At 40.9% G+C, this 55,908-nt stretch overlaps 3 protein-coding genes across 15 annotated transcripts; all 3 read left to right on the top strand.

Moving 5' to 3' along the window:
• The first annotated feature begins 21,727 nt into the window (after positions 1-21,727).
• On the top strand, positions 21,728-33,544 carry LOC130409023 (cadherin-like protein 26). Of its 8 annotated transcripts, none has more exons than XM_056732604.1 (13): positions 21,728-21,989; positions 22,732-22,854; positions 24,768-24,917; positions 25,047-25,176; positions 25,272-25,450; positions 26,190-26,321; positions 29,911-30,096; positions 30,253-30,548; positions 30,636-30,778; positions 31,232-31,450; positions 31,674-31,895; positions 32,266-32,356; positions 32,554-33,544. In XM_056732604.1, the coding sequence occupies exons 1-12, from the start codon at positions 21,957-21,959 to the stop codon at positions 32,319-32,321; spliced, it is 1,869 nt and encodes a 622-aa protein (XP_056588582.1). In that variant the 5' UTR covers positions 21,728-21,956; the 3' UTR covers positions 32,322-32,356; positions 32,554-33,544. The 8 variants fall into 8 exon arrangements, with proteins under 8 accessions (XP_056588582.1, XP_056588583.1, XP_056588581.1 ...); XM_056732605.1 differs by having other exon boundaries at positions 32,458-33,544; XM_056732603.1 differs by having other exon boundaries at positions 21,729-21,989; positions 32,821-33,544.
• Positions 33,545-35,043: 1,499 nt separating this feature from the next.
• On the top strand, positions 35,044-38,600 carry rhoac (ras homolog gene family, member Ac). 2 transcript variants are annotated; one of them, XM_056732609.1, is made up of 6 exons: positions 35,060-35,179; positions 36,155-36,267; positions 36,523-36,678; positions 36,953-37,073; positions 37,453-37,583; positions 37,695-38,600. In XM_056732609.1, exons 3-6 carry the CDS (start codon positions 36,523-36,525, stop codon positions 37,866-37,868), a joined length of 582 nt encoding a protein of 193 aa, XP_056588587.1. In that variant the 5' UTR covers positions 35,060-35,179; positions 36,155-36,267; the 3' UTR covers positions 37,869-38,600. The 2 variants fall into 2 exon arrangements, with proteins under 2 accessions (XP_056588588.1, XP_056588587.1); XM_056732610.1 differs by lacking the exon at positions 36,155-36,267 and having other exon boundaries at positions 35,044-35,179.
• A 1,770-nt stretch (positions 38,601-40,370) lies between these two features.
• rbm10 (RNA binding motif protein 10) lies at positions 40,371-55,440 on the top strand. Of its 5 annotated transcripts, XM_056732882.1 has the most exons (24): positions 40,413-40,477; positions 40,771-40,969; positions 41,040-41,113; positions 41,669-42,128; positions 42,205-42,393; positions 42,479-42,548; positions 45,264-45,337; positions 48,021-48,107; positions 48,178-48,238; positions 48,339-48,500; positions 49,662-49,822; positions 49,969-50,066; positions 50,145-50,232; positions 50,312-50,495; positions 51,059-51,168; positions 51,298-51,385; positions 51,730-51,821; positions 52,012-52,185; positions 52,452-52,610; positions 52,689-52,751; positions 53,020-53,199; positions 53,596-53,652; positions 53,838-53,954; positions 54,159-55,440. In XM_056732882.1, exons 3-23 carry the CDS (start codon positions 41,097-41,099, stop codon positions 53,928-53,930), a joined length of 2,667 nt encoding a protein of 888 aa, XP_056588860.1. In that variant the 5' UTR covers positions 40,413-40,477; positions 40,771-40,969; positions 41,040-41,096; the 3' UTR covers positions 53,931-53,954; positions 54,159-55,440. The 5 variants fall into 5 exon arrangements, 3 of the variants coding, with proteins under 3 accessions (XP_056588861.1, XP_056588859.1, XP_056588860.1); XR_008904825.1 differs by lacking the exon at positions 40,771-40,969 and having other exon boundaries at positions 40,371-40,477; positions 53,822-53,954; positions 54,162-55,440; XR_008904824.1 differs by lacking the exon at positions 40,771-40,969 and having other exon boundaries at positions 40,371-40,477; positions 53,822-53,954.
• The last annotated feature ends 468 nt before the right edge of the window (positions 55,441-55,908 follow it).

Raw genomic sequence — 55,908 nt, 5'->3', positions numbered from 1 at the left:
ACTGCGGGAGTCACTTAAGAGACTATGTAACAAATCCAGAAAGAAATACAAAGAACTTAAGACGGGAGAAAAATCTAAAACTGTTTTAATAAATAACTTTGCTTCCAGTAGAAATAGTAAACATGCTGGTTTAAGAAGCTAGGCATATTTTGACAACAGTTAATTCTGTTTTAAACTTAAATTTAACTCAGATATGAAGACAAATTTGAATGCTGTTTTTGATATGATGATTTCTTTTCATTGTGACTCTCTATATTTGGCTAATATAAATTTTTATGGGTGTAATATGAAGGATAAGAAATTTATGATAATTCTTCTGGCAACCATTATAAAAAAATTACAAACAAATGTTATAAACTGAGCCGGGATGCAGACATGGTTATTTGTGATGCTATAGGTGTACTGACATGTACTTTTTTTCTTGTAAAAAAAGCATTTCTGCCCAATATATGTGTATTTCCTCTGAAATGGAAAATACATAAAACATAAAATAACTGTGGATTATTGCTGATCTGACATTGAAATAACTGGCTCTAACCCTTCAGTACGGTGGCCCACTGGTACACAACACAACTTTTAAAAGCAAATATAAGTTCACAATGTAATCAAGCTACAACGCAAAAATTAATCAAGTCACAACACAACGGAAATGCTCCCGACCGCTAGGGGAGGTGAAAAAAAACAGCATATGCTGGTTTGGTATGTTTTGATGCTGGTTTGCGGTGGTTTAAGCTGGTCGTGTGCTGGTGGTCCATAGCTGGTTTGAGTGTTTTGAATGCTTTGATTGGCTAGTCATGACATTCTATTGAACAGTATGTTATGACCCTTTCACCAGACTTGGCAGCTGTGAAGTTGAAGTGCCGCTCCTGTCTCTCGAGTCGTAGTGAAAATGTTTTGTCTCATGGCAGATGTTCAAGGTCACTAACCTGGCTGAAGTTTATTTATATTTTAAATATGCAGTGCATTTTTTGTAGTAATGATTTACACCAATGAAGCTCATATTAGGTACAGTTTACTGTGACATTTTGCAAGTCTCATGTATTTTAACTTGCAAATCAACCCACTCTAAATTATTTATTTAAATCTCTATATTTGTCCTCTTCTGTTAGGTCATATAACTCCGTTATTCCATTATTGAAACTTTGTTCTCCGTGATTTGAGTTCAGTTAATTATTGATACAATGTAAAACATTATAGCATCATTAAGTTACGTCTACTAACAATTTTTATTTAATTCCAATAATCATGACAAGTTTTATATATTAAACTTATGTTTATAGGTTTTTTTTAAAACTCAGACTTAAATTTACAATTTGTCTGAACTACTTTTGTGTAGTCAACATTTCCAACCGTAAAATACTGTTATTACAATAGACAGTTTAATCATGTAGGTTGACAGACCAAGGCCCATATATTAATCCCTTTCTGTAAATTTGTAGGATTTAACTGTACAGCCGTTGGCCCCCGAAAAAAAAACAGTCTTACGCTGTGAAAAGCAGCATGTGTGGTTGGGGATTTTACCACATACCACTTTTTAAAAACAGCACGGTAATAAAGATCACGTCATAGCTCGTCTCTTCCCAGATAGAAACAAATTCTGTCTAAATTCTGCCATTTTTTAATGTTTTTAATGTTGTCTTTGTGTGAAACAGAATAAGGGTTGTTTTTGTCTGGTCAGCCAGAAGCTATATCCTGGTTCGAGTTAGGCTTGCCATAAAAAGCACGTAGTTCAGTTAAGATTTTTGTCGGTTTTGGTTAGCCGCAAAGTTAAAAGCAAAAAAATGGGCAATAATAATTTTTAATAATATGATACTATTATGAAAACGTCTTGGTTACGTATGGAACCTCAGTTCCCTGATGGAGGGAATGAGACGTTGTGTCGAGAACGACAGATGGGGTTCGCCCTTGAGAACCAATCAACTCTGACTACCATAGAAAAGGCCAATGAAATTTGGCGAATGCAATTTGCATGCCGGGCTCCGCCCCCGGAAATCCGGTATAAAAGGAGGCCGGCGTGCAGCATTCACTTACCTTTGTTCTGAAGAGCCTGAGACCTCTCAAACTGCAGCAGAATACGATACGTGTTCGTGGCATAAGGGACACAACGTCTCGTTCCCTCCATCAGGGAACTGAGGTTACATACGTAACCAAGACGTTCCCTTTCTGTCGGTCTCTCGACGTTGTGTCGAGAACGACAGATGGGGTTGCCTATGGAAAACGCCACAACGCTGTATCGCGTCACAATCTCTAGCGAAGCGACGGTAACAAGCCTGGGCGTGTCATCTCGAAGCTTTCGTGAGACTGTAACCTTCCAGTGTGGTGGTCGGGGGGTTCCAGAGCTTTCTTGGAGAAAGATGGGTACAGCCCTGACCGGTAACTTTCACGGACGGGGCCTTAGCTCTCTATAGGCGAGAGGCCGTCCAGATCAGTTTACACCGGGTAAGCGCGACTCTTAATCAGAGAAGCGCTACAGAGGCCACCTCCTACCCGTGGGGAGGAATATGGTGGATATAGGTATGGTCTCGTCCTTGGAGGAGAACGCATGGAACGTGCGGACTGAGTAGTTAACCGCGAGGTGGAGGCCCACCTGGGGAAGCTCATGGGTTACCAGGAGTGGGAACCATTCTCATGAGGATACATCAGACGGAACAGCCCACGGAGGGGGTGTTACAGACGTCCGGTAGCACTAGGTCCGGTTAGAGCTATCTGTGATAGCTCACATGGTATCCCTGCCTAAGGGGGAAGGCTGCTCTGCCCAGCCAGCCCCCAGGGGGTGCTTGTTTGGTGATGGATGGAATGCCTATTCTTAACCAGTGTCTGGGTAAGAAGGGTGGCTGGTGAGGTACCAGTTTCTTAGCGATGTGTTCGGGTAAGAAGAAAAGGTAAATAGCACACTGACCCAACCTGTTAGAGGGTGGAAAGGTGCTTACGCAGGCATACGCCCCCCCGGATGCCAGTCCTACATGTCGCCACGCAGGACGTGGGCTGACACCGGGTTTACGCGAAGGTTGTTAACCCTTTCGAAGGTGTTGGGCATAGCCCAACCCGCAGCTCTACAGATGTCTGCTAGAGAGGCGCTTCTGCCAGTGTCCAGGAGGTGGCTAAACTCCGTGTGGAGTGAGCCCTCACTGCCAATGGGCATGGGAGATTCTGAGATCGGAATGCCGTCGTAACGGCGTCCACGACCCAGTGCGCCAGCCTCTGTTTGGAGACAGCCTTCCCCTTCTGCTGTCCTCCAACAGACACGGAGCTGGTCAGAGCTTCAGAGCTCTGCGTGCGGTCCAGTACGTACTGGACACAACACTAATCGGGTTGGGTCTTCCTCCCCTATGGGGAGCGCCTGCAAGTTCACCACTTGGCCCCGGAGGGAGTAGTGGGAACTTCTTGGGCACGCATCCGGGCCTGGGTCTCAAGATAATGTGAGAGTTTCCAGGGCCGAGTTTAAGGCAATCCAGGGACACGGAGGATGCTCGGTGGTCCCCTACCCTCTTGAAGGAAGTGAGCGCCGTCAGGAGGGCCGTCTTACTCTATGAGGAAGATCGGAACCTCCGAGGGGCTCTTTGGGGGGCCCTGAGGCTACCCAGGACCACTTAGGGTCCCAAGAGGGTATGGAGCGGAGATGAGGCGGATTCCGCCCTCTCGCTGCTTAGGAACCTGGTGACCAGGTCGTGTTGCCCTAGAAACTTTCCACCGACTGAGTCGTGATGAGTGGCAATAGAGACTACATACACTTTCAGTGTGGAAGGGAGATGTTAGTCTCCAGTCTCGTGAGAAGGGGAACACAATCCTGATCAAGCACCTCAGTGGGTCTTTCTCGTTGAGAAAGACACCAGGACGAGAAGAGGCACCGTCTAGAGGCGTGTAACCGCCTAGTAGATGGGGCCCTAGCCTGGGTGATGGTCTCAGCCGTATAGGGGGAGTAGCCATCTTAGGATCTTCTCGTCCCGTCTAGAGACCAGACATGGGTGTTCCAGAGGTCTGATCTGGGATGCCAGAACGTGTCCTTCCCCTGAGAGAACAGGTCCTCTGTCAGGGGAATGGTTCAGGGGGAGTCGCTGTCCAGAGCATCGGCTCTGAGGCCAAGTGCGGTTAGACCGGTGTGGTGTAACCAATAACACTTGGTGCTCCTGCTCCCTGACCTTGCACAGAGTCTGTACAAGAAGGCTCCTGGGGAGGGGAAGGTGTGCTTCCGCCCATCCCGCGGCCAGCTGTGCGCAAGGATATCCGTGCCGAGGGCAGGGACTATCAAGCGGGCAAATGGTGGTGTTACGGGAGGTGAACAGGTTTTACCTGGGCCTACCCGAACAGCCTCCAAATGAGCTGGACTGCACGGGGGTGGAGTCGCCACTCTCCACGAGGCATAAACTGGCGAGAAAGCACGTCGGCTGTCTAGTTCAGTTTGCCCGGGGTGTGTGGCCTGCAGGGAACGAGTCACCTGTTGACTCCACCGGAGGAGGCGTCGAGCAAGTTGTGTTTAGCTGCTGTGTGCGAACGCCACCCTGACGATCTGTATTCGCTACAGCTATAGTGCTGTCCTCGGAACAGCACGTGCATGTCTCGCACGAGAGGCCGTAGCCTGCTCAGTGCAAGTAGCATAGCCCACAACTCTTGGCAATTGATATGCCAGCGCAGGCGGGGGTTCGTCCAACACCCCACCTGCGTGCCCGTTGCACACTACACCGCACCCCTGCAGGGAGACTTCAGTCGTCACCACGACCTGCCTCATAACCTGCTCAGAGGGACCTGAGTCCGTCGAAAAAGTCATAAAGACTAGGGGTTATGGTGCGTCGGCAGCAGGGAGGCATCACCATGCGCCTGCTGCCGGTGTGCCACGCTCTCCTCGGAACTCGACTCTGAAACCAGCGTTGGAGCGGTGTCATGTGCATCAACTCGAGGGGTATTAACCCGCGAGGACGCCATGTGTCCCAGGAGCCTCTGAATTGTTTCAGGGGGACCGCTGTCTGCCTAAAATGTTCATTTCAGACAGTTCAACACTGGTTGGGCACAACTGCGGACAGGTGTGCCGACATGGTGACAGAGTAAAGAGGATGCTCTGCACTGGGGAGAGCTTGCCCCTCTCTTGGTTGACCTGGAGTCCCAATCGACCTAGGTGCCGGAGCACCAGGTCCCTTTGTGTACATAACAGATCTCGCGAGTGTGCCAAGATAGGCCAGTCGCTGAGATAGTTTAGTACCCGCTCGCCTTCCTCCTCTCAGGGAGAAAGGGCGGTCAGGGACAGACCGAAAGGGAGGACTCTGTACTGATATGCCCGCCTCTCGCACGCGAACCGTGGGAACGGCCGGTGTCGAGGAGGATCGAGACATGAAAGTAAGCGTCCTTCAGGTCGATTGCCACGAACCAATCCTGACACCTCATAGATGTCAGGACGCGCCTCTGTGTGAGCACCCTGAATGGCAGCTTGTGAAGGTGCTCTGTTCAGGGTACGCAGCCTTTGGGGGCAACCCGCCGTCTTTCTTGGGAACGATGAAGTGCGGGTGGTGACCCACTGAACATCTTGGTTTTGAGGGACGAACTCGATGCCTGTTTTGCCAGAAGGGTGGTGACCTCTACCCGAAGTACGGAGGCGTCCCTGCCTCTGACAGAGGGAGAGATGATGCCCCGAAACTTGGGTGAGTCTCTGGCGAACTGGATCGAGTAACCAAGACGGACCGCCCTCAATAGCCAGCGAGACAGTGTGGGCAGCTCTCGAGCTCCCAGGGACTGTGACAGGGTGACCAAGGGGACGGTCTGCTTCATCATTCCCAAGGTGGGTGGTTCGTCGGCTGGCGGAGCTAACCATGTCGCGGGGAGTCCCCGGAGGGAAGGTTTGCTCCGCCTACTTACCTGCCTGGCGGGACAACGGCACGCACTGTCGGTTTGAGAGTGGTGACGGCTGTCGTATGTGTACGACCTCACGCCTCGCCAGGGTGTGAGGTCGGTTCGCCGAGCACAGTCCAGTGGAGTGTGCGATCGGCCTGCAAGTAAACCCGGGGAGAACAGAAAACTCAGTGAGTAAGTGGACGCCAAGCCCTAACAAGGGCCCGGCTTTGGTGACGAGGCAGGAGTCTTCCCGTACCGACCGATCAGAGCCGTGGCTGTGAAGGTTCGGGCCCGATGTTGTTCTCCCTGGGGTCTTCCCGTCAGTGTCCCTTCTCGCGAGGAGGTTGCTGACGGGGTGGAGGTTTCCCCCTCGACCTCTGCTTCCGGGGTGCCGCCTGTGGGGGCACAGGAACCGGAGCCGATATCGAAAGGGTCCTGGGTTGCAGGGAAGCAGACGTCACGTGAGATCTCGGAGGCCTGTAGGCGGCCGAGTCGCGGCGTGAAAAAAATGTGGTTAATTGCCACTGTCTGCTTCGCCGTCAAAAAACTGCTGAGCGCAGTCCTCGACGGTGTTACCAACAACCCACCCTGCGAGATGAGTGCATCAAGAAAGCGGACTTCCTTGCTGTCACTCTTCTGCACAAGGTATAGCCGGGGGTGTTTCTCCTGGACCACTACCGTGGACATCGTCCGACCCAGGGCCCGTGCCGCCGCCTTAGTCGCCCGTAGAGTGCTGTCAGCGGTGGCACGGAGATCCTGCATTATACTCAACTCAACTCAACTTTATTTATATAGCGCTTTTTACAATTTTCATTGTTACAAAGCAGCTGTACATGAGACACATTTAATACAAGTATGAATTCTAAAGCAGCCCCCCCGGCCAGGCAGATAGTGCAAAACAATATGCAAACGGTGGTGAGGAACCCAAAACTCCCATCGAGAAAAAAAACCTCAGGGGAACCCAGGCCCAACCAGGGGATTCCAGTTCCCCTCTGGCAAAAGCTGCTGCCTCTGCACAAGCTCAACAGTGCTTGCACAACAAGGCTTAGTAAAAATATAAAAATTAAGGATTAAAGATTATCATTAACAATCTAATAGCATTTGAAATGTTGTAGGAAAAACAAAGTTGTCGCGTCCTTTATCCAGCTCTATCCTCTTAGCACTTGTCAGGTCACCGCTTCCCATTCTCAGCTCTGCCATCAGGTCTGGGCATGAACTGCATCCTGCGGTAACCTTGGAACAAAGAGACAAGACTGGCTGAGAGTAGAGTACTGTTCTGCACTCTTTGATGCAACAAGTGCATCATTTGTTGTTGGATGTGTTCCTGGTTCCGGTTGATCTAGATAATGCAGCCTAAATCATCTGAGGATTAATATTATGGAGGTGTAGTGTATGCAAGATTAAAAAGATGAGTCTTTAGTCTAGATTTAAACTGACAGAGTGTGTCTGCCTCCCGGACCGTGCAGGGAAGAATATTCCAAAGTTTAGGCGCTAGATAAGAAAACGATCTACCACCTGCACTTGATTTTGAAATTCTAGGTATTACCAACTGACAGGACCCCTTAGAGCGTAATGTACGTGGAGGTCTGTAATACAATAGAAGTTCATTCAAATACTGCGGCGCTAGACCATGTAGGGCTTTATAGATAATAAGCAAGATCTTAAAGTTAATGCGATGCTTTATAGGTAACCAGTGCAAGGTTGACAGAACCGGGGTTATATGCTCATACTTTTTTGTACGTGTAAGAACTCGAGCTGCCGCGTTTTGAACCAGTTGCAGTTTTTGTAATAGGCCCGCAGGGCAACCACCTAGAAGTGCATTACAGTAATCTAGTCTTGATGTCATGAATGCATGAATTAATTTCTCTGCATCTGAAAGTGACAGTATATGACGTAATTTAGATATATTCTTAAGATGGAAAAATGCAATTTTACAGGTGTTTGCGACATGGCTTTCAAATGAGAGAGTACTGTCGAATACAACGCCAAGATTCTTAGCTGATGACGAGGATTTTATGGAGCATCCGTCAATCGTTAAGCAGTATTCTTGGTTGTTACGCATAGCAGTTTTCGGTCCAGTAAGTAACACTTCTGTTTTGTCCGAGTTTAGTAGTAAAAAATTGTTACTCATCCACATTTTTAAGTCAACTATGCAATCCTTTATTCGATGAAACTGCTGGGTTTCATGAGGCATCGAGGAAATATAAAGTTGAGTATCATCAGCATAACAGTGAAAGCTAATTCCGTGTCGCTTTATTATATCTCCTAGAGGTAGCATGTATAATGCGAAGAGCAGGGGTCCCAAGACTGAGCCCTGTGGTACACCGTACTGGACTTGTGATTTGCGGGACACCTCATTGTTTATTGCTACAAATTGAAAACGGTCGGATAAATAAGACTTAAACCATTTCAATGCTATTCCGTTAATGCCAACGTAATTTTCGAGTCTATGTAGAAGTATGCTGTGGTCAATGGTGTCAAATGCAGCACTGAGGTCTAGCAGCACCAATAACGAAATACAGCCACGGTCAGACGCTAAAAGCAGATCATTTGTAACTCTGATCAAAGCAGTCTCTGTACTGTGACATGCTCGAAATCCAGACTGGAATTCATCATTAATGTCATTCCTTTGGAGGAAGGAGCATAATTGAGTAGAAACTACTTTTTCCAGAACTTTAGATATAAAAGGTAAATTCGATATAGGCCTGTAATTCCCTAGTTCTTTAGGGTCGAGTTTGGGTTTTTTTAAAAGAGGCCTTATAACAGCCACCTTAAATGCTTTAGGCACATGTCCTAATGTCAGAGATGAGTTAATAATACTAAGAAGAGGATCTATAATTTCTGGGAGCATTTCTTTCAGTAGTTTTGTAGGTATAGGGTCTAGCATGCATGTTGATGATTTAGATGATCTAATGATTTTAGACAGTTCATCGTGATCTACTGTAGAAAATAATTGCAATTTCTCCTTAGGGGTGCTGTAGTTAGTTTGTTCAGCGGATTTCACTACAGGTTGCATTGTTATAATTTTTTCTCTTATATCTTGGATTTTACTCGTGAAGTAGTTCATAAATTCATCACTGTTATGCTGATAATCAGAATCTGACGTCGATGACAACTTATTTTTTGTTAATTTAGCCACGGTGTTAAATAAGAACCTAGGGTTGTGATGGTTTTCCTCTATTAGTGTTGAAAAGTAGGCGGATCTAGACGTTTTTATTGCATTCCTGTAATTTCGAGTACTATCCTTCCATGCTATACGAAATACCTCTAAATTCGTTTTCTTAAAGTTGCGCTCCATTTTACGGGATGCCTTTTTTAGAGTCTGAGTGTGTTCATTATACCACGGTGTTGGGCTGCTATTTTTAATTTTCTTTAAACGCAGAGGAGCAACTGTGTCTAATATTTCCGAGAAAGTAGAGTTAAAATTTTCAATAGTAGTGTCAAAATCGTCAACGTTATTACTCATGCTAGATATTTTAGACAATTCAGGCAGATTATCGAGAAACGCATCTTTGGTAGTTGAAGTGATCGTTCTACCATATTTGTAACAAGGAGTTTGATTTGCAGCCGTAGGCCAGTGAAGCAAACATAATATCAGATGATGATCCGAAATATCTTCACTCTGCTGAATGATTTTAACATCGTCCACATTTATACCATAAGAAAGTATTAAATCTAAAGTATGATTACGAAGGTGAGTGGGTCCTGACACATGTTGACTAACGCCCATGGAGTTAAGAGTGTCTTTGAAAGCCAGTCCCAAGGCATCTGTATCATTGTCTACATGGATATTAAAGTCACCGACGACAAGGACTCTATCTGCGGCCAGTACTAGTTCTGATAAGAACCCACCAAAATCTTTAATAAAATCTGTGTGGTGCCCTGGAGGCCTATATACAATAGCTAGAATAAATTTTAAAAATGTTTTGTCCTTAGTATTAGGTGTCGATACGTGAAGTACCATGACTTCAAAAGAATTGTATTTAAAATTAGACTTCTGAGAGGTAATAAAAGAATTCTTGTAAAGTGCAGCGACACCTCCCCCTCTACCTTTTAGACGAGGCTCGTGTTTATAGTAATAATCATGGGGAACAGATTCATTTAGAGTAATAAAATCATCTGGCTTTAGCCATGTTTCTGTCAAACAAAGCATGTCTATTTTATGATCGGTTATCAAATCGTTAACAAAAAGTGCTTTATTTGAGAGAGATCTAATATTAAGCAATCCGAGTCGTAACAGCTGATTATCTGTATTTTGTTCATGTTTGATTTGTTTAACGTTTATTAAATTACTTTCAAGAGGTTTACGCAATATCTTATGTTTGCTAATCCGGGGGACAGACACAGTCTCTATTTTATGTTGTTTGTAAGAAGGGATTATTACATGTTGTATATTTTGTGTATTCTGTAACGCGAGACGGCAAGCAGACAGTTGGTTAAGCCATTCTGTCTCCTTCCTGACCTGGGCCCTAGGCAGTCAGACTTTAGCATTATTAAGACTGTGTGCCAAATTTCTAGAGAGGAGGGAAACCCCATCCCAGGAGGGATGGAGACCATCTCGTTTCAACAGGTCAGGTCTGCCCTCAAAACTCTTCCAGTTATTTATAAAATCTATATTATTCTGCAGGCACCACTCAGACAGCCAGCCATTTAATGATGATAATCTGCTATAAATCTCATCACCACGGTAAGCAGTAAGGGGGCCAGAGAATATTACAGTGTCTGACATCGTTTTTGCGAGCTCACACACCTCTTTAATATTATCTTTAGTGATCTCCGATTGACGGAGTCTAACGTCATTTGTGCCGACATGAATAACAATCTTACTGTATTTACGATTAGCCTTAGCCAGCACATTTAAATTTGACTTGATGTCAGGCGCTCTGGCTCCCGGTAAACATTTGACTATGGTGGCTGGTGTCTCTATGTTAACGTTCCGGACAATAGAATCACCGATCACTAGGGCACTTTCAGCAGGTTTCTCAGTCGGTGCGTCACTGAGCGGGGCAAACCTGTTCGAGACTTTAATCGGAACGGTTGAGTGATGTTTTGTCCTGCTACTATGCCGTCTCACCGTCACAAAGTTTCCCAGCTGCAGGGGATTTTCAACCGGAACCGAGCTGTGTGCGCTAACATTGCTCGCATCCGAAGTGTTTTCTACGGTTCTTACACTCTTACTATCCTCAAATAAAGATTGGATGCGAGACTCTAATTGTAAGATCTTCTCCGTCAGCCTAACTACTTCCCTGCATTTATCACATGTAAAACCCTCGCCGCTGACAGAGAAGGCTAAACTAAACATATGACATGAGGTGCAAGTAACAACAATAGGAATAGAAGCCATAACTCACCGGGTATGAAGTGCAATCCTAACTTACCAAGGTTGCTTGATGAGTCTTAGTATATACGCTTAAAAAGAGAAACAGTTAGCACACAAGACAAATAGGGGGAGATGATATTCCACACTGTAAACAGAAGGCAAGCTAACACGCTAATATGCTAGCGGCGTTACGCTTCAATTAATATAGATTTAGAAAATAAAGTTATAAATAATTCGGCAACGACAATGATAGGTAACTATAGTAAAATACACTAATATTTAGACCAGGAACAAATGTGAAGTGAACCAAGTGTCAGAGGATACAAACTAGCCGCCGGCAGCGATGCAATCAGGTGTGCAACAGGTGTCTCACGATCTGGCATCCAATCGGATCCCCGATTTAAGAAATTTTCCCGAAATACCCGGGTCGGCCTTACCCTCGTGGAGCCCTCTCAACGCCCTGGCCTGGCGGACCTGCAGGATGGCCAAGGCATAGAGAGGGGAGGCAGCCTGGCCCGCAACATCGCAAGCTTTCGACACCAGTGATGCTGAAGTCTTACGTGCTTTGGACGGCAGGAGTGGTCGATCCCCCCCCAGGTGGTAGCCGTCCGCGGCACAGGTGCACCGCAGGCGGACGTTCCACCCGGGGGATCTCGACGCAGTCCTTGGCTATCTCACCATCGAGGGAAGTAAGGGAGCCAGAGCTGGTTTCACTGGAACGGTCCGTGGGTGGAGCGTTCCAAGTTTTACACAGCTCCTCATGCACCTCCGGGAAAAACATGGCACCCGGGGTGGGCGCGGTTTGCACCGCGCACCGACCTCGGGAACCACGCATCCCCGGGTTAGCACGGATGACATCACTTCTGCTTCCTCCTGAACTCGACCGCTGGGGGTGGAGTTTGGATTCGGCAGAGTCGGATGCCAGTCTCCCTCCGATGCTGCGAGCGACATCTCATCTACGTCACGCATCGTTTCCGAGTGTGTGCGTGAGGATCCGGACGGTGTGCCACCGCCGGTTGGGGAACGTTCAGAAGAGCGAATCGGGGTGCGATCGGCCCGTGAGCACTTGGCTGGGGGGTTTACGTTCGCAGAGTTCCCCATATCACTAACGCTGCTAACGTGGGTGGTCATCGGGGCCGTAGCCACAGATGTCACAGCCCGGGTAGCAGACGAAATGGTGGCTGGTTCCCGTAGGAAGACAGCCACCCGTGACCGCAACTTCTGAATGACAATCTGCCCGCAGTGCAGGCAGATGTGTCAACGAACGCTGCTTCAGTGTGCTGGACGCCCAGACACCTAATGCAGCGATCGTGTCCATCCCCCTCCTCGATGAGGGTGCCGCACCCAAGAGAACAGCGGGACATGCCGCGCTGGAGAATGCTCAGTCAGTCCTGAAAAGGACTTTTAGAAAAAATCTCTAACACCTCCGGAACCGCCGAGACGCCCAGGGGAAGGTCGCTGCAGGAAGGGACGATCCGCTGTAACACGTCGTAGCACCAGCGTGTAGTTGTAGAGGATTGAATCCTGAGTTGTACTCATGAGCGATGGCTCTGAAGAACAAAAGGTAAGTGAATGCTGTACGCCGGCCTCCTTTTATACCGGATTTCCGGGGGCGGAGCCCGGCATGCAAATTGCATTCGCCAAATTTCATTGGCCTTTTCTAAAGTAGTCAGAGTTGATTGGTTCTCAAGGGCGAACCCCATCTGTCGTTCTCGACACAACGTCGAGAGACCGACAGAAAGGGAACCCTTAGTAGGCACATCAAAACCAATTTATATCAAATGAGGAATACAACAGCTAATTTTAAGAAGGGAAATATTTATATGATGTTATGTTATATAAACTTTTTTATCATTAAAATGATATATTATTTTTTATATTATTTGTATTGGTGATTTTTGTGACTAAATGGTATAGTTTGATCATTGAGAGCCGACTGCTTCCACTGCTTTTTAATCACTGATCCAGCATTGCAGTATTCGCAGTGCTACATGAAATAGAGCAAGCCTGATGTCTTTGGAGATACGATGATGTAGTTTGCCATGCATCTTGGAAGTTGTTGTCGATTTGCTAATACAGTGTTAAATACGGCCTATGATAAGGACTTCATTTACCAGAATGCATCCTCTCACTAAAAGAACTAGAAGTCCGTAGTTCAAATTCTACCGCGGAAGCACACTTTGTGTTGATCTTCAATACAGTTCGGTAATTTAAAACTTTTAAATCTAAACTAACAGGTTTTGTTTCCTACTCGATTTTTGTTCATATCCATGAAGTTTATCCATGATTGAGCTTTGTTTGTAGAAAACATTGTCAGCTTTGTTGGCACTAAATAAATGATGTAATATTAACAAAGTTCGGGAGGAGCACGTGCAAATAATTAAGCAGCTGCACGGCATCAGAAATCACGCAGCTGCCCGGCATTAGCAATCACATCACTTATCCTTCCAAACCAGAACGAGCTCTATAAATCATGAAACCGCCTTACCTCCTCCATTCATAGATTTTGCAGCATACAGCAGCATGTCTGAGATCGACAATTTTGAAATGGAAAACAACGACTTCTTTGCCGACCAGGGTCCCTCAGAAAACTCGACCGCTCACCAAAGCACCAGAACAGGACAAGAAGCTGTTACGGGTAAGAGGACAGAGACACCAAGAGGCCGCCAGCCCTCCCGCACCGTCCGTCGCACCCCAAAACGATTAAGCAACACGGCGTCATCTACTCCAACATCCAGGGCATCAGCAGCTTCTTCCGCCTCTTCCTACACCTCGGCTCAACGCTCGATTCCTGAGATGAGGAAATGGATTGTCGTAACCCTGCGACAGGCTCTAGAAAATGCAGACATCCCTTTCTCCAAGAAGGCAACAAAGGCGGAGTTGTACCACCTATACACCTCCAGCCTGCCCGGAGTTCTAACAACCCCTCCGACATCAAAACTAAAAGCCGCTGACAAGACCTGCAGCACCACAATCCTCCAACACCAGGAATCGTCTACTCCAACCGCGGCTAGGAAGAGGCGCCGTGCACCAAGCAAGCAAGGACGGCACTCGGCCAGCCTAAGCCACGCCCCGGACCACGCGGACACCAGCAACCAGCTGGCTGCAGGATCACGCGAGTCCAGCACCTCCGACGACTCCACGGTGGCGCGAGCACACGCCCGCCAGCGGCAACCCTCCCTACCCTATCCCACTATCCTCCATCCCACTTTCCCTCCGGTCTCTGGCCTGCAGCCCCAATGCCTTCAGATACCGCGAGGTTGCCTCCGGCACAGGCGCAGGCCCAAACCTTTTTCAATTTTCCTATAGCCACAGGCTCTGGAGCCGCACAAAGCGTGATGCTGCATCCGTACGCGGCTCCAGCAGCCGCCCCTTTGTTCCCACACACCACATCCCGTGCCGCCTTCACCATTCACTCCGCAACACCAATAGCCATCCCCCCGAATGCACCAGCCTGGGAACCTCCTCCCGTAGCCAGCAACATTACGGACCAGATATTAGCCGAAGTTCAGGCAGCTAGTTTCAGAAGCAGTCCAACACCCCACCCTAGTACCTCCCTATTCGTAACCAATATTCCCCTAGGCCACCCACTGAAGCCCCTCCTTGACGTCTCTCTCAGCCACATCATCCTCTCAGTCTCCCCCAGGATCCTACAATCTTATCTCACAGCTTGGAAATTTCAAATCGTTCCACGCTAGATTCATCCTAACATTCCCAGACTTCTCAATGCTAGCCATCACCTCATTCATCTCCCACCTAAACACCTCAAAAAACCTCCAAGCCAGTTCCATTAAAGGATAGCCAGCTCACAGACCTCCATGCTGATCAAAGGCATCCAAAGAGCCCACCCCTCCCGCCCTGACCCCAGAAAACCCATAACACTAGAAATACTAACTAAGTGCATAATCACTCTCCGCCAAGGCTACCACTCCGCGCACACTGCCCGCACACTGGACGCCATGTTCATATTAGCTTTTTTCGGTTTCCTCAGATGTTCAGAACTCACTATCACATCCAAATTCAATCCAGACATCCACCCCACCATTTCAGATCTCTCCGTAACGGATGACGACACAATATCTTACTTTATTAAACAGAGTAAGACAGACCAAACAAAGAGAGGCCATCTAATATACATATTTAATCTACCATCAGCTCTCCAACCATACCAAGCCCTCCAAGCCTACCTCCAGCTCAGAAGCACACAAACCCTAATCCCCTCCGACCCTCTCTTCGTAGACGATTTCAACCGCCCCACCACGCGTTTCTGGTTCCAGAAACACCTCAAGCTAGTCTTGATCCAATCAGGCATCCCAGCCGATAACTTTTCCAGCCACTCCTTCAGAATCGGAGCAGCCACAACAGCGGCCCAAAAAGGACTCTCCCAGCACCAAATCCAAACACTCGGCCGCTGGTCTTCAGAAGCTTCCAAAAGCTACATTCGTTCCGATCGTTCCCACATTAAAGAAGCACACCGAACCCTCATCAACCAAAACCGTTAACCCCAGCCCGCCGGCAATCCCCCACACACACCAGCAGCTCACAACCACAGCCTTTTCCTATTTTTCCACACTGCCGCAGCAGTGCTACCCCAGCAGGGGTCCCTATCCATATCTCACACTGCAGCAGCAGTGCTACCCCAGCAGGGGTCCTTTCCTATATTTCACACTGCAGCAGCAGTGCCACCCCAGCAGGGGCCTTTACCTGTATTTCGCACCGCAACAGCAGTGACGCCCCAGCAGGGGTCTTTATCTATATTTCACACTGCAGCACCAGTGCTTCCCCAGCAGGGGCCTTCACCTGTATTTCCCACTGCAGCAGCAGTGACGCCCCAGCAGGGGCTTTTACCTATATTTCACACTGCAGCAGCAGTGCCACCCCAGGAGGGGTCTTTACCTGTATTTCCCACTGCAGCAGCAGCGCCACCCCAGCAGGGGTCTTTTTTCTATATTTCACACTGCAGCAGCAGTGCTCCCCAGCAGGGGTTTCCATCTATATTTCCAACTGCAGCAGCAGTGCCACCCCAGCAGGGGTCTTTATCTACATTTCACACTGCAGCAGCAGTGCTTCCCCAGCAGGGGCCTTCACCTGTATTTCCCACTGCACCAGCAGTGACGCCCCAGCAGGGGCTTTTATTTCAACTGCAGCAGCAGTACCGCCTCAGCAGGGGCCTCTATCTCACACTGCCGCAGCAGTACAACCCCAGCAGGGGTCTTTATCTATATTTCACACTGCAGCAGCAGTGCTTCCCCAGCAGGGGCCTTCACCTGTATTTCCCACTGCACCAGCAGTGACGCCCCAGCAGGGGCTTTTATTTCACACTGCGGCAACAGTACCGCCTCAGCAGGGGCCTCTATCTCACACTGCCGCAGCAGTACAACCCCAGCAGGGGTCTTAATCTATATTTCACACTGCAGCAGCAGTGCTTCCCCAGCAGGGGCCTTCACCTGTATTTCCCACTGCACCAGCAGTGACGCCCCAGCAGGGGCTTTTATTTCAACTGGAGCAGCAGTACCGCCTCAGCAGGGGCCTCTATCTCACACTGCCGCAGCAGTACAACCCCAGCAGGGGTCTTTATCTATCTCACACTGCCGCAGCAGTACAACCCCAGCAGGGGTCTTTATCTATCTCACACTGCCGCAGCAGTACAACCCCAGCAGGGGTCTTTATCTATCTCACACTGCCGCAGCAGTACAACCCCAGCAGGGGTCTTTATCTATCTCACACTGCCGCAGCAGTACAACCCCAGCAGGGGTCTTTATCTATCTCACACTGCCGCAGCAGTACAACCCCAGCAGGGGTCTTTATCTATCTCACTCTGCCGCAGCAGTACAACCCCAGCAGGGGTCTTTATCTATTTCACACTGCAGCAGCAGTGCCACCCCAGGAGGGGTCTTTACCTGTATTTCCCACTGCAGCAGCAGCGCCACCCCAGCAGGGGTCTTTTTTCTATATTTCACACTGCAGCAGCAGTGCTCCCCAGCAGGGGTTTCCATCTATATTTCCAACTGCAGCAGCAGTGCCACCCCAGCAGGGGTCTTTATCTACATTTCACACTGCAGCAGCAGTGCTTCCCCAGCAGGGGCCTTCACCTGTATTTCCCACTGCACCAGCAGTGACGCCCCAGCAGGGGCTTTTATTTCAACTGCAGCAGCAGTACCGCCTCAGCAGGGGCCTCTATCTCACACTGCCGCAGCAGTACAACCCCAGCAGGGGTCTTTATCTATATTTCACACTGCAGCAGCAGTGCTTCCCCAGCAGGGGCCTTCACCTGTATTTCCCACTGCACCAGCAGTGACGCCCCAGCAGGGGCTTTTATTTCACACTGCGGCAGCAGTACCGCCTCAGCAGGGGCCTCTATCTCACACTGCCGCAGCAGTACAACCCCAGCAGGGGTCTTAATCTATATTTCACACTGCAGCATCAGTGCTTCCCCAGCAGGGGCCTTCACCTGTATTTCCCACTGCACCAGTAGTGACGCCCCAGCAGGGGCTTTTATTTCAACTGCAGCAGCAGTACCGCCTCAGCAGGGGCCTATATCTCACACTGCCGCAGCAGTACAACCCCAGCAGGGGTCTTTATCTATCTCACACTGCCGCAGCAGTACAACCCCAGCAGGGGTCTTTATCTATCTCACACTGCCGCAGCAGTACAACCCCAGCAGGGGTCTTTATCTATCTCACACTGCCGCAGCAGTACAACCCCAGCAGGGGTCTTTATCTATCTCACACTGCCGCAGCAGTACAACCCCAGCAGGGGTCTTTATCTATCTCACTCTGCCGCAGCAGTACAACCCCAGCAGGGGTCTTTATCTATTTCACACTGCAGCAGCAGTGCTTCCCCAGCAGGGGCCTTCACCTGTATTTCCCACTGCAACAGCAGTGACGCCCCAGCAGGGGCTTTTATTTTACACTGCAGCAGCAGTACCGCCCCAGCAGGGGCCTCTATCTCACACTGCCGCAGCAGTACCACCCCAGCAGGGGCCTCTATCTATATTTCACACTGCAGCAGCAGCTTGTCGGGAGAGAATGCCGACCCCGGAGCCCTCTCCCCGGACAGCATGCCAAATACGCATACTAAATTCTCAGCATATCCACGCTGCCCCCCCTTTAATTATTTGCTAAGGTGAACTCGTGAAGTGGATGTCGTGCATAATCTGGGTAAAGAGGGATGTTTGTGTAATACACTTCATTTAAAAGCTATGTGTGTGTTTTGATTTTTGAAATTATGTCATTGACAGAGTAAAATGAAAAAAAAAGAACACAAGAGTAGCGCATCTTGAACAGCAGACTCATCTCCAGTCAAAGACGGACTCCCTGAGGCCACCAAAAAGGAAAACAAAGTAAGACTGTAAATTATTTAATTCTTTAACATTTTTCTAACAGGTCATTGTTCCTTCGTACAATTTCAACTGAATCTGTGAATCTGTTGAAAATGATATGTTTCTAATTGGTCTTGCATGTACTGTAATTTGCCTAATATCTGTATTAGTTCCAAAAGCATGTTGTATTAATTTGGCTTAATACTGACAGCATGTTTTCTAACATTCAAGGTACTTGATCTTGGATTATTTGGTGGAGTGGATGTGAAGACAGTCTGGTGAATGAAGCTGGCAAACTGGAAGGAGAAAAAACCCAGGCCAAAACTGTGAACTGGAGAGCTGTACGTGGGAAAATAGGATTACAAATTTTGTAGTGATTGGTAACCGCTTACATTAAGAGCCTGGAACTCTTAAATCTACAAACAATTTTTTAATGTATTAATTGTAAAACTCTTAGACCTGATTGTCAGGGTTTTGCGGGGGGGAAGAACCCAAGCGCAGGCAGCAATATGGGAGTAACAAAAACAAGACTTTAATACAAAACAATGAAGAAAACGAAAACCCTCGATGGGGGGAAAACCAAACTATGAATGTCTACAAAACAAATGACTACCCACGTGGGGACAAAACATAAGGACAGGGAAAAATAAGACTAATTATAAACAGTAACACAACGTCTCACAAAACTCGGAAGGGTAACAAGGCAAGGCAAGGTAAGGTAATACACGATATTAACAAATTCCAATGCAAGGCAGGGTAAACATTTATTTGCTGTCTGGGCAGTATAGAGTAAATATATAAAAACATTCCTGTGAAATTACAGTACAGCCATAAAACAGAAAACTGTACTTAAACTGTACAATTGTGGTAAATAGCTCTTAGTACTTTACTGTGGAATTACAGCACAACTGATAAATGAGAAAACGGTTAAAGCCTATAAGATTACAGTAAATTACTGGAAAAACTGCTGCCAGTGGTTTACTGTAATTTTACGGGGACATTTTTTACAGTGTATTTTTATCAAAGAAAGTAAATGGGTTATGTAGTGTAGTTTTTATGGGGTTCTCAGTTGGACACACAGGTGGACTACCAGATTTTGGGAAAGTAACTTTACTCAAGATCTGTTTGGTGGATTGAAGCATGTTTTTATTATCAAGCTGTTTAGTGTTCGCAGCTGGCTTCTTGGAGCAGGTAGGAGCTTTTTCTCACTTGGTCCTTTCCAAGGGTCTGAGCATGGTTCACTGGGTATTTAGCCCATATGTGAACACTGCAAACGATCTTAAGCCCCTTGAAAGTGACCCGAACCTAGACGATTTCAGGAGGTGTTCTGAGTATGGTTCGCTTTTGGCTTATGGTACGGTTAGTTTAAAAACATGCATTGTAAACACAAACAGCTATGGGCTCCCTTGCTATTCCTTTTCGCTTCTCACTGTCTCCTATTTAGTACAGTGCATTAGTTCAGTATGCAGGTAAATAAAGCATATTGCCACACATTTCTCAACTTCGACAGGGCCCCGTTTCCCAAAACCTTCTTAACACTACGTCATTCTTAAGTTATACATTAAGCTATTTTATCATTAATATGTCTTTCGGGAAACTTTCTTAGTTAAGTATACCTTTTGTAAGTCATACGTTCGGAAGGTCAGACTGGAGCACTCTTAGCTATATCTTATCACTGTTAATAGTTAACCCGCATGTGGCCACTGTGAAAAAAAGCTTTTTTAAATCGCAGTCTATACAAATAAAATTCTAAAGTTAAAAATACCAGTATACTGACGTGGTTTCATGCAAGGAAAATAATAGGCTATATATTGATGGTTGTCAGTAATTTTGAGTATATTTAAAGAGAAAGATTGTGGTATAAAGTTTATTAAAACTGCGATAGAGCAAATGTTTTGGCTAAATCAAAGACAGCGCTATACGCAGAGCATTTTAGTGCATTTAATCCGTGAAATCCCGGCTACAATTTATGCTGCAATTATAATTATAGAAAGCTGTTGATTATATGTTCTACGTTCTGTGCTTATCCTATGTAGGAAAGTAAACCCATAAGGTATAGTTCGGGGACCACCCCTGGAAAAGGTATAATTTGAGTTAAGGTTTACCTTTAGAGCCTTCGTTTTGGACTAGTTGGAGTATTTGTAATAAGCCTGCAGGGCAACCACCTAACAGTGCATTACAGTAATCTACTTTTGATGTCATGAATGCATGAATTAACTTCTCTGCATCTGACAGTGACAGCATATGATGTAGTTTACATATATTCTTAAAATGGAAAAACGCAACTTTAAAGGTGTGGATGACATGGCTCTAAAATGACAGATTACTATCGAATAAAACGCCAAGATTCTTAGCTGAGGACCATGGGTTCTATAAAGCATCTGTCAATAGCTAAGCAGTAGTCTTGGTTGTTACGTACGGTGGTTTTCCGTCCAACAATTAACACTTCTGGTTTGTCCGAGTTCACTAATAAAAAGTTGTTACTCATCCAGTTTTTTATATCGACAATGCATTCAATTATTCGATGAAACTGCTATGTTTCATAAGGCTTCGAGGTTGACCTCGGGCCTGATCGAGGTTCTGGGCCCGATTTTTTCAAAGATTTTCGGGAGGGAAAATCGGGGTAAAATCTGGCCGAGAATCATCTGAGCCAGGCTTTAGGGCTAGTATAAATTGGCGAATTGGAACGCAGGGAGGGACACTTCCTGTTTGGTGTAGTTCATTGTAAATCATTATATTAAAAAATCTGACTTGTTATTTGAAGCGAACTTGAAGTACAAAACCACTCCCAAACAAAACAAGCATTTGTTTGGAATTTCATGTAAAGTAAGTCACAGTGACACCGTAAATGATGTTAATGGTTGACTAACGATTAACAAAGTTCTTGAGGAGCCATAGCATATAATTAAGACCGGCTGGTTCGTAATCAGCAATCATAGACTACCCTATCAGCTCAAGCGAACCAAGGACAAGGAGGATCCTTACCTGAAGCCATCTCTAAAGGATTGCACATCCCACCACCTCCCCGGCTCCTCTACTTGAGCTTAATGATAGCAGGACTCCGGGGGTGAGTTCTGGGTTCGGCCGTTTCCAAGCTCGGGCCAACTCGCCCCTATTGGGAGGCGGGAGCGTTCCGGGTTCGGATGGAACCGGCGAGCTCTGAACCCGCTCCCCGGACAGCACGCTAAACACGCATACTTTTACTACCCCTGCTATCTTCATTATCTGCTCAGGTGAACTCGTGGATGAAAGATTAATGATTAAATGCCGGACTTCTTTTGTTCTGACGAAGAGGCTGGAATCTTATTTCACAGCTTCCTTAGAAATGACCCTTGTTAATAGTTGCTTAGAAGAAAGCAATGCATCATTTCAAACAGCTTTCCAAAGAAATTCGCTGTATTAGATTGCTTTAAATACACCCACGCTGACTGACGGGCTGTCATTTATGCCACAACACAGGCCGAGAAGACAGACCAGTCAGTGTCATTGCTTAAAATGAAGACTATAGTGTTTGTTGTCCTTTTTACAGTAAGTAACACATTTTACGTTTTGTATTAGTATGATAACAGCGCGATTTAAAATGTGTGAAAACTTAAACTATTACTAGAGTTCAGTTTAATGTTCATGTAGAGATATGTTTCTGTTATGTATTAATGGTCAATGTCATTGCATTAGATGACAAAATGTGAAACAAATTGTCTCGGCGTCAGAAATGACTGTGACCCTTAAAGTGATCATGTTTTCAGTTTGATGTTACATGTTTATGAGTCAATCTTTCAAGTAATAACAAACTTCAAACAATTTTTGTACAAGTTTATAAACAAGTACAGTACAACCTTAAGAAATGCCGTTATTTGGTTTAAAACATATCACAAACACCCTACCTAAGTGTCCTAGCAGGCTCAGGGTTTCCTGGTGATGTTAATTTATTTACTTTTCACAAACTAAGCTTTTCATAAAATGACGTTTGTAGTAAATAAGATGGTATTTCCTGGTGTTTAAGTTGAGCTTACAAAAATGATTGAGGGAGTCAGTTGTAACATAATTTCTTATCTTCATAATTTCTTCATATTTCGTTATCAATGCAATCAAAGAAATTTCATGTCTTTATAACTTTATGATTTATCTTAATTAAATATATGTGTATTTTAAACTCAATAAAAAGAATGCAATCCATTTATAATTCTTGAAATTAAATTTAAAGTGCTTTGTTTGAATCTTTTTTTTTGCAGCTTTATATATTACAGCTTTATCTTCATTTCTGTTTCAGAATGTTTGCTTTCAATGTGTTGCCCCATCACAACAAAACATACGCAAAAATCGTGCATGGGTGGTGGATTCACTGTCTTTGGAGGAGGAACACAGTGGGCCTTTCCCATATAAACTGGGAGATGTAGGTTAAATTGATATTCATATGATTTTGTAACAATCATCCACATTTACTGTATAGAAGAAAGGTCGTTTTTTGGAGGATCTAATGCAGTGGTGTAGTCTAGATTTTTGTAGTGAGTATACTCTGATTCCCCCCCAGCCTACTCATCCGTCCCAGGTCGACAACCCATGAGCACCACCACACTCACGAATGCAAGGATAGAGTATGCCTCTATATGTAATCAAGAAAGATTTATTGCAAGCAAGATTTCAATAGCCCATGACAGCTCGGGGGACTTGCTGGTTTTAAATCAGTCAGTTAAGAGTTTTATTTATACAGTCACTAAAGTACAGGTTTTATCAGCTGGCAATTTTCAATGCACAGTAGTGATCCACGGGAAAAGCTATTAAGTATTTCTACATAAACCCATCCTGCTAAAAATAGTATAACATACATTCTAGTGGTTTCCATTTAAATACCATTATGAAACACATTTCTTTATAATTTTTTATTTTATGCCTTTTCTATTGATTCCCATCTGCATCTCTTGTGTTTTGGGCAGGGTTCTATTGTTTTTTTTAAGCAGGGCAACTACATAATGTAAAGAATATCTTGTGAAAGTATAAACTTTGGATTTTGATTTAGTTTCACTAAGGCCAAGTCTGAGACTTACAGTAAATCATATTGAATAAAATGGTTAAAATCAAACTCTGATACTCGTCCCTAATAACTAGATTTTTATATACACTTTATGTGTGTAAGTTGCATCTATAATTGACATTGATAGTTAACTATAATAATTAACAATGAACATTTGTTCAGTTTTATCAAGCACCTGTTGCACCTATAGATTGCTGGCAGTGTCTCTAGCTTGACTTTCACAAGGCTTGTAAGGAGTTATCATCTCTTATCATCTAGAACAATTATAAACATTGTAGTATAAGTTATCTCTCCCTTTCTCCCTCATGTATTGATTCAACACACAAACTAATGTTTGTGAAGTTGGCTAGTTAGATACAATTTAATATGTCAACAGTCACAATATGACTTGACTAACAAATATGCTTGTTTTATTAAAGACTACGCAGTGGTTTTAAAAGTGGGGTGAGTTAAAGGCAGAAAGTATAATACACGGGCGAACAGTGTGCGCATTGCGACCCCGGAACACTAACGCGAGGAGTGGGGACCCCGCGTAAAGCATCGCATGAGCCTCGTCGGGCTCATTATGTGTAACACCTGCTGCAGCTGCACGAAGCGCCAGTAGCTTCGGGAGCAGGCTTCGATAACACTGATAGTGTAAATGATGCCTTTCATGATCTCCTTTGGTTTCATATCTCCTGGTTGCACCAAAAGTCAGTGCGTCGTACTTTTCTGACACAAACGATGTTGTTACGTAACCTTGCGCTTTTTTAAGTGGGTATACGGAAATTCTTGATCTTTTCTAGTGGGTATACGGCGTATACCTGCGTATCACGTAGACTACACCACTGATCTAATGACAATACTCAATTGAATGTCTTCCGAGGTGTGTAAAGACCTTATATAATGAAGCGTTATGTTTTTATTACCTTAGATTGAGGTATTTCAATCTACATACACCATGTATCCCCTGTTTCTACACTAGCTCTAAACGGACAAACGTCTCTACAGAGTGCGTTTCGTAAATACGTTTTCTCCTTCTGAAAAAGGAACGAAAACGTGATAACATATTTGTGGAGTGGAGTGAGCAGTTTGCCAAATATCACTTAATTTTATACACTGGACTTTAAACTAATTAAACAGATGAAAATATTTGAGAAAAAAAATATTTAAGGATGTTTAAAATCTGAAAGAACTTTCAGAAGACATTTTTACTTCCTTTAGGAGATATATTTTGGAAGTACTGAAGTAATGAAATGGAGTACATTTTTAATGTTTCCCCTCTTTACTTTCAGTTAAATATTGAGAAGAACATCATCAGTAAATACATCGTTCATGGACAGGGGCTTGACAAAGATCCAAAGGGAATTATTTCGATTGACACTGCCGAAGGATCTATTTACGTTCACGGGAAAGTCGACTATGAGAAATATAAGCATTTAACAGTAAGTAGTAAAAAATATTCTTTAATTTGGTATTATTGTTTTCAGTGATTTGGCTTTAATCATGATGCCTCAAATTCCCATACGTCAAAAGTCATTGATAAATCCATATTTCATTCCGATTACATTCAGATCACATTTGAATCCGGTGAAAAGTCACCGACACTTGTTGTGGATATTGAGATTCTGGATGTTAATGACCATGCACCTGTTTTTAATAACCTAGTGTATGAAACAACTATCCATGAATCAACACCACAAGGTATAGGCCCTAACCGCACTCCAATATACAAAAGATATTTTATACCAACTTGACCAACATTTCTCATCTTGTTTCTCATGGTGTTTTACCCTCAGGTGAAGAATTGGTTACAGTACTGGCATCCGATGATGATCAGGATGGAACAGCAAATTCACTGTTGTCTTTCAAAGTCGTGTCTGTGACTCCCAGCCCCTCTAATGCAGAATTCTTTATTCAACAAACTGAAGGAGAAACAATAGGCAAGATATCTTTCAAGGGCTGTCTTGATTATGAGGTATGCTTACTGCTATTTTCTATTATTATAATATTTATAGTTTGTACACATGTGCGTCTTAACTAAACTCATCATATTTAATATATGACACTATTAACTGCAACAGTGCCCACTCACTGCAAACCTTCTTGTTTTGTAAAAAATATCTTGTAAAAGGGAGCTGTTTTCCCTTTTTCTTGTATATTTGCAGTCTTTTTCTGTCATTTTACAGTTTTTATCCATATTCTCAAAAATAAACTGTAAAAAAATCCTGTACAAAACCCAGAAATTTTCCTGCAGCTTGGGTTTCAGAAATAAACCATAAAAATACATGTAAAATGACGTGTTCTTTGTTTTACTTGTGAATTTGCTTTCTTTGTAATTTTACAAATTTTTCACCGTATTTTATAAATCATACGAAGATCTTAAAAAAAGTGAAAATCAGAGTTTAATAAAAGTTTTTTATTATACGTGGAAAATCTGTAAAATGACAGGTTTTTACAGTGTATTTTAACCATTCATTTTTCATGTGCTCATTAAAAACTGTGCTTATATTTTAAAGGCAGTCTGCAGTTCCTCCCATTTCATTTCAACTAGCGATTTTTATATTAATATAAGATATTTGTATTAATACACGTTTTATACTACCACTTCCTTTCAGTCTTTCTACATACATCGTCAGTTTTACAGTCTGATGTTCTTAGGATTTGTACATACTTAAAATGGCAATATATTGTTTTGTCATGCTTTATTTTTAAAGGAGGCCCGACAGTACACTATTCTGGTTGAAGCAAAGGATCATGGGAAGGAGGTGCAACTGTCCAGCACAGGCACAGTGATAGTGAATGTTATCGACAAAAACAACCATCAACCTGAAATCACTGGAAAACCAGTAAGGAAACATGTTTCAGTTACATTTACATTTAGACATTTAGCAGACGCTTTTATCCAAAGCGACTTACAAAGAGTTTAGGAGAAATAAGCGATAGTTCATACAGGAGCCATAATACATTAGGTGCCAATACAAAGTTACTGGTTTCAACAAAAGCTAGACCACTACCTGTTGAGAGAAAGGGTTAGTGTATTTTTTTATTTTTTTCATTTGTTTGTCAAGTATTCACAGAAGAGATGGGTTTTAAGTAGTTTTTTAAATGTTGTGAGAGATGTGGTTGAACGGACAGAGATAGGAAGAAAGTTCCACCAGGAAGGAGTTGTGAATGAGAAAGAGCGGGAGAGCGATTTACTGCCCTTATGGGAAGGCAATACAAGCCGCCGCTGGTTTGCTGAACGCAGGGATCTTGATGAGGTGTAGGAGTGCAGGAGAGTGTGGAAGTAAGCCGGTGCAGATCCAGTGATAGTCCTGTAGGCAAGCATTAGTGACTTGAATCTGATACGGGCTGCAACCGGTAGCCAGTGAAGAGAGATGAAAAGGGGAGTCACGTGAGCCCTTTTGGGCTGTTGAAAGACGAGGCGTGCTGCTGCGTTCTGAACCAGCTGAAGTGGTTTGATAGCCTTTGCAGGAAGACCAGCAAGGAAAGCATTGCAGTAGTCCAACCTTGAGATTACCAGGGCCTTTCAAGGAGTTGTGCCCGATGCTCCGTGAGATAGGGTCTGATCTTTCTAATGTTGAATAAGGCATATCATCATGACCGTGTTGTCCAGCCCGACATGCCTGAACGACTACCGCCCTGTAGCACTCACACCCATTGTCATGAAGTGCTTTGAGCGGCTGGTCCTGTCACACCTAAAAGACTGTTTACCATCCACACTGGATCCATACCAATTTGCCTACCGTAGCAATAGGAGCACAGATGATGCAGTGTCCATGGCGCTGCACTCCGTGCTCACACACCTGGACAATAAGGACACTTATGCACGCATGCTGTTTGTAGACTTCAGCTCTGCATTCAATACCGTCATCCCTTCCAAGCTAATCATCAAACTTGGAAACCTAGGCATTAACAATACAACCTGCAACTGGATTATGGATTTCCTGACGAACAGGCCTCAGCTTGTTAGGTTAGGCAACATCTGCTCCACCACAACCACCCTCAACACTGGTGTACCACAGGGCTGCGTACTGAGCCCCTTTCTCTACTCCCTTTTCACACTCGACTGCAGGCCTGTGAATGGATCTAACTCCCTCATCAAGTTTGCAGACGATACAACAGTGATTGGTCTCATCAGCAACAACGATGAGACTGCTTACAGGGAGGAGGTACGGCACCTGGCCACATGGTGCTCAAACAACAACCTGCTCCTTAACACTTCAAAGACAAAGGAGATCATCGTGGACTTCAGGAAGGCGAAAGGAGGCACACACGACCCCATCCACATTAACGGGACGGCTGTTGAACGTGTTTCCAGTTTTAAGTTCCTGGGGACCCACATTTCGGAGGACCTTTCCTGGACCACCAACACCTCATGCCTGGTCAAGAAGGCTCACCAGCGTCTCTTCTTTCTTAGGACACTGAAGAAGAACCAACTGTCTTCAACTATCCTGGTGAACTTCTATCGCTGCACGATAGAGAGCATCCTGACCAACTGTGTCACAGTCTGGTACGGGAACTGTTCTGTTGCTGAGCGCAAGGCACTGCAGCGGGTGGTGAAAACAGCCCAGCGCATCACAGGAACTACACTCCCTTCCATTGAGGACATCCAGAAGAAACGCTGTCTGCGTCGAGCTCGCAGCATTCTCAAGGACTCCTCTCACCCCGCTCATAGACTGTTTACTCTCCTGCCTTCCGGTAGGCGCTTCAGGTGCCTCCGGGCAAGAACCAGCAGACTAGGAAACAGCTTTTTTCCCAGAGCTGTTTCATTATTGAACTCTGCTCCCCACTGATTTCACTACCTCTCATAACTTTAACTTAATGCTGCTATTACAATGTTTACATTGCACTACAGGGCTGCCATGCATGACGGAACTGTACATACCAGTACTTCATGTATCTGCTCTACCGGACTGTTTACACGCATCATTTGCACTCTATACTGCTCACTTGCACACCAGGAACATTACACTGAATGCTCATTTGCACTAATGGACTACTTTCATAACTGCATTAACTCATCTACTGCACTGTAACTTTAATAACTGCACTAACTCACCTACTGCACTGTAACTCATCTATTGCATCTATCGCATAACTAACTGCATCTACTCATCTATTGCACTATAACTTCAATAACTGCTTTAACTCATCTACTGCACTGTGACTGTATATCTGCATCTACTCATGTATTGCACCGTACCTTTAATAACCACATTAACTCATCTACTGCACTGTAACTTTAATAACTGCATTAACTCATCTACTGCACTGTAACTGTATATCTGCATCTACTCATGTATTGCACCGTACCTTTAATAACCACATTAACTCATCTACTGCACTGTAACTTTAATAGCTAATGTCTGTAACTAATGCACACTCAAGTCACTTGCACTATTGTATAGTCTATATTGTTATCTGTTCATAACCTCCTGTACATTAATGTTCACAGTATATAGCCTTCTGTATATATTGTTCATAGTACATACCGATTGTCATATTTTCATAGTACATGCCCATCGTAAATTATTTTCCTAATATTGTATTCTGTATTTATTCACACTGTATATCTGCACTTGCTAATTGCACTTCTGGTTAGACCTAAACTACATTTCGTTACACTGTACCTGTATATGTGTAATGACAATAAAGTTGAATCTAATCTAATCTAATCTAATCTTTGCAATGTGATCATTGAAGGACAGCTGTTCATCAAATATGACTCCGAGGTTCCTGGCTGTTTTGGAATGGGTGATTGTGGTATTGCCAAGATGGATGTTGAAATCGTGTTTGACCGTAGGGTGTGCCGGAAACACGAGTAGTTCGGTCTTGGCAGGGTTCAGCTGGACGTGATGGTCTTTCATCCAAGCTGAGATGTCCTCGAGGCAGGCTGTAATGCGAGCTACTACAGTGGTACCGTCTGGGTGAAACGAGATGTAGATCTTGGTGTCGTCGGCATGACAGTGATATGAGAAGCCATGTGCCTGTATGATGGGTCCCAGTGATGTCATGTAGACTGAAAAAAGCAGCGGTCCACGCACCGACCCCTGTGGTGAGCCGTGGACAGCGAGCCCCTCCATGACACCCTGAAGGATCTGTCGGAGAGGTAGGATTTGAACCAGCGGAGGGTAGAGCCTGTGATTCCTAGTGATGACGGAGTTGCTAGCAGTATCTGGTGATTGACAGTGTTCAACGCTGCAGATAGGTCTAGCAGAATCAGGACCAAGGATTTAGATTCCGCCTTGGCTAGCCGCAGTGCTTCTGTGACCAGTTGCAACCAAAATGTAGATTTGCTATTTGAATCGTTTTTGATGTTTTCACTGTATCTCGAATCTGTTCACCTGATCACTGACCTGATCACCTGATCACTGACACAAATAGTCTGGTAAAAAAAATTCAAGCTCAAATATGTTTCTATTTCGTATCTAGCAGGGTTCTGTGGTGGTGAAAGAGGGAAAGCATGGAGAACATGTTTGTCGACTGCAGGTGACAGATAAAGACAGCAGAGGATCTTCAGCTTGGAAAGCCAAATATTCTCTCCAAGGTGAAAAAGCAGATCACTTCAAAATTGAGACTGACCCTGAGACCAATGATGGAGTCATAACAGTCATTGAGGTACTATAATAAATACATTTGAATCCATCTTCCTTAGGTTTTTGGTTTGAACCTTCTAATCCGATAAAACTCTTTTCATAATTCCTTAACATATACTGGGTCTAATGTCTGTAGCTTTAATAAAGAAATACTGAATATTTTCATCTCTTTCCTCAGCCCTTGGATTATGAAGAGAAATCCAATTTAAACATAATCGTCAACGTTGAGAACGAGGAGCCATTCTTCTACTGTAGAGTGAAAGGACGTCCAAGCAAAGGCCTGTGGGATGTAGAAAACTCACAAAGGTCCATTTCCACATCCGTGTCTCTACCGATGACTGTTGTTGTGGAAGATGTCAATGATCCTCCGGTATTTTTGGAGCCCATCAAACACATAACTGTTATGGAGAATGTGGGTATTGGCCACAGCCTGTGGACAATTAGAGCCGAAGACCCAGATCAACATACTTTTGTGTAAGAATTTAGGTTTATTTTAACACATACGGACCTACAGTCAAACAGGAATTCATATACATTAATGTTTTATATCTCCTCCTGTAGATTCGTCAGAGGAGAAGATAAAAATGGTTGGATAACTGTGGACGAAAAAACAGGTCATGTGTCTACAGTCAAAGTTCTGGACCGAGAATCACCCTTATTGAAAAATGATACTTATACCGTCATTTTATATGCTGTTGATAATGGTGGGATATTAACTACTTTTACTACTTTGTTAGCAAAATGCTAGTGATCCTTAACCCTGCAACCCAAATTTTTGGGGGTTAAACTGTCTCTGATTTACAATATTAAGCTCATAATAATGAAGCTTATTATTGACCCATCGGGTATTTCAATGAAAATGTCAGTTTAATGTTATTTGACTTTCTGTAAATGCATATAAAGTAAACTGCAATCTCACGTTTAAGATGGAGGCAAAATACACACACTGCAGCTTTAAATTTGAAAATTAAAATAACTTATCCTAAGCATTCTGATACTTTTGTGCCCCAAATATTAATGTAAAAAATATTTGTAAAACAAGTCTCCAGTACTACAGTAGCCTTTCCTTTTATTGTTTTAATCATATTAATTGATTTAAAAGTATTTATTACTATTAGTATTTAAGTACTAAAAAAAGCATTATTGTTAATGTGCAGGAATACCAGCAATGACCGGGACGGGGACCTTAATTATTTATCTAATAGATGAGAATGATAATCCACCCATGCTACTGGTTGACAAATTGTGCATGTGCTTGTCTGAGAAAGCCACCGAAATTACAGCTTTCGACACGGACCTGCATCCATACGGAGCACCATTCCACTTTGAGCTTATGGGAAATGTTGAGGGAAGATGGACGCTCAGTTCCAGCTATGGTAATGAAAACATTCTTTAACAACAAATTACATTCGTTGAATATCAATCTCAAAGTTATACATGTGAAGTCATTGTACAGTGATGATGTCAGATGTAATAACATGGTGCTGATTGTAATCATAAGTTTGGACATATATTGTAATAACACTTGTGAGGCCATCAAACTATAGGTAAATAATTATACACAGTTCGCATATAAAATGTGTCTTCTCATGTGAATAGGAACAACAGTGAGGTTGATCAAAGAGGACACTGTTTTTGTGGGTGATCACATGCTCACCCTGAAGATCTCTGACACCCAGGGCCAAAATTCAATCCAGACCATTTTGGTTCGTGTTTGTAACTGCGATATTACTGCAAACTGCAATGAGCCCAGAGCTCCAACTATAAAACTGAAGTTCACTGCTGTGGCGGTTATAACATTAAGCTTCATAACTCTGTTGGGTAAGTCCATGACTTCTAGTTAAATACAACGCATAGTTATATTTGGCCTCAACCATAGACAAACATACAAAAAAAAATGCTATTTATGCGTTTAGGTAAAATGAAAAATTTTGTTTTATTTTGTGGACTACTAATAATGTTTCCACCAAATTTTAAGCTTTTGTTTACATGTATTTGCAGATAAATGAAAATGAACCACTATGTATTTCATATAGTGCATTCATAATGCTCTTCACTCTTAAAATGTGCCGTACATGTTTGTTGCTGCTCCAGTAGCCTACTGTTTATGTATAATTTTTACTATGAAGTTTTGAATGGTATTCTTGTTTGTGACCATTAAAGGCATCCTATTAATGGCTTGTCTGAACAGAAAGAAGAAAACCAAGGGATGGAAGTATTTGGAAGGACCTAAGGGATCTCTTGTGAATTACAACATAGAAGCTCCAGGAACTGACTGCAAGGTAAAGAAATATTATTTTCTAGTGTTTTGATTATTGGAAGAAGCTAAAAATAATAATGATGATATTCCCTATTTTTGTTAATAATCTTTTTTTTTTTAAAGAGAATATTATCGATATAGTTCACTGACTACCACTAAACTAAAGATGGAAATTTCTAATGGAGGCTGAAAGACAAATTTACATTTATTTTCCTATAGGACCTTCCTTCAACGGCATGGTCAATTGAAAAAGATTTAATCTGATGCGACTACTGAGTGCACAGAAGATTATAATATGAAGATATTGCTATAAACATTACTGTTGTTTAACTCTATGTGGCGTACACTGTTTTTGAAGATGATATTTAAAGATGCAATGCAATGCGGTGGTAAAGACACAATTTGTCTCTTGCAATAGACACACATACAGAACCAGGTTTGGGGTTTTGTGCTTCAAGTGTATTAATCTAAAATGTACATATACAGGTTTTCTCAACAGATCGTGAAACATGGCTACTCTGAGAAACTTTGTTCAGTCCATACATAAGTTTGCCTCGCAAGTCCGGAGTACAGAGTGGGCAAACAAATGCTTAGAAGAAAGGGATATTCCAGCCCAAAATGAAAATTCTGTCATGAATTACTCATCCTCAAATTCCAAACCTGTTTAATTTTTTTCATTCTGAGAAAAATATTTGGATAAATGTTAGCAACTGACATTTCCCTTTAAGTAGTCCGGAAATTGATTTGTTGTGAGATATGATTTATACAAAAAAATCTTGTATATTCTTAACGAAGGATTCATAAAGGTTTGCATTATATGTGGTAATATGTGGTGTATACATGTACAAAATGTAAAAGCAGCAATTTGTGTATTCTATATTTTATTTATGATGTACATTTAAACATTTTTACTGTATATCCATGGTTGGATAGTTTGTTTTTGGTCAAGCTTTATCCAAAGGTTTGATCTGCCTAGTTTTTTTAAATGTGTACATTTTTTTTAAATGTCAAAATATTTTTTAAACTAAGTAAACACATTAGTTAAGTGAAGTCTGGTTAGATTCTGTGAATGAACACGTAGTTGATGTAGTTGTAGTTGTAAGTGTCATGTAATGTAGGCTGAAGTAAAATGCATTGCATGTAAAATAAGTACATAAATGTTTCCTTTGGGCTAACTGCTTCGTAAAATAAAGGAGTTATTTTTATATAAGTTGGGAGTAACCAGTTTATATGTCTTAAGTTTATTTTTAACATTGTTATTTCTCTGTATTATTGATGTTAGTATTTTATTTATAAAGAACCTTTACAGGTTTTCAAATGAAATGTAAAAAACAATACATTGTGACCATATTTCATCCTTATTTGATACATGACTTTTTAAAGAAAATCTGAGCCGTTTTAACTGAGAAAAATTAACTGACTTAATCCTCAATTCAGCAATTGTTAAATTGACAAGTGCAAAACCTTTTAAGTCCATTAGATTTCATAAAAATAACTTTAAAAAACAAACCACTGCCGATTGGCTTTGCATTTTTTTTGTGTACTGGTTTGCTTTATGCATGCCATCCTGCAAACAAAAGAGAACAAACTGTTGTTTGGGGGATTGTAACAACATTTTAGCAACTCGCCATCACTTATAAAATTTTAAACTTGGATTAGATCCATGATAGTAGAAGGCCTTTGTACAGTACTATGCCATCATGGTGTTTTTCAAACTTTTTCCGTATGTTTAACTATTAATGAGGAAATTAAGTTTCACAAAAATAATCCTCAATCTTTTCTCTGAGTCAGATGAACAAAACAATGCTGAGGAAGGCATGCGAACTGTAATACAACAGTAAACATAACAAAGCAACCCTAACTAGTCAAACCGGTTATTAAGAAATGTGTTAGGCACATGATTGATGGCATGTTGCTATGTTTGGGTCTATCGTGAGTTATTTAAAAAATGTTCCCTTAAACCACATGCAAATCAAGCCACTTTAATGTTTGATGTTTATCTGTTGAATAAAAGCCATATAAAATATTTTAATCATGTAAAAATCAGCATAGTGTTATATACAGTATTTTGGAGGTAAAGACAACAACCCCTATCATTCAAAACAGTATCATCAAGTAATGCCTATTTTGCAACATGGAGAGGCAAGTAAGATTTGACTGTTTTTCCTGTGTTTTTTTCATTTCTTAATTTTAGGAAGGATTTGCCTGCTCTGAATGTGGATTGTCATTTGCATTTAGACAAAATGTTTTGAGTGTGTTAGTTAAAAGAAAGATTAAGAAGAGTGTTCCCCAAACTGGGACGTTGTTGAACTACAAGTGCTCAAACTAAAATACAAAACATAAAAGTATTTTTTTCACAACCCCACTTGTTAGACTCGTTTTAGCATGAAGACCTTTACTGAAACACGTTTCATAATAATTGATTTAATTTATCGAACATTATCCAGTGTATACTCTACGTTCATTACAGGCAAATCTCAAATTGTACATTGTACACTTAATTAATTATCATATTTATAACCTTCAATTTATTAATTTTCCCACAAAAACATTGAAATTCTTTGTTCGTTATTTACATTCACTTTCTTCGTGTACATGATGTGTGATTAAATATCTGGGTTTTGGACAAAACGACAAAGAAATCAATCCACATTTAAAACAACGTTAAAATCGTAAAATATAACACGTAGGCTACTGTAGTTGTAGACTGTCAGTCAGTCAGTATGCAGCGGAGTGTTTGTGAGCTTAATGGGCGGGTTTAGTTTCGTGGCAGTAATGGGCGGACGTTGAAATTCAGGCAGGAAAAGACAGGAAAGCCTTTACTTCCCCAGAGCACAAGAAAACGGTAATTATTTAAAATTTATACGTGAAGTTAATATGTTAAACAAGGTATATGATCGTGCTTTACAAGGGAGGTCATTTGGTCGTGTGCATTTTGATTCATTTAAGAATTCCTTTCTGTTCACCGGCCTGAAGCTGTGACTGTAAATATAAGTTAACATATTTTTACACAAGTTGCATCTTTTAACGTTAGGCTCGTGATTCATGACAGCTACTTTTGAACCAGACATTTTAAGAGGGTTAACGTTAGATAGTTGTTTTCAAGTTATAAAACGAAGATGTTTTATTGACGTTCAGGCTTGGCCATTTATTTCACATAAGATTTAACGTAACGTTAAAATATTTCATTCTATTACAGCATTTCACAATTTTAAAGACCTTTTGATAGCTGCTATAATAAATGTTTACGTAGGTTACAGGAAGTTGTTTCTTTTATGTGGATCTATTTTGGCATATAACAAATGTGCAACTCGCGAATCTTTTTCAACGATGTAGCGAAATACACAAAAAAATATGTTTTTTTTAAACATACAATATTATCACCATGCGAATTATTTGTTTTGTTGTGAAGTTTTTCTGTTGAAAGTTATTTTTTTAAAGCGGACTTTCTGATAGATATTGGCTATAGCCACTATAGTGGCTAACACATTTCTGTTCCAGATTTGACAAATATCAAAGCGAGTCCACATCTTTAAATGCTTTGTTTTATATTAGTTTCAAGTTGTATATGGTTGTTGTTGTTCTTTTGAAGTGAATAAGTATGTTATTTCACTGGAATTAAATGTTTTGACGGTGGGGTGCGGTAACACAGGCCTCAGGACATGACGGCCTATCGACATTTATACAGCAACATTTATACAGAGCCAGTAAAAACGCAATCGGACAATCAATAATGGCCTGCTTTATAGTTATGGTCTATGTCGTTTAATCAGTATTTGTGGAAAGTTCAAGATATTTTCTCGATTTTTTCCCCACATAGCGACGCAGATACAACGTAACTTCCGGTCAAGTGATACTTCCGCAGCTGTGTTTCCGGTTCATGTTGAGGACAGGAATGATGAACCGAGCACATTCAACTTCCACTTTTATGCTGTAATGTGTTTAAAACGATTACAAGATTAATAATAGTGGCCCTTCCTGACTTGATTGCAATGGGGATTTGGTGTACTGTGGGACCTTGAATTGTTAATAAAAACTGTAAGATATGGAGAAAACAAATATTGAACATAACAGCTCCTTCCTAATCCTTTCCCTGTGTCAAATATATCTGTTTGGCTCAATAAATGATTGCATTTTTGTCTTGACCATAACTCGCTATCTTTCTCTCTGTGTGTGTGTGTGTTTCAGATGGCTGCTATTCGTAAAAAACTTGTCATAGTGGGTGATGGAGCTTGTGGAAAGACCTGTTTGCTTATTGTTTTTAGTAAAGATCAATTTCCTGAAGTCTACGTGCCCACAGTGTTTGAGAACTATGTTGCAGACATCGAGGTTGACGGAAAACAGGTACGAGGACTGCCGATGACATCAGTTTACGATACATCCTTATGTTTTATGATAAATACATAAGTCAGTTTTGCAACTTACTTTTACATATATGTAATATTGTCATACTCATAGGCTGCCTTGTATCATCAACATCAACACTTTCTCAGATTGTGTTTTAGGATGTTTTGACACACAGATTAATTTTTTGTTTTGTTTTTGCTCAGTTAAAAATGTTGATGTTTGTAGTAACTATTAAGTGGCAAAACTTTATTTTTGTTTTCTGTTCTCTTAGGTGGAACTTGCCTTGTGGGATACTGCTGGACAGGAAGACTATGATCGGTTAAGACCCCTCTCCTACCCTGACACAGATGTCATTCTTATGTGCTTTTCCATTGACAGTCCTGATAGCTTGGGTGAGCCTTTTCTGGCCCATACATTGTACTGAATGTTTTCAAGAAATTTAGCAAACTAAAAGAGTTCAATATGTCACTCAAAATCTGTATATGACTGTTCTGTGTATCACAAACACAGTTTTCAGTTACCAGCATTCTTCAAAATAACTTCTGGTGAAATAACTTTCTTCTGCAGAAGAAAGGTCATACAGTTGTCCGATCATGACATCTGAATTCAGGGACATTTATTATGATAACATGGACAATGATGGTTACGGTTAAGAAATATTGAGATAACAATCCTTGAAGAACAAATCCTTGTGTGTTAACATTTAAATAATTAAATGAGAAAAGTTCACCATTTAAAACCTGAAACTGTTTTTTTTTTCCTGCGTCACAGAAAATATTCCAGAAAAGTGGACGCCAGAGGTAAAGCATTTCTGTCCGAATGTACCCATTATCCTAGTGGGTAACAAAAAGGATCTCCGAAATGATGAGCACACGCGAAGGGAACTTGCCAAAATGAAACAGGTAGGGCTGTTTTGCTTTCTAGAATCAATTTCAAATGTTCTTTACTTAAAAGTGGAGGGTAAGCAATGAAATGCACGCACTTAACACACTCTATTTTATTTTTTCATTTAGGAGCCTGTAAAGCCAGAGGAAGGACGCGACATGGCCAACCGCATCAACGCCTTTGGGTATCTAGAATGCTCAGCCAAGACAAAAGATGGAGTGAGGGAGGTCTTCGAGATGGCCACCCGAGCTGCACTGCAAGCGAGGAAACGTGGCAAAAAGACTGGCTGTCTGCTGTTATAGAAAACCTGTAGAGGAGCGGGTATCAGTTAACACAGCCCAGGAGACTCAGGCACAGGGAGGGGGGGTTGAAGCCTAGCATTCGTGTCCTAGTACAATCGGTGTATCTGACTGATACTGGGACAATGTGTCAAACTAACCACAAGAGACCAATGGACAGACTTTGGGAACAGTTGGAACGGATTACTTCATTGCCCATCATCACAAAAAGTTGGGGTTTCCTGGTCACGTCGAACAATCATTTGACATGAAATTTTTAAACAGACTCTATATCTAGGGTATTCATATAGAGTTATTCTCTTTTTTTACATTTTAGTCCCAAACACCAGTTTTAACAGATGTTCTCCTCCAATAAGTGTCTCTTTTAGGTTAACCCTCCTGTCTTTAGTGACTGTTTTGTGTTGGACAGATTGTCTGTATGTTTGTATGTGTGAGAATATCAATGTCCGTGCGAATGAGCGCATGTCTCTTTGTTGTAAATGATTGTATCTGGCCTGCTTTATTCGGTTTTATTATTCTGTGCTCAGCTATAGCACACACTGAACGTTGAAGTGGACTGTATTGGGTTTAACCTTCCACTTCAGACTTTTTTTATTTTATAGCTGATGTCTCAAAGGATTCTGGGCTGTACATTAGGGATGTAAACCGTCTAACCATTCTGGTTTATTTAAAGCGTACCATTTTTTTTTAAATAATTACATTTAGAAATAAAACAGATGAATTTCTCATTCTAAATTTGTGTTCAGTTCGAGGGCACACGTCATCTCAAATGCCACCCTTCTCTGAAGAGTTGCAGAGTTCACAGTTTGTTGATGTAATGCTGCATTGACCTTTAGTTCTGCTGTGGAGCATGCATGGGGTTGTTCTTGAAAGAAAGTTCTGGAATTGCTAGCTAAAAGGATAATTCAATTATTGAATGAGAAACTTAGGCAGATTTCTGCAGATTCTATGTTTAAAAAGGGTGCATTGCATGGTATTCAGTAAGTATTTCTTGTAAAAATGAAGGTCTACATCAAAATTGGGATTTTTGTCATTTTAAACATTTTTCAAAATGATATTAATTTTATAAGTATTTTTGTGCTGAAAAACATAGTTGCACCTTTAACTATCAGCAGTAAATTAATATGTTCTAAACCCCCAAAAACTAATACTAACAGTCCAATATAATTTACCAAAATAAAAGCTCTATTAAATACGTATAGCTTATGTAGTTAGTTTACTAAAATTAAACTTTTGAAAACATTTTGTTTATTGAAATCCAATAAAATTAGCCTAAAGAATTTTGAAAAAAAAGTTTAATGTTTTAATGTTGCCTTAGAAATAAACTGAATTTTATGACACTAAAATTACAATAATAAACAAAAAAACCAAAATAAAATCATCTTTAGCAACATAAAAAATAAACTTAAATTATAAAATGACAAAAGCACATAACACAATTGCTGAAAATGTTAATAAAGTTATTATAAAATTCAAAAACAAAAGCTCATTTCAAATATTAATAATAAAAAAAACTATGATAACTGTGCCAGTGACAACTGACAAAGATTGTTTGATTTTAATAATATATCATGAAAACAATGTCATGACCTACAACACAAGAGAAATTCACTTCAAACATTAAAATAGTCAAAAAATAAAACTATAATTAATGAAACAAAAGAGAAGAACGTGCATATTCATATACATATAGCAATAATAATGTTCTAATTGTCTTTTTACATGTTAAACATTACGGTGTCTACATATATAACACAGATGAAGAAAGAATTCCAAGCCATAGTTTTATATTATTCTTAAAAAATATATTCATTATTATACATAACGTACATCTATACACGTTGACACAGTATTTACTCCCTTAACAATACATTTCAATGATTTTGAAAATTGCATGTGATTTTTGTTTGTTCCAAAGAGTTTATATGATTTAAAATCGTGCAATGTGATAAAAATCGTACTTTTGTGTACAGCCACTGAAAAAATAGAAGACCTTATTCGGTTTGTCTGAATTCACTATTTATAGGGAGGCCTTTATGCGTTAAGATAAAAATGTTTTTTTTTGTTCATTTTGTAAACCACAAACAATATTTCTCACAAATTTAAACTAAAAACATTTCTACTTGCAATTATTTGCAGAAAATGTCAGAATTACAGAAAAGGTGTTCTGTATTTTTTAAAACCTCAAATACTTCAAAGCAAACAATTCCATATTTTTTCTTTTAAGCAATACAACACATGTTTACATGTATTTAGGAACGAGTCAAAATAAAAAATTATGTGTCTTGTCATGCGGTCCCTTTATGTCACTCTTTATATTTTAGATTTTTTTACTCAAACTGGAATGACCACAGTACATCTAGAAATGCTGATGAAATAAAAAATGTGGAATGGTCTCTTAATTTTGTACCGGCTCCACCAGGTCATATGAATGATTGTCATGTCCAATGGATTTGCGCATTTTGTTCCGGGAGTTCTTTGAGCCAATCAGGTTGAGCGCGTTGTCCCCGCCCACCGGACTGGGGCCATCTTATCATACCGAGCTGTGCGTCAAACGTCACACATCTACATTGTATTTATTTTAATGCTGTAACGCTGGTAATGTAACGGAGGTAAGCGACTGTTGCATATTTTCGTTGTGCAGTTCAAATTTAATCGTTTAAAGGACAGCGGCTCGACATTGTTTCGGTTTGCAGTGTTTGTACTTATCGCGCTGCTTGCAGTTGCGCACTCTGGTCTCGAGCTCGTGTCCCCAGGACTGTTTGTAACTGCAGTGCTCACGTTCTCGTTAGGTTTAGAGGTCGCTGGCTATACTTATAGTTATATAGAGGTTTGACTTTTGTTGACGGTTGGTTTGAAGCCTATTGTCTATCATTTTTAATAAACACATTGACCCCTTGATTAGTGTCAGGGTCATTTTGGCATCTGCAGAAGAGAACAGTCCGACGAACAGCGTAGGATATCAGACCTGACAGCGGTTTTCCTGTTGTTGTTTGGATAAGTGATGGATAAGGTTTGGAAAGAAACTGCAGTATGGATGTTAGTTTGTGGCTCTGATCAATCCAGTGCAACGCATCACAGGGACTCTTGTCAAACTTTAAACGGTATATCAACAAACTCAAAGCGTGTTTTATTATTTACCTGATTGTTTGATTATTGTATTTTTGTCAACAGTCGTCAATGAAGCGGATAGAGCGAAAAGTGGGCGTTTTTCCAAACCTGCACTGAAACATGGATTTTGAGAGAAGGTACGTCAATGGTCGTTCAGTCTTGTCTTATGGATGCGCATTTAAATTTAGAACCCAAAAGGATGCGTTTATACACACCTGAAACATACAACAGCATAAATTTAACGAAACACCATCATTTGTTTAGAATGCAAATGAATGGGGTGGAGTCTGTATTTGAGTTGCTGTGTATTCTTTTAATAGTCTTGATGAACAATATCCTCTTAATAAACCAGACGTCTGTTAAAGGTTTGGAAAACATCTTCTGTGTAAAATCATAAGAAAGAGAAGTTTTACATAATTCCTAATTTACAGATATCTTCTAGATAACCTATTTGTCATCTTACATAAAACGTCTTGCAGATGTAAATGCATCAAATAGACGTCTCCCAGATGTGTGTGTCAGGAAAGGGCTCATGAAACGGAACATATTATATTTATATATTTACATATATTAATATATTTACATATATTAAAATTCATTTGAAAATGAATGTTTTTGTAAATGATGAATGGCCATAATCGGACATTTGCGTTGTGTGCGAGATCCTTTCTTTATCTTTCTTAATTCGATAGGGGTGGGCGTGGTGACCGCTTGGGTCGCTATGGCAAAGAGTCTGATGATCATGACTACAGGGACATGGACTACCGTGGTTATGGACAGGAAAATGGTTTGGGACAGAATAGCAGCTATAATAACGCCAGATCGCATGGGCGTGAGGAAAACATCCGTGATTTTTCCTCAAGTAATTTCTCTAGTAACCAACCAGGTGGTTCGCAAAGCAAGGACATCAACTCAAGATTCCAGCAAGATGATGAAAACTGCGAGTACGAAACGGATGATGCGCACCGGAGGGATACGCAGTCGTTTAGGTCTGGGCAAAAGATTTATCTCGATCAGAATCAAGATGGAGATGAGGGGCAAGAGGACAACACCTGGAGCAGACTCGGGGGGCGGTTCAACTCTCAGGAGGAATATGGATCAGAATGGAGAGCTGATGAAGACAAATATACCAGACACATCAGTCACAGACAAGTAAGATCCCGATCATCAAAATCTATTAAAGCTTTTGTACATAAGTTCAACCTCCAATGTTTTTTCTCTGATCTAGGGCTTCCCTGACCAGGTCCAGTTAGGAAAAGACAAACTAAGGGATGGAAGCATCCACCATGCTCTGGAAATGACCCAGGATGAGTCAGAACAGCATGACCAAGACTACAGGTCTGATAATGAACAGACACAGAAACCTAGCAACATCATCATGCTGAGAATGCTCCCACCCAACGCCACCGTCAACGAGGTTCACCCATATTTGTTCATTTTCAGGAATGAAACTCACTAAACCATGGATTTTGCACAAACATCATCTTGTTATCGCTCTTTAGATTCGTGGTCGGCTCCAAGAGCAGGGGATCCAGCCCAGGGAGGTTCGCCTCATGAGGAACAAGTCTTCAGGTGAGCATGCTCTAATGGTCCCCTTATAAAGTAATGGAGACCTCAAAAGTCTTTCTCCCACTGCCTTCAATAACATGGCTCATTCAGTGTTTTATTACAAGTCCAGCCATCTCTTCTTTTTCACTTTCTTCCTGTTGTAGTTGAGGTGGGTTGTGGCTGGGACTGTTTAGTGCTGGCGCTACAAAACTTCCAAGCGTATGTTTTCTATGTTTTCGCTTAAGCCATCACATCTATTCATTTCCAGTTCTGTGATTTTTATTTTAAATTTTTCGTATGCTTATACTGGCGATTTATCTTGTTATCTTTATCTAGACAATTTGCACATGCAATGTCACAAAAGCACAAACATCACACGTGCATACATGGGCACGCAAGCACAAAGTCCTCATGTGCCCTACCTGAGTTCTCTTCTTCCATCTCACTTTGATAGCTCTTGTTTTGGAATATGTGGATGATTTTGTACCGTGTAAGTATTCTAGGCTGTGCTGAGAAGAAAAGTGTGGTCGACCATCACGTAAGCTGCATTTGAGACCTGTTCACTTTGGGATGTACTGTAGCTTATTTTGCTGAACGTGAAAAGGTGGATAAAATAAGGAAAACACAGTTTAGTTTTAGACCGTTTAGTTGTATGTCTTATGCCTGAAAACATAGTTATAACAGTAAAAACATGTGAAAATACCTGCTGAACAAGTCCAAGTCAGATCCCTTCTATGCCCCCGGTGTATTACCGGATATAAATGTCATTGTCACCATCTTCTGTAGGAGCTCTGAATTTGCCCTGCTAAGCACATTTTTCCCTCCATCATATCTCAAAGAGCTGAAAGATTCTGAATTGTGTGATAACCCACAGCTCACGGTTGAGAACTCGTGGAGCTGTTCTGAAAGCAAATAGTAGTCTGCTATAGCATAGGTCCTTGTTAAGGCATTATCAGATGTTTCCTTTATTTTTTCATTAAAAGACATTAATGCGATTTTAGGAAGTTTCAGATGTTTAAAGATTGATTTGGCGTACATGTAAACGTTATGGTGCGAAAGAGCTTTTCACATCAGTGCCAGGCTTAGTATGTTTTATGATTAAAAATATCTATGGTTCAGATGTATGCTTTTCAGAAATTAAATGTATTTTGTCTGCAATGGGAATCAATGCATACTGATTCAGATTTAGTCGGACCATGAATGTTATAAAACATGAAAACACACACATATATTACAAAAAAGTTTTTTTATTAAATGGCATTTAATTTTCTAATGAAAGGGGTTATGTTTTGCACAATTATATTTTGGTCTACGAAATCATTTCAATACTATAAGAGAATGCCTTTAGTGAACGTCATATGTGAACCTGAACAACAAAACCAGTCTTAAGGGTCAAATAGAAATTGAGATTTATACAAATAAATATGCTTTCTAACAATTTTAAATTTGAAGGATCGAACAATATTTGACCGAGATGAAAACTATTTAAATCTCTAAATCTGAGGGTGCAAAAAATCTAATTATTGAGAAAATCGTTTTTGAAGTTGTCCACCAGAGGCGATGTAGCAGGCTGCTGCAAAGAAGAGAGAGGTTTGTTTTAACGCTCTCTTTTGACCTCCCGCTGTAATGACGTTGTGCAGAGTAGATGAACCCGGAAGCAGAAATTCTAAGCTTTACATATATAGATACCAAACTTGAGTGGGATATTTTGCTGAATCCGCTCACAAAAATAAAGTCTGGATATATTTCCGGTAGGAAGTTTACAAAATACCTAATGACTTTTCGAATGAAAGTAAAATCGATCATATTGACCCAAACATTGCCTTTTTGGCTTTTGCTAAACAAGTTCCCGTGGTACCTAAGACTGGTTTTGCAGTCCAAGCAGGGTCACGTTTGATTTTTAAGATCACAAAATACATTTCAGTCAACCCAGAAAATATTGCTGAAAATTAGTTTTCAATGTGCCATGTGGGTCAAGAAATGCAAGTTTATTCCTCAGTTTAACTTCAAAGGAAGAGATTATCTCAAAATCAAAATTGTGTTTTTTTTACTCACCAAAATGACGTTCAACATGTTTTAAGTTTTCCCGGCATCTTCGGAGCACAAATAAAGATATTTTAGGTGACATCCGAGAGATTTCCAGGCGTCCTCGTAGACATCATGATTGTTGTTGACATCATGCATCAAAGTGCTGTCCTGAACGCGCACCATAGACTGACAAAACAGAGCAGAAAATATCCATTAAAGTCATTATTTTGGTTTCTTTTTGTGCACAAGTATTGTCACTTCTTCAAAAAAATTCAATTGAGCCACTCTGAGCAGAATGACCAATTAAACGATGTCCTTAATACTTTTCTGGACCTTGACAACAACTATAACCATGATGTCTATGAGGAGGCCTGGAAATCTCAAGGATGTCAGGGATGTGTTCCGAAGACACCGGGGAGGTCTTAAAACATGTTGAACGTCCTGTGGGTCAGTAAAAAACAACGCGTCATTGTATACACTATTGAATTGACCACAACTAAATTGATGTGCACCTAACTGACTGGTATTAATGGCACGGGACGAGATGATGCCTCAGTTATGGCAGTGTAATCGCAGCAGTGTTAGAATAAAGCTATACCTCTATCCACCACTCTATCTTTCTCTCTCCTTCTCTCTGGATATGAAAACACTAACCCCTCACTGCGTTGTTGTTGTTCTGTCATTGTGGCCCGGCGATGGCTGTGTCTCCAGGTCAGAGCAGAGGATTCGCCTTCGTCGAGTTTAATCACTTGCAGGAGGCCAGCCGCTGGATGGAGACCAACCAGGTCACTGCGCACTGCACACACACATACACACCTACAAGACCACACGTGTATGGATGTATGTATAAACATGTGCATTTTTACAGCTGGATTCCTTATGATTTCAAAGATTCGCCATCCCTTAAGAAACAAGGTGTTCATGTGGCATAATCAGGCATTTGACTGTGTTAATATTGTAGTTGGTTGCGTTTGCTGCGACTGCCCAATATTCAGCAATGCTCTCGGTTGAGGCTGCATGGATTTAGATTGTGTCACAATCATCAAATTATTTTTTAGACTTCCTATGATATGCGAGTCTGTAGAGCTGACCATTTTTTCAGGCAATCGGAAGAGGAATGAAGTATTTTGTTTAATTATGTGCTTTTTTTGACTCTGTATATCGATAAGCCTGGAGTAACCATTGGGTTTAGGTTGTTGTTAATATACACATTGGTGATAAATTATTGCAAGTCTTCAAGGTTTGGTTTCACAGACTTAACTTAAGTCAGGACTAATTCTTATTTTAATTAGGATATTTAAGTTACTTTTCTAAAGATGTCCTAGTAAAAAACATTACTGGTGTGCCTCTTGAGATGAAACAATGTCACTGACATATTTTAAGATGTTTTAGGGCAAGTTATTTTCAGTTAACAGCTCAAACATTCATTTAAGTCTGGAACTAGCTGTAAAGGGATAGTTCACCCCAAAATTAAAATCGTCATCATTTACTTACATTTAGATTATTCCAAACCTTTATAAATGTGTTTGTTTTGCTGAACACATTGGAAGAAATTTGGAAGAATGTCAGATCGCATTCTCCGTTTACTGCCATAGAAGTGAAAATAAATACCATGGGAGTCAACTGGTGTGGTGAGATTTGACAATCTTCCAGATATCTTCCGGTGTGTTCAGCAGAACAAAGTAATTGATACAGGTTTGAGTAAACGATGACAGAAATTTTACTTTCAGGTGAAGTATCCCTTTAAGCCTTATCTGTGAAACCGAGCATTAATGTCTGGTCTGTGTTGCATCCTATTCTGACTATGAACTGACTGGTTAGTGAGAGGTGGTTTGACCAGCGTTGGAGTTAGTTACCATTCAAAGATTACTTTTATTTGAGCCAACTAAATTTGTTATGGATAAAACCAGCTCAAAATATAGTAAAGATGCACTATATGATTACTAAGGGACAGTTCACCCAAGAAATGAAAATTCTGTCATCATTTACTCATCCTCATATTGTTCCAAACCTGTATACATTTATTTGTTTCAATGAACACAAAGGAAGATACATGTAAGAATGTCAGTAACTAAACAGATCTCATCCTCGATTGACTCCCATCGTATTTATTTTCCCTACTATAACCAAACAGATCTCATGCCATATTTACAGCTATTGACATTTTTCCAAATATCTTCCTTTGTGTTTTTGCAAAACAAAGAAATGTGTACAGGTTAAGAAATGTCTGTCTGATCCAAAGCAAGCATAGAAGATCACAGATTTAAATTAGGATTTTTTTACAAGTAGCCTGTACTGGTCAAATCCTGCGAGTCTTAATTTCAGCCAATCAGATTGGAGCTGGCAATATCTGTGCACATTTTTACTTGTTTTGTCATCTCTCTGTGCAATTGGTGTCTTAGGATGAAACTAGTGCTGTGTCTAAAGCCGCTCCCTCGTTCACTATTCCCTATATAGTGAATGACATTCGAGTGCACTATATTGGGAAGAAGTGAATGAAGGTAAGTGAGTGATTTCGGGCACTGAAGCATATAGTGACAGTACTGTCACAGACGTTCATCATAAACATAACAATTAGCTTATACTGTATTACACGTGTGGCTTTGTGGATTGTTTTATGAAACACTCAAATTAATTTTCACTTTATTTGTCATGGTTATTGTATTAGTTTAAAATAAAGAGAACAAAACAGTCATTTTTTTAAATGTTTTTATAAAAATAAAATATTTATAAATACTTTATTTATCACGTTGAATTAAATGATTTAGTATATTTAAAAAAAAACATTAGTGTTTATCACATTGATTTAATCTGCTTATTCTTTGTCGCATGTACACTCAAAATCAGAGTGCGTTGTGGGTAAAAAAGAGTGAACACCAGATATAGTGCACTATATAGGAGATAGGGGGCGAACTCGGACACAGCTCTGGTCACGGTTCTTTTCTTTATAAAGAGGACCTACAGCCACAACTCTAAAATCAAACTAGAACTAAATGTTTTATCTCCACAAGTGCAAAGTCAAGTTAAATCATTATTTACCAGGCTGTCTACCTTCACAACGTCTCGTAATTAGATACCCGCAGACTTTCTTTGAAGTGTTAAGATCCTTTTGTCTGCTTTGCTTCAACATTCAGTGTTCTGACGTCACTTTGTGACGGTTTCTTTTATTTTGTGAGATTTCTTGTTGGGTTTGACATGTACGATGGGATGGAGTGAGCAGGGTTCTTTGTTCCCCTGAAGGGGGGAGGTTGAGGGTCCTGGCCCGCACGTTGGCCGGCGCATCTTTCCGAGTCCTCTCAAGCCGATGGTGATATCTGTCTTCTCTCTCTTCTATCCAGTTATCCCCTACCTCTTCTCTTCCCCCTCTTGTGTGAGATGAGGTCTCAAGTGTGCTACGACTACCTCGAATATATGTTTACTCTTTTATTTCTCTTTTTTTTCTTTTCTCGCTGTGTGTCTCACTTTTAGAGAGTGCTCACTATATTGGGACAGCGAGTATCTATGCACTACAGTGACCCAAAGCCTCGCGCGAATGAGGACTGGCTTTGCAACAAGGTAACTTTGTTTTACAAAAAAAAGCATACGATGTGATAAAGTGTTTTAATGCCTGTTCTCTTTGTGTCAGTGTGGAGTGCAGAATTTCAAACGAAGAGAAAAGTGTTTCAAATGTGCTGTTCCAAAGTCAGGTGTGAATCCAGTTTTATTTCCTTTGATCAATCACTGGCTTAAATGGAGAAAAAAAAATAGCACTTAATGCTTCCTCGTGTTTTCTTTTTTTTTTTTTAGAGGCAGAGCTCAAATTACCTAACATAGTACCAAAGAGTTTAACCTTGGGCCAGTTAAAGGACTCATCTCAGGGTTTACTTCCCCTTCCTGCCATATATCAGACTGCAACTCCAATTCTCAACATGGCTTCCTTGTCACAAGCGACTGAGGCAGCCAATGACAGTAAGTCCTGCCCAAAGTTCACATGACACAATTATCCGGGTCATTCCTACGAAACCAATTAAACATCATGACAGTTAAGATTTTAATTAGAAAAACAAACACAAAAAACGATCAGAATAAACATGATTGTGTACGCTACCTTGCAAGAAGCATCATTTTAACATAGAAATGAATAATGTGTTTAATTGTTTTTTATGCTAAAGTTCTCATAACCATAACATGTCCTGCACATACAGTATATTATATATATAGAACACAATGTAACATTTTTTTTTAAAAGTTGTTTCAATTAAATTTTTACTTTTTCTTCATAAAGAGTAACATGCTGAATAGGTAAAATCAGTTCACATTCTTTTTTACCATCGACAGTATGCACACAAAAAATCACACTTATTATATATTTTGGTATTATTACTCGTACGCAGAAACAACAGTTTAACATAATGAGTAAGAATTAATCGTGAAAAACTTCAGAAGCAGACATTTGATCGTTTTGGTCTTTTTTGAGTTCCAGACCTTGTCACCCATCATCTCTTCATCCCACCTTCCTTGTGTTACAGACATTTCTAGAATTTTATGACAGTGACAATTGGAAAATAATTAAAAAAAATACGAAAAAAAATTTGTGAAATATTTTTGTTTATTTAAAAATGCCAAAACATCCTAATAATCATAAACTCTTCCCTAAATTTACTTCAGCTAAATCTAAAACATTGATGTTGCATGAAAATAAATAGAACCACAATAATTAGCACCACAGAACTGTACATGAACTATAAAAAGGTTGGGCGAAACATCAATTTGTTGCACTTTGTGATTTATATAAATTAAAGTAAAATTAAACAATTCTGATAAAAAACAATCAGATGTTTTAAATGTTCTCGATGAAAAAAAAAATGGTTGACAGAATAGTCATGCATAGTAAAAATGAAAAAATAGTTGAAGAAAGAAGTGTCGATGACTGATATTCTCATCCGCCATACCATTCTGAATAGACTGTTTAAACACACAGTAATGGTAGTTTTCCACTTTTAAAAAAGCACATGTATCATATCTTTATTCAAATATACTCATTAACGTATGAATGATTAATACAAAATTGATTAGACAACACGGCTTCTCAGATTTTTTACAACAAAACATGACATCTATCATTTTCAGCTCTGATATTGAGAAACCTGGGACCTCACACAACATTAGATGCTATTCTGTCAGCTCTGGTCCCATTCGCTACCCTGTCGCCTTCAAACGTGCGGCTCATCAAAGATAAACAGACACAGCTCAACCGAGGATTTGCCTTCCTCCAGCTCACTACGATTGTGGTAAGAACACGAAGTGATGTGAATTGTCAAGTGTTTAGTCTTACAAACAGCACCAGGCAAACGGCATAAGCTCTTTCTTTTAAGGCTGTGACATGTTGTTGTTAGACTCAAACAAACCGGTGTCCATTGTGTGGTTTTTATTTTAGGAAGCTTCACAGCTGCTCCAGATCCTTCAATCCCTGCATCCTCCTCTCTCCATCGACGGAAAGCTCATCTCTGTTGAGTTTGCCAAGGGATCCAAACGGTAGGACATCTGCTGTTCAGATGTCAGAACACTTATGTGTAAGAGAGTGTTTTTGAATGGTGTTTCTATCTCTATCAGTGATGGTTTACTGACAGACGGGAATCGAGCGAGTGTGGCGACCGTAGCAAGTACAGCTATAGCTGCAGCTCAATGGGCCGTCACTCAGGTAGGTTTACTTATCTTATTGTATTATTCATTGATCATTCTCTGTATTATCCTTCACATTTGTTTTTCTCTCCACACAGACAGCTCAGCTCTCAGGTTCAGCTCAAAGCGGTGATTTCAGGGTACACCAGCAGGGGGCAGCATTGTCTGTTTTTGGGCAAAGGGCTTTGCAGGGCATCAGTGGAGAGGCACAACCCTTTAAAGTGCCAGCCGTGACCAATCACACGTCATTACTGACTCCTGACAGAGGAAGTGCATCTATAGGTGAGCAGATGTACAGTATGAAATGGCAATAAGACAGAAGGTAGATTCTCTGTGGCGGTTTACTAGTGAAAAGTCTATCTGAAGTAAAACACATATTTGACTAGTTGGTATAGAAGTGTTATTTTTAATAATGTTCAGGAATTTGGAGATGGGCAACCCGAGATTTGGTAAAGATCCTGTTGCGAGCAGCATGCTTCTTTAAATATGTAACTACCCTTTAGTGGTAGTAACTTGCTCTTATATTGGATAAAAAACAAACAATAAAACATTATAAATGCAATTTATTTGCAAGTTATAAAAATTAATGAAAAAAATAGAAACATAGACAAATAATAATATTATTTTGGTTTGCAACATGAACAATCCTACAAAACCTGACTGCAAATAATATATATTATAATGCTAAATTGCAGATCAAAAGGTTTGTTAGGTGAAGGATCAAGCACGAACAGCCCGTACATCACAGGAAATGAAATTGAAGTGCAATCAAACGGTCAATCATTCGTCCTATTTGAACCAGCCCTGTTTATATCGCATTGAGTGTTGTGTGTTTTTACCTTTAGTTCTGCCCATCTCCACGGAGACTGAATTTGCAGGTGCTGCCTCAATACTGTCTCTCCCACCATCTCAGTCGCAGATCATCACCACGGCAACCGCCTCACAGGACAGTCAGGTAATTGGCCATACAGTTTTTCTTTGTTTGTTTATTCAGTGAATGCTTTAGTAATGGACGGATCTATTTCTGTGATGTGTTTAAAACTGGTTAATGTTTGGTCTGTATGTTTTGTTTGTGTGTCTTAAGATGCCAGTCCAGATCATTGGAAAACCTCAACCTGCTACTCGCAGCCAACCGGCCACACCTGGAACTGCTTTGGAGTGTCAGCAGTACCGTGAGTCAACCAACAGAGCCCATAAACGTCCAAACGCAGGACTGGGTGCTACTTCGGACGCTATGTATAGGAAATGTCAAAAAACAATCATTTCCACCAAAGCATTCTATATTCAAAAGGATATTTAAAATATATATATATATTTCAAACATTTCATAATGCAATAAAAGTTAAAAAAAATTCTCTCTTAGGTTGATTTCATAGATTGCACTAATAATATATATTGACACTTTTGCATAGTTTGAAAATTACAGTATTTTTTTTACAATTATTGTTCCAGCTTTTATTGTTTTGTTGTGGTGTATAATCTTCATCATTCGGAATTGCGTTTCCTCTTTCTCCAGCGGATCCTGACGTGTCCACATATCAATATGATGAGAGCTCTGGTTATTATTATGACTCTTTTACGGGTCTCTACTACGACCCAAACTCACAGGTAACAGTTACTATAGAATCAGACACAAGTCATAGAATGAAAATGTATTCTATTAGCAAAATAAAAGTCTGCACAAAAGTCCAAGTGATGCCAAGCATGTAGACAGAGGTGACTAAATTAACCATGATCCACAATTCTACATAATAAAAGCATACTGATAATATCAGTTATTTTGGTCTTGTTTTTCCAGTACTACTTCAATCCTCATACACAGCAGTACATGTACTGGGATGGAGAAAAACGCACATATGTTCCCGCTCCATCACAGACATCTGAAGACGGGGCCGAGACCTCTGACCCTTCAGCTACACCTAATAATGGCAAAGACAGGAAAGACAAGCCCAAGAATAAAACGGCACAGCAGGTACATCCTCAGACCGCTGCTGTAAATACTATCCTGCGCTTTTATTTTGACGTAAGAAAGGAGAATAGATGATGTTTCTCATCACGTACTGATGATGTATAGAAGGTGATGCTGTAATCTTTACTGACAGGTTTGGATGGAAAAATGATATGCTTGGATAAATAATACATTACCTCACCTCCAAATATAAAACTATTCCTGTCTGAATAGGGTTCTGTTGATCATGATTTTCGGTTGATTCGTGATTAAATTGTTGTTGTTTACAGATAGCTAAAGACATGGAGCGATGGGCCAAAAGCCTGAACAGGCAGAAGGAGAACGTACGGTCGTCTTCAGTGAGCTCAAACCCTCGGCTGCAGGGCAGATCCGACGACCGCCGCGAGTCTGCTAGTGCTGACGCGGGTTACGCCGTCCTGGAGATGAAGGTGACCACCAACACCCTGCTCGTGAAGTACCATTACACCAGATTTGAACATGTCTGACTTACGGTGTGTCTCTGACAGGGTGCCTTACTGGAAAGACCTCCACTTCTGATGGAACACATGAGACATCCAGACGAAAGAGAAGTGCGTTTTGTTATATTTTGTTCTTTTGTTTAGTGAATTTGTTTGTATTGGTATTTCTTTTACTTTTTTGTTTTGTTTATGTTTTTTACATGTGAATGTAAGCATTTGGTTGGCGGTGTTATCCAGTGTGTTTAAGCTATTCAATGTTAGCACTCATGGATTGGGTTTAACGATTTCCCATCTATACCTATAGCATCTTTTTTTGAATATTATTAATACAGCGTACTATTATTAATACGGGGGTGTTAAATCACATTCTTTTTGTCAGTGGAGTCCTTCTCAGGGTCTTGTGGCGGGCTACAGTGGAGAAACGGACAGCGAGGAGGAGGGGGGCGAGAGAGAGGAGAAGCTCACAGACTGGTCCAAACTGGCGTGTCTGCTTTGCATGAGACAATTCCCCAGTAAAGAAGCTCTGATCAGACACCAGCAGCTCTCTGAACTACACAGAGTGAGTGACATCACCCCATTTCTGTTCCACCTCAACACATTTCTGACATAGAAGGTTCCCTTAAAGGGAAACTTCACCCAAAAATAATATTTTTGTCATCATTTCTTAATCTCATGTCGTTCAAAACATGTATATGAGTTTCGTCTTTGGAACACAAAAACGACGAAAAATGTCCATATAATGGAAGTCAGTGGTCAACGTTGTTTGATTACGCTCATTCTTCAAAATATCTTCTTTTGCGTTCTGCAGGAGAAAGAAAGTGAGGTTTGAAATGACACGCTTTTTCTTTTTGGGTGAACTGTCCCTTTAAGATTTAAAAAATTTGTGAACAAGACCATCGATATGTAATAATAGAAATATTGTAAAACAATGTTATTTCCTTTTGTGCGTTTAAAGCAAAACCTAGAGCAGAGGAGAGCCAGACAATCCCAGCCGGATCGATCGGAAATGGAGGTAAGCATCTCTGAGAAACTCCTGGTTTCATCCTGTGATTCTTTTGGATAGCACCAAATGTGTCCTATTGAAATGTTTACAAGAACCAATATCTGGCATTGTTCGGTTGTTCTGTGTAGTTTATTATTTAGACAGCATGTCCTGCAGTGTTTGCATTGACCTCTGGGAGGTGCTCTTCATTTCAGCTGACGTACAGAGATCGAGCAGCTGAAAGAAGAGAGAAGGGGGCCTTTCCACAACAACTAGATGCCAAGAAGAGAAAATTCAACCCTGTGTAAGAGGATGTGACTTTCCTCTTTTAGGTAAATGGCATCTTATTTGAGTTTTGTCTCATTGCAGATTCCACAGAATAACTGAACATTTATAATGGACACATTATTGTGTTTTATGCATCTGTGTATTTACTGTACAGTGACAATGGTACATACTTTAATATGCTCAGTGTCATGAGAATGAGACCGTGCTTGTCTTACACATATCATTTCTCATTCTCTTGCATATGACAGTAGCGTGGGATCCAGATGTTTCCAGGGTGAGTGTAAAAAGGAGAACATCTCTATTTGTTGATCTTTGGACTCGCTTCAGTATGAAAGAATGGAAGCATTAAAGAACAGTTTCTCATCTGTCTGTGCTGAACGTGTGCACAGAGCAACAGTGCAGCTAAGAGATTTCTATCATCAGGGTGTGTGGTTTTGATTCAGGTGCGTTTAAGTGGAATGCTCAGGAATCCGAGCGAGAACCAGAACACATAACACATAAAGTGTTACCATGTGGAAATATTGTATGTGACCCCACCGTCTGCAGCCATTCCAGACAAAAATGTGTTTATGAATCATATTTTCTACCCATATATGACATATAGGCGCCATGAATTTATGCAAAAACTGGTGGAATTCTAGAAAGCATGTATACTGATGGTGGGTAAAAAATGCTTTTTGTAATTGGCCTCATGAAAGAGCTTCAGTCTGATGTGCTATGCAGTTTGCATGTGTTATTTGACATGGCAATCTATGCAGATAATCACAGACAGCATCTGTCTGTGATAACTTGGAAACGCACAGTAGCTTAGTGATTATATATACAGATGTTATCCGTTTACGTACGTATATGACTTTATATAAAAACTCACAGTTTCAATGTAACATTGTATTTCACATTATGAGCTGTATAAGACAATGTAAGCTTTCAAACTATTTTTAAATGTGAATTTCAGATGGACAACATGAGTTTAAAAGTGCATGTTTGTATCGGCACTAAGTGCCAACATGTTTTTTTATTTGTTAAACATGATTTCTTTGTGTAATTATATATGATTCTCACATTTAAGTTTACTCACTTTAAACACAAATGAATGAAAGTCGTTTGAAAAGTTAGATTCCTAATGAGAAATGTTTAGCAATGTGGGTTTTCCTTCATTATTTTATGTGAATATAGAGCATATGGTAAGAATGAATCTAATGTTACCCTTGTTTTGAAAGCACAGATTTTTTATATATTGATGCAGAGTCTATGAGTTACGTTTCAAGTAAACCGATGAATCTCACAAACTTAAAAGGTCATATTTAACTCACAAAATCGAAATAAAGAAAGATAAAAAATATTCATAAAATATTGTTTATATGTTATTGTATGATATTATTTAAATATATTGCCTGAAGAAAATATCATGACGGCCATTCCGTTTTTCGGATTTTGATATTATTCAATGTACATTATAGACCATTTTTAATTCTTTATGTTAAAATAACCATACAACACTTTATGCAAAATAAATTCTCTTTGAAGTGATTCTGCTGTAAAATATGACTTATCCATAGATATCATTGCAGCAATTACCTTCTTCAATGAGTGAAATTGTCCTGGATGGCGTTATTATTATAACTTATTACACGGCTCGTTGGAATGCTTGATTCTGATTGGCCAGTCGCGACCAGTGTTTGGTGTAACTGGTAACTAATGAGTTACTGTAATTTAATTACTTTTCCATTGAAAAGTAAAGTAAGGGATTACTCTTTTCTGTACGTGAATTACAGTGTAATACTGAGTAATATATTCAATAGTGGAAATGAAATCAAAGTTATAAGTCTAACTTTAAAATGTATGCTCTAATGTATCCTCACATTTGTATACTTTTGTCAGTTAATAAGAATAATTCATGTAGTTATTTATTATTCATTTGAATGAATTAATTAAGCCGTTTCATGTGTATCCTTAAATCAATTCTAATCAAAGTTAATGAAGGATATAGAAAGTGAT

This window comes from Triplophysa dalaica, chromosome 20 (assembly GCF_015846415.1).
Source record: "Triplophysa dalaica isolate WHDGS20190420 chromosome 20, ASM1584641v1, whole genome shotgun sequence".
NCBI classification, from domain to species: Eukaryota; Metazoa; Chordata; class Actinopteri; order Cypriniformes; family Nemacheilidae; genus Triplophysa; species Triplophysa dalaica.
This window is presented reverse-complemented; position numbering and strand designations above follow the sequence as displayed.

Bases quoted from the DNA above. Each gene is read 5' to 3' on its own strand.
- LOC130409023 (XM_056732600.1), top strand. From the start codon at position 21,957: ATGAAGACTATAGTGTTTGTTGTCCTTTTTACA. The intron at 25,451-26,189 runs GTATGCTTACTG...TTATTTTTAAAG, and splicing joins AGGGCTGTCTTGATTATGAG to GAGGCCCGACAGTACACTAT. The intron at 30,097-30,252 runs GTACTATAATAA...CTCTTTCCTCAG, and splicing joins GAGTCATAACAGTCATTGAG to CCCTTGGATTATGAAGAGAA.
- rbm10 (XM_056732883.1), top strand. The intron at 48,239-48,338 runs GTGTGAATCCAG...TTTTTTTTTTAG, and splicing joins ATGTGCTGTTCCAAAGTCAG to AGGCAGAGCTCAAATTACCT. The intron at 50,496-51,058 runs GTGAGCAGATGT...TTTTACCTTTAG, and splicing joins CAGAGGAAGTGCATCTATAG to TTCTGCCCATCTCCACGGAG.
- rhoac (XM_056732610.1), top strand. From the start codon at position 36,523: ATGGCTGCTATTCGTAAAAAACTTGTCATAGTGGGTGATGGAGCTTGT. The intron at 36,679-36,952 runs GTACGAGGACTG...CTGTTCTCTTAG, and splicing joins TCGAGGTTGACGGAAAACAG to GTGGAACTTGCCTTGTGGGA. The intron at 37,074-37,452 runs GTGAGCCTTTTC...CCTGCGTCACAG, and splicing joins TGACAGTCCTGATAGCTTGG to AAAATATTCCAGAAAAGTGG.